The sequence below is a fragment of the Homo sapiens genome, chromosome X, assembly GCF_000001405.40.
Source record: "Homo sapiens chromosome X, GRCh38.p14 Primary Assembly".
NCBI classification, from domain to species: domain Eukaryota; kingdom Metazoa; phylum Chordata; class Mammalia; order Primates; family Hominidae; genus Homo; species Homo sapiens.
Window position 1 is genome coordinate 41,320,376 of NC_000023.11, and position 69,805 is coordinate 41,390,180.

At 45.6% G+C, this 69,805-nt stretch overlaps 1 protein-coding gene and 2 pseudogenes across 7 annotated transcripts, besides 6 other annotated features; 1 reads left to right on the top strand and 2 right to left on the bottom strand.

Moving 5' to 3' along the window:
- Positions 1,038-3,199, bottom strand: SHISA5P1 (SHISA5 pseudogene 1; annotated as a pseudogene).
- Positions 7,021-7,315: a silencer, noted in NCBI's record as "tiled region #10897; K562 Repressive non-DNase unmatched - State 22:ReprW". NCBI's record gives its function as "represses a minimal TATA promoter and a strong SV40 promoter by Sharpr-MPRA in K562 cells {active_cell/tissue: K562}" and the evidence as "EXISTENCE:reporter gene assay evidence [ECO:0000049][PMID:27701403]".
- Positions 7,021-7,315: an enhancer, noted in NCBI's record as "tiled region #10897; HepG2 Activating DNase matched - State 8:EnhW". NCBI's record gives its function as "activates a minimal TATA promoter and a strong SV40 promoter by Sharpr-MPRA in HepG2 cells {active_cell/tissue: HepG2}" and the evidence as "EXISTENCE:reporter gene assay evidence [ECO:0000049][PMID:27701403]".
- Positions 12,608-13,097: a silencer, noted in NCBI's record as "silent region_20774". NCBI's record gives its function as "represses an Ori minimal core promoter by ATAC-STARR-seq in GM12878 lymphoblastoid cells {active_cell/tissue: GM12878}" and the evidence as "EXISTENCE:reporter gene assay evidence [ECO:0000049][PMID:35858748]".
- On the top strand, positions 12,933-44,097 carry DDX3X (DEAD-box helicase 3 X-linked). Of its 7 annotated transcripts, NR_126093.1 has the most exons (19): positions 12,933-13,922; positions 17,033-17,090; positions 18,661-18,708; positions 21,109-21,241; positions 22,120-22,278; positions 22,362-22,461; positions 22,841-22,976; positions 23,362-23,447; positions 23,655-23,753; positions 23,864-24,024; positions 24,805-24,949; positions 25,029-25,173; positions 25,854-26,035; positions 26,130-26,247; positions 26,484-26,637; positions 26,937-27,076; positions 27,265-27,540; positions 37,458-37,615; positions 43,899-44,097. NR_126093.1 is itself a non-coding variant. In NM_001193416.3 (17 exons), the coding sequence occupies exons 1-17, from the start codon at positions 13,878-13,880 to the stop codon at positions 27,342-27,344; spliced, it is 1,986 nt and encodes a 661-aa protein (NP_001180345.1). In that variant the 5' UTR covers positions 13,787-13,877; the 3' UTR covers positions 27,345-31,293. The 7 variants fall into 7 exon arrangements, 5 of the variants coding, with proteins under 5 accessions (XP_011542194.1, NP_001180345.1, NP_001347.3 ...); NM_001193416.3 differs by lacking the exons at positions 37,458-37,615; positions 43,899-44,097 and having other exon boundaries at positions 13,787-13,922; positions 26,940-27,076; positions 27,265-31,293; NM_001356.5 differs by lacking the exons at positions 37,458-37,615; positions 43,899-44,097 and having other exon boundaries at positions 13,787-13,922; positions 27,265-29,899.
- Positions 13,188-13,417: an enhancer, noted in NCBI's record as "active region_29554". NCBI's record gives its function as "activates an Ori minimal core promoter by ATAC-STARR-seq in GM12878 lymphoblastoid cells {active_cell/tissue: GM12878}" and the evidence as "EXISTENCE:reporter gene assay evidence [ECO:0000049][PMID:35858748]".
- On the bottom strand, positions 25,201-25,501 carry RN7SL15P (RNA, 7SL, cytoplasmic 15, pseudogene; annotated as a pseudogene).
- Positions 61,361-61,655: an enhancer, noted in NCBI's record as "tiled region #15169; HepG2 Activating DNase unmatched - State 5:Enh, and K562 Activating DNase unmatched - State 8:EnhW". NCBI's record gives its function as "activates a minimal TATA promoter and a strong SV40 promoter by Sharpr-MPRA in HepG2 and K562 cells {active_cell/tissue: HepG2 | K562}" and the evidence as "EXISTENCE:reporter gene assay evidence [ECO:0000049][PMID:27701403]".
- Positions 65,128-65,645: an enhancer, noted in NCBI's record as "H3K27ac hESC enhancer chrX:41244756-41245273 (GRCh37/hg19 assembly coordinates)". NCBI's record gives its function as "activates a minimal SCP1, AML or CMV promoter by ChIP-STARR-seq in primed H9 embryonic stem cells {active_cell/tissue: H9 hESC(primed)}" and the evidence as "EXISTENCE:reporter gene assay evidence [ECO:0000049][PMID:30033119]".

Sequence of the window (69,805 nt, forward strand, 5' to 3'; positions counted from 1 at the left end):
CCAAAATGGCTAATATCTAAACTGAGATCTTGTGAAATTTATGGCGGATTCACCCCTATAAATGATCATTTTTCAAAAATACAATGACAACTGTTAGTTCAACAAGTGGTCTTTGCTGTGAAGCTCAGGCATCAAGGAAAGGTGTAGATAGGTCTTATTGCATAACAGTCCTCGGTCCTAATATAGCAACGTTCATCTGAGAAGCTTAAAGGACTTGCCTCACATGACAAGCTGCCTCATTTTTGCACTGACTCTTCGAGGAAGGCAAGATAAGATTTATTATCCAGTGGCCTATATTCCAAGTAGAGAAGGATCCTCTCTGCCCAGGTAACTAGAAAAGTGTGTCTGATGACACATTTGGGAGGAACGAAGGGATCCAGCAGCAAGAAGGGGATTGAACCATTGGTTTCAGGTTGCAGTTCTCCACCAAGAATTTTTTGAAGTGTAAGGCCTGATCTTGCTTATATAGGACTGATTAAATTTTTTTCTTTCTTTCTTTCTTTTTTCTTTTCTTTTTTTGTTTGTTTTGAGTTGGAGTCTCACTCTGTAGCCCAGGCTGGAGTGCAGTGGTACAATATCCAGCATTGCAACCTCTGCCTCTTGGGTTCAAGCGATTCTCCTGCTGCAGCCTCCCCAGTAGCTAGGACTACAGGTGCACACCACCATGGTCGGCCGGCTAATTTTGGTGTTTTTAGTTAGAGACAGGGGTTACAGGCGTGAGCCACCGCGCTCATACTAATTTTTTTTTTTTTTGAGATGGAGTTTTGCTCTTGTTGCTCAGGCTGGAGTGCAATGGTGTGATCTCAGCTCACTGCAACCTCCAACTCCGAGGTTCAAGCAATTCTCCTTCCTCAGCCTCTCTAGTAGCTGGAATTACAGGCGCCTGCCACCACGTCTGGCTAATTTTTGTATTTTTAGTAGAGATGGGGTTTCACCATGTTGGTCAGGCTGGTCTCGAACTCCTGACCTCAGGTGATCCTCCTGCCTTGGCCTCCCAAAGTGCTGGGATTACAGGCATGAGACACCGCGCCCGGCCCTTACATTTTCATTGCAGTAAATACTTGAGCCTCAAAACCTGAGAATGCTTTCCAGCCCCATCTCTAATCAGGACCTTGTCTTGTCAATTTTCCCTCCATGAGACAGCTCTGGTGAAACAGTAACAGAGGGACGGGGAACACCGAGGTATTGATGTCTGGGCCAGAGCTGCCATCCAGGGCCCCACACCCCACCTTTGGTCCAGACAGCCCCTTGGCCCAGGTGTCCCTGCTGCCAGAACACATTGGACTGGGGTACAGGAGTTGCATATTCCATGAAGCCGGTGTCAGGGGAAGCAGGAACTCTCACATTAGCCAGGTTATTCCTCTCCTCCGGGCCAATTTCCCTCCACAACCCAGGGGTTTCAGTCTCACATCAACTATCATGTTTTAAAACAGAAAACATGCCTGTAGTCCCACCACTTTGGGAGGCCGAGGTGGGTGGATCACCTGAGGTCAGGAGTTCGAGACCAGCTTGGCCATCATGGCAAAACCCCATCTCTACTAAAAAAAAAATTAGCCGGGCATGGTGGCACATGCCTGTAATCCCAGCTACTAGGGGGGCTGAGGCAGGAGGATCACTTGAACCTGGGAGGCAGAGGTTGCGGTGAGCCGAGATCATGCCACTGCACTCCAGCCTGGGCAACACAGCGACTCTGTCTCAAAAACAAAAACAGAAAATAGGCAAAATGTTTGGCTAAAATAAAATGAAAACACTGCAGGGAAGAGGCTTGAGTGTGCTGGTGGACAGGCCGCCCTGCTCACCTGTGGGAAGGGCAGGGCCAGCAAGGGCAGGAGAGCTCCCTGTGGGCAGCTAGGCTGGGTGTGGATGTGGTCCTCCAAGTGGTCCCAGGGAGGATGCAGGGACAGGAACAGTCCAGGCAGACAGCTCTCAGATGAGTAGGGCTCTGCCTGAGGTGTTCTGGCATCAGGAGGCTGCCTGACCCCCAATGGGCATGACACAGGCTCCAGGGAGCAATGGGACATCGGCCCAAAGGATCAAAGCCCAATTTGGTCAGATCCCAAGCTTTACCTACATTATGTCTCTGGCTCTGCGAAGGGTACCCCCAACTCTGGGGACAAGCCATGGCCTCAAGTGGCAGCTGGCTACGCTGCTGAAATCAGGACACATCTGTATCATACTCACAGAAAGCTGCGCCATCCTAGTGTGACAGGCCACACTCCGTCACCCTAGGGGAAGCTGGAAAAGAACTCCAGATGTGCCCTGGAGAGCCCTCCACCTCTCAGGGGCCACCTCCCAGGGTGCCCCCACCACCCCATTCTTCGAGTTTGGCTTGAGATTTTAGGAAGCATAATTTCAGGTGAGGAAGATAACAAAGTCTGGTCCCAACCCACTCTGCTGGCAAGGATCACTCCCCACCTAGTCGGCATCAGAGGAAGCCACGTATACAGACAGGACACACATAGCACACACGGGGCATAAGGAACCGTGCCTGCACACCACTCACACACACATGACATGACCAAGTGGCAGCCAGAGAGGCCAGGGCATGCTCAGGGGGCCGCCTTCGGGGCATCCATGTAGTCTGGGTTGGAAGGAGGCTGGCTGGTGGGGTAGGGCGTGGCTGCTCCTCCAGCCAGGGTCTCGAAGTAGGCCGGCGGGCCCATGGGCTGGGCCGGGTAAGGTGATGGGTACTGCACTGGGTAGGATGCTGCTGGCATTCCTGGCTTGGGGGGGGCATGGGGTGGTAGCCCTGGTAGTCCAGGGTAGCTAGGTGGCACACTTGGAGGCTGAGGGTAAGGGGCATGCACCACAGTGGTGGGCGTGGTGGTGCTCACAACTGGACATGGTCAGCGGCACATCTTGTAGAGGGAGCAGCAGGAGCAGGTGAAGCAGATGATGATAGTGACGACAGACAGCACAAAGATGGTCAGGCCGACGGCCACGGTCGCTCTGAACCCCATGTTAGCCTCTGCCTTCACCCAGGGGCTTCCTGTTCCCCTAGACTTCCCCTTTCCATCATGGGCCACTCAGTTCCAATTTCCTCTCCTTTCGGAGAAAAGGAAAGCAAATCTCCCGATGATGTCAGCCACAGGAAGGACCACTTCATGAACTTTCGAGTCCATGATGGCATTTTTCTCCTTAGAACAGCTACTGTGCTTTTGGTACTATTCATTCATTTGTTCCACATTTACAAAGATGAATAGAATGCAGGCCCCACCGTAGAGGAGCTCACAGTCTAGATGACTGGCACTACATACTGCCTCATGTTGTGTCACAATCTTTTTGTGCATGTGTCTTGTGTCTCCAATTCCATGACAGCAGAGGCCATGTCCTAAACTTCTTTGTCTTCCCCAGAGCCCTTACTTAGCATGGTGTTCAATAAACGTCTCTTTTTTTTTTTTTTTTTTTTGAGATGGAGTCTTACTCTGTCACCCAAGCTGGAGTGCAGTGGCGCAATCTTGGCTCACTGCCACCTCCACCTCCCGGGTTCAAGCGATTCCCCTGCCTTAGCCTCCCGAGTACCTGGGATTACAGGTGCATGCCACCACACCCAGCTAATACTTTTTGTAGTTTTAGTAGAGATGGGGTTTCACCATGTTGGCCAGGCTGGTCTCAAACTCCTGGCCTCAGGTGATCCACCTGCCTCAGCCTCCCAAAGTGCTGGGATTATAGGCGTAAGCCACCACACTTATCCAATAAACATCTCTTGAATAAGTAAAATAATTTGATTTGATTTGGTACTTTCCTCTTCCGTGGTTTACTTCTGCCACCTAGATAAAATAATGTATCACCCATATGTAGAAATGTATTTTATTTATTTATTTATTTTATTATTATTATTTTTTATAGAGATGAGGTCTCACTTTGTTGCCCGCTCGAACTCCCAGGCTCAAGTGATCCTCCCACCTCAGCCTCCCAAAGTGCTGGGATTACAGGTGTGAGCCACCGCACCCAGCCTAGAAACTTGTAAGTGAGGAAATTGAGGCACAGAATGGTGAAGTAACTTGTTCCAGGCTGCAAGTGACTCATGGTTGCTTCATTCAAAATATATGCTGGACAACTTTGGAACCAAAGACAGCTATATATCCTTGATGCCAGTATTTAGATGTCTCTTAGATTCTGAGATGCAAATTGTGCCTTCATATACACACACACAGACTTTATCAAAATCATGTATATGTTTGAAGCCAGACTCTGGTTTATGCAAAATGATTAATATTTCTTCTTATATTCAATATCAAGTTGTGTGAAAGGTAACACATGATAGGTTCAAAAATATTCCAGAGAGGAAAGAGTGGGTGGCAGTTGGTGAGCTGCAACATTTTTCCTTTCACAGAACAATTCTTGTAGAAGAAACAGCATCGCTGACTTTTTCTATTTTCAGCACAAAGTAACACTTAACTGATTAATATTCAAGTGAAGGTGTACAGCCACAAACCTCATTTAATCAACAAGCAATGCAAAACAACAAACTAATGCACAGCGGGGATGCAAACGGGTGGTCTGCCAGCGAAACTGAACTCACAGAAAGGGTTTCAAGAGTTCTCAACTTAATTTTGAATACATAAGAAATGATATTTATAATATTTCTTTTTCTTTCTTTCTTTTTTTTTTTTTTGAGATGGAGTTTTGCTCTTTCACCCATGCTGGAGTGCAGTGGCGCAATCTCGGCTCACTGCAACCTCCACCCCCAACCCGGGGTTCAAGCAATTCTCCTGCCTCAGTCTCCCAAGTAGCTGGGATTACAGGCATGTGCCAGCACACGTGGCTAATTTTTGGATTTTTAGTAGAGACGAGGTTTCACCATGTTGGCCAGGCTGGTCTTGAACTCCTGACCTCAGGTGATCCACCCACCTTGGCCTCCCAAAGTGCTGGGATTACAGGTGTGAGCCACCACACCCAGCTGATATTTATATTTCTATAAGGCAAGAAAAATACAGGAAAACCAAACACTCATCTACCCATCAACCCGGCTGAAAAACAGAACAGTACCAGTAGCCCTGAAGCCTTCTAGACACAAACAGTACACTGAAATAATCAGAATTAGCTGCCAACAGTTACAAATTGGGACATTTCACACAAAAATCTGGATTTCCAGCCTCTCTTGAAAAAGCTGGCATCACTGTGCCTATATTCCCATAGGGAAATAAGGGGCTGGCCCTTCATGGGGCACCCATGCCGATCACCCCATCCCACCCTCATCTGTTCTCTGCTGCCTCCTCCATCCACATGACCTGCCCAGCCCTGGAGACATCTGCATTGGTAACCCCTGCCATGTGTTTCCTTTCTGGGTTGGCTCCTTCTCCCTTGATGCTGTTCAAGCTCTCCATTTCCCTAGTTCTCCTGCCTGTGCTTTGGGCCGTCTCCTTTCTTGGTGGAGCAGGACCTTTAAGAGGCCAGGCAAGGTGGTTCATGCCTATAATCCCAGCACTTTGAGGGGCCGAGATGGGAGGATCGCTTGAGCCCAGGAGTTCAAGACCAGCCTAGGCAACATAGTGAGACCCCGTTTCTACAAAAAAAAATTTAAAAACCTAGCCAGTCACGGTGGTGCACCTCTGTGGTCCTAGCTACTCAGGAGACTGAGGCAGGAGAATCACTTGAGTCCAGGAGTTCCAGGCTGCAATGAGCTATGATCATGCCACTGCAACTCCGGTATGGGTGACAGAGTGAGATCCTGTCTCTTAAAAAAAAAAAAAAAAAGGCACTAGGCTCCATGGAGATGTGCAGACAAGGAGAAATGGTCTGCCCTCAGTAAACGTGTAGCTGTGGAGGAAACTGACCTGTGGGCCAGGCGCAGTGGCTCATGCCTGTAATCTCAGCACTTTGGGAGGCTGAGGCGGGAGGATCACAAGGGGCCAGGAGTTTGAGACCAGCCTGGCCAACATGGTGAAATCCCATCTCTACTAAGAATACAAAAATCAGGCGGGTGTGGTGGTGCACGCCTGTAATCCCAGCTACTCGGGTGGCTGAGGCAGGAGAATTGCTTGAACCCGTCAGGCAAAGGTCGCAGCGAACCAAGATTGCACCACTGCACTCCAGCCTGGGCGACAGAGTGAGACTGTCTCAAAAAAAAAAACAAAAAAAAACCGACCTGTGTCTGATTACATATCATACAAGACAGGCAAAGATAGAAATAGAAAGAGGGTTACGGGAGCACAGAGCAGGAAAGACTGTATTAGTCAAGGTCTTCCAGAGAAACAGAACCAATAGGATGCATGGGTATGTGTGTGTGTGTATGGAGAGAGAGAGAGCGAGAAAGAGAGAGAAAGAGAGAGAGACAGAAAGAGAGAAGAGAGAGAGTATGTATGTATTTAATGAATCGGCTTACATGATAGTGGGGTTAGCAAGTCCAAAATCTTTAGGACAAGCTGCAGGCTGGAGACCCAAGGAAAAGTTGATGTTGCAGTCTTGAGTCTAAAGGGAGTCTGGAGGCAGAATTCCCTCTTCCTAGGGAGACCTCAGTGTTTTAAAGCCATCAGCTGACTGGATGAGGCCTGCCTGCAATATGGAGGCTAACCCACTTTATTCAGTCTACTGATTCAAATATCAGTCTCATCTAAAAAATACCTTTACATGGCTGGGCGCGGTGGCTTATGCCTATAATCCCAGCACTTTGGGAGGTTGAGGCGGGTGGATCACCTGAGGTCAGGAGTTCGAGACCAGCCTGGCCAACATGGTGAAACCCCATCTCTACTAAAAATAAAAAAATTAGCCGGTGTGGTGGTGCACACCTGTAATCCCAGCTACTCGGGAGACTGAGGCAGGAGAATCGCTTGAACCCGGGAGGTGGACGTTGCAGTGAGCCAAGATTGCACCACTGCACTCCAGCCTGGGCGACAGACCGAGATTCCATCTCAAAAAATAAAAAATAATAAAAAATATATTTACAGTGACGTCTAGACTGATGTTTGACCAAATATCTGGGTACCGTGGCCTAGCCAAGTTGACACATTAAAATTAACTGTCATTGGCTGAGTGAGTGTGTATGCAGGGATTAGAAGGTGGAAGCACAGGTGCCGGGAGGGACGTGGTGAACAAAGGTGCAGAGGTGGGGAGATGCTGAGCATGCTCAGAGAATAGTGAGAAGTCCAGTAGAGGAGCAAAAAGTGCAGCCTGGGGGTGGGGTGGTAAAAGGGGGCAAAGTGCACAAGATGGGTGGGGAACCATGGAGGATAGGAGCCATCGTGACTGGATAGGCACTAGGTCTGCAATGACCTTGAATGCCATGGGAGGTGTCAGAGGTTTTCAAGCAGGGAAATGGCACAACAGGACTGTGTTCAAGAAGAAAACTCTGGTAGACACACAAAGGGTGAGGTAGAGGGGGAGAGGTTGGAAAGTTCTATGGGACAAATGATCCATTTTGTTTGTTTGTTTGTTTTTTGAGATAGAGTTTTGCTCTTGTTGCCCAGGCTGGAGTGAAGTGGGGTGATCTTGGCTCACTGCAACCTCCGCCCCCCAGGTTCAAGCGATTCTCCTGGCTCAGCCTCCTGAGTAGCTGGGATAACAGGCGCCCGCCAACATGCCCGGCTAATTTTTTTTAATATTTTTAGTAGAGACGGGGTTTTGCCGTGCTGGCCAGGCTGGTCTTGAACTCCTGACCTCAGGTGATCTGCCCGCCTCAGCCTCCCAAAGTGGTAGGATTGCAGGCGTGAGCCACCGCGCCTGGCAATTTTTTTTTTTTTTTTTGAGACAGGGTCTCACCCTGTGCCTTAGCCTCCTGAGTAGCTGGGACTACAGGTGCATGCCACTACACCTGGCTAATTTTTTATTTTTTGTAGAGATGGGAGCTTGCTATGTTGCCCAAGCTGGTCTCAAACTTCTAGATTCAATGGATCCTCCCACCTTGGCCTCCCAAAGCTGAGATTATAGGCGTGAGCCACCAAGCCTGGCCCAGTTTTTCTTTTTCTTTCTTTCTTCTTTTTTTTTTTTTTTAATTTTTATTTATTTAAGAGATGGGGCCTCGATCTGCTGTCCAGGCTGGACTGTAGTGCACTCATAGCTCTCTGCAGCCTCAAACTCCTGAGCTAAAGAGATCCTCCAGCCTCAGCCTCCCAAGTAGCTAGGACTACAGGCATGAACCACTGTGCTCAGTTTGTATTTCTTGAGAGGACACTGGGTTGGACAGTTATAGCAAGATATCTTTAAAGGGCTGAGTGTGGTGGCCCATGCCTGTAATCCCAGCACGTTAGGAGGCTGAGGCTGGAGGACCACTTTAGCTCATGAGTTTGAGGCTGCAGAGAGCTATAAGTGCACTACAGTCCAGCCTGGACAGCAGATTGAGACCCTGTCTCTTTAAAAAAAAAAAAAAAAAGAAAGTCTTTAAATAATTCAAAGTTAAAACCTTGAAAAAGGTCCAGGCGCGGTGGCTCACGCCTGTAATACCAGCACTTTGGGAGGCCGAGGTGGGCGGATCACAAGATCAGGAGATCAAGACCATCCTGGCTAACACGGTGAAAACCCGTCTCTACTAAAAATACAAAAAATTAGCCGGGCGTGGTGGTGGGCGCCTGTAGTCCCAGCTACTTGGGAGGCTGAGGCAGGAGAATGGTGTGAACCTGGGAGGCAGAACTTGGAGTGAGCCGAGATCGCGCCACTGCACTCCAGCCTGGGTGACAGAGCGAGACTCTGTCTCAAAAAAACAAACAAACAAAAAAAACCTTGAAAAAGTTTTAAAAGCTTTAAAAATGATTAACTCTAATAGACATCAAAGAAGGTCTGTAGGACAATAACAGCAATAATCTGTAAGTAGGAAGGTGTAGGGGAGAGTAAATTGGTTTGAAGTACAGAGCATATAATTCCAACAAAGGACTGCTATGCAGCCCACAGCCCTATCTGTGAGGTAAGGCTAGGCTTTAAGTTCTGCATCACCTGAGAGAGTGATTGCTTAAAATGCCCCTACTACCTAAGAGGCAGCTCGGCCTCCTGAGGGCATATGACCCAACCCCCTTCACTATACTTCCAAGACTTCAGTCTTCGGTCACTTTGCATGAACAAAGGCAGAAATGCACTGAGCTTTGCTGTTTGAAAATATTTTTAGCAATTTTAGTGGTAGAAAAGATGCCCTTTGATACAATTTTGTTTTTGATCTTGTCTTCTTTGAGGAAGGAAAGCAGATTCCAGGCCGGATCTGCTGTTTGAGAGTATAATAATTGCCTAAGGCCAGGCGTGGTAGCTCACGCCTGTAATCCCAGCACTTTGGGAGGCCGAGGCGGGCAGATCACCTGAGATCGGGAGTTCGAGACCAGCCTGACCAACACGGAGAAACCCCGTCTCTACTAGAAATAGAAAATTAGCTGGGCGTGGTGGCGCATGCCTGTAATCCCAGCTACTCGGGAGGCTGGGGCAGGAGAATCGCTTGAACCCAGGAGGCGGAGATTGCGGTGAGCCGAGATCGTGCCATGGCACTCCAGCCCCTGGGTGATAGAGCGAGACTCCGTCTCAAAAACAAAAAACAAAAAACAGAGAGAGTAAGTACGGAACTGCATTTACCTCCACACCTATAATTATCCTTCTTATTATAGGGAAGTTCTATGTCTTTGAACTTTATTCCAAATCCACCCTAAAGAAAAGTATGGATCAGCTGGACCCAGGAGGCCCTTCCCCTGGACCTTGCAGAAAAATGACTGACAATCATGAAATTCACTAAAGGCTTTAAGGTACCTATCTCTTGGAATCCCTTTTACAACTCCTTTTCTTCTAGCTTCGGAATAGTCTAATTATCTTTGTCCCAGGTTTTAGGTTACTTGGGCACATTATTTATGTGCATCGCAATAATGTGATTTCAGTCTATCTCTGTCTCCATTCTGCATAGAGAGGTGTGACAAATTTCCTGTCCTCTGTGGGCTCACACACAGCTGCAGTACCACACGGAATTACAGTGGAAGTTTGAACAGTGGAGACTGTGGGAGCCCAGTGCCCAGAGCAACCTACTCTACTAAGGGAGTTGAGAGGATGGGGAGCTAGACACGTGTTATGTGGATCCAGAGCCACTTGGTACTAAGCTCTTACTCCCTGCAAAACACTTAAAAAAAAAAAAAAAGATCTTAAACACTACCTCTCCTCCCCCCCACCCCCGCCTTCTTTTTGAGACGAGTTTCACTCTGTCGCCCAGGCTGGAGTGCAGTGGCGCAATCTCAGCTCACTGCAAACTCCACCTCCTGGACTCAAGCGATTCTCCCACCTCAGCCTCTGGAGTAGCTGGGATTACAGGCGCGCGCCACCAAGCCGTAACTCCTGGAATCAAGTGATCCCGCGTGCCTAGGCCTCCCAAAGTGCTGGGATTACAGGCATTATCCACCACGCCCTGCCTCGCAGAGCACTTTCAATTCATGCACAAGCCCTTGAATCCCAAACACTCTTGGAGGCAGAGACTACTTTTATTCCAACTTTATAGATAAGGAAGCCAGGGCACTGTCAAGGGAGTTGCCTGGTGCCTGTAAGCAGGGAGCTGAACTGGTAGTTAGAGGAATTGCAATTCCCAGGCTCTGGTTCACTGCGCTACCTCCAGGAATGGGGGTGGAAGTGGAGGGAGGGGGCGGTGTTGCAGGAAGTACATTTGCTTCAATATGAACAGTTAAAATGCCTGGAAACATTAAGAAAGGGAGCGTGCAAAAAAAAATTTCCCTGGTTTCAGCCATTTCTTTCTTTTTTTTTTTTGGGGGGGGGCGGAGTCTTGCTCTGTCGCCCAGGCTAATTTTTGTATTTTTTTTAGAGACGGGGTGTCACGGTGTTAGCCAGGATGGTCTCAGTCTCCTGACCTCGTGATCCGCCCGCCTCGGCCTCCCAAAGTGCTGGGATTGCAGGCGTGAGCCACCGCGGCCGGCCTGGTTTCAGCCATTTCTAACCCTTTTTTAGGTCACTTCAAATAAAATTTGCAAATAACTGCCATGTGGAGAAAATATGCAAATGTTGCTAAACGGAAAAGTCATTCGGAGTGCTGTGAAAGTTGGCTCATTTATTTAGCTGCCTCAAGTGTGCACATCATTCTTTTTCAAAGTGAATGTGTTTAAAGACAAAGCTTTGTATGTTTTCCCGCTTCCTCTCCAATTGGATATTCCAATTATAACGTATTGATTAACAAAATACCCTGGTGGTTTGAACCAAGTATGCCTATGAGCAGGGGTTAATTGAAAATAGGGAACTGCTGTATATTTCAATTCTTTTAGGTACTCCCATGGCGGTACCCTGTACTCGGCTCTACTCAAAAGTAAAACAAAGCCCAGAACCAGGGTAGTCAGTGCATCCCATTGTTGCTATATGCAGTTTGAAGAGCTGTCGGAACTCACAGTTTTCGAACCTGACTCATGTTTACCCTGGTTCATAGGAAAACGAAACTGAAACAAAACCGAGGTCCTTCACCAAAACTCCATGAGAATCCACGAATCTCAGGGCAGGAAGGGACCCTAATATCATTAAACCTAGTGGCTCTCCAAGGGGCATTGTAGAAATCTGTGTATTTCTGGTTGTCACAATGACTGGCGAGAGCTACTGGCATTTAGTGGGCAGGAGCCAGGCACGCTAGGATGTTCTATGATGCTGGTCAGTCCCACAGAGCGAATAATTGAATCACTGGACACATGTCGGTGAAAAACTAGTTCATTATCATCTAAGCCTAGAACTAACACTGTTTTACATATGAACACAAAGTATCTTTGCCCAGTTTCCATATATCCTGAATTTTCCACAAATGCAGGTACTGTTTCAATTGAAGGAAGATTGTACTGTTTTATTTAAAAATTATTAATAGTTCATCATTTTGGAAAATGAGGTTCCTAGTAGCAATGCTGCTCATGGAACTTGAGTTGTGAAATCAACACACCTTTCCAGTTTGCATTTGTGGCTCTACTGGGCAAGTGTCTTCCCACCAGTTAGTGTAGCTGTGCGGCGGCATTTACATATTATAATACATTGTTTTATTATAATCATTTTGCTTTCGTTTGTTGACAGATCATGTTTTTTGAAATTGTGTTTGTAGGTTTACATAAACAATTTAGGTTTTGTTATTTCAGTATAGGTAAAGGGGGCGTTAGAAAATACTCGTTATGAAAAGGAGTTGGGTCTTTCACAGGGTTATGGAATGTAGCAGACTCCTTTTATAGATGAGCAAATTGAGACCCAAAGCCGTTAAACAACTTGCCCCCGACAGTGTGATATTCTCTCCCTATCTCGTTCGAATTTCCGTCTCGATTTTAAAAATTGAGAAGGGAGAGAAGTTATGTGTATAGTAAATTATGTGATGAGCACGAACTATTTGAATTCTGGCAGCAGAAGACCTTTTGTGGGGGTGGTGGAAACCACTGCGTTTTATTTAATTTCGTAGGGCTGAGGGTCAGAAGAGAGGGGAAAGCGGTCATAAGAAACTACGGATGTGCGGGCGCCGGCTCAAAGCCGGGAATCCACTAGTAAACACCTTCTTCTATTTAAGGGCCTGCGGCACCGAAGCCGGGACTTGGGGTGGCCTGCCTAGGAGGGAACCACAGGAAGAGGTTCCACCGACGGTAGAAACCCGGTTCCTCCTGTTCCTCATCCACCGCAGCGGCCTGAGAGTCACCCCGAGCCCAGGCCGGTAACCCCGCTGCAGCCCCTCCGGCAGGCCCAGGTTGCACCGGCTACAAACATTCCCGACACCCTTGGGCCCTAGAAGAGCCGTTCGCCACCCGCGGGGTCCCCGCAACGCCGGTGGTCACCGGCCCTAAGCCGCTGGGCGCCCCGCGGGAGGAAACTAGGGGCAAATGTAGCCCGCATTCCTGCGGAGAGCCGGGGTCCCGGGAGGGCGCGCCAGCGGCGGTTCCGGATCAGCGCGTGTCTGTCTCATTGTTCCCTCACCGCGGGGGGCGGGGGCGGAGGCGCGCGCGCACACGTCGGGGGGTTGGCCAGGAGGGGCCATTGTGTGTTTCTAGGCGGCGCCCCCGCTGCCTAGGCAACCGCGCAGGAAGGTGTCCGGCCACCTGCGCGCGCCGCCGGCTCCCCTCCATTTCCCCCCGACTCCCGCCCCGGTCACCATCCTACCCTCCTCCCTCCTCCTTTCCCCTTACTCCGCTCCCCTCTTTTCCCTCCCTCTCCTCCCCTTCCCTCTGTTCTCTCCTCCTCTTCCCCTCCCCTCCCCCGTCCGGAGCACTCTATATTCAAGCCACCGTTTCCTGCTTCACAAAATGGCCACCGCACGCGACACCTACGGTCACGTGGCCTGCCGCCCTCTCAGTTTCGGGAATCTGCCTAGCTCCCACTAAGGGGAGGCTACCCGCGGAAGAGCGAGGGCAGATTAGACCGGAGAAATCCCACCACATCTCCAAGCCCGGGAACTGAGAGAGGAAGAAGAGTGAAGGCCAGTGTTAGGAAAAAAAAAACAAAAACAAAAAAAACGAAAAACGAAAGCTGAGTGCATAGAGTTGGAAAGGGGAGCGAATGCGTAAGGTTGGAAAGGGGGGCGAAGAGGCCTAGGTTAACATTTTCAGGCGTCTTAGCCGGTGGAAAGCGGGAGACGCAAGTTCTCGCGAGATCTCGAGAACTCCGAGGCTGAGACTAGGGTTTTAGCGGAGAGCACGGGAAGTGTAGCTCGAGAGAACTGGGACAGCATTTCGCACCCTAAGCTCCAAGGCAGGACTGCTAGGGGCGACAGGACTAAGTAGGAAATCCCTTGAGCTTAGACCTGAGGGAGCGCGCAGTAGCCGGGCAGAAGTCGCCGCGACAGGGAATTGCGGTGTGAGAGGGAGGGCACACGTTGTACGTGCTGACGTAGCCGGCTTTCCAGCGGGTATATTAGATCCGTGGCCGCGCGGTGCGCTCCAGAGCCGCAGTTCTCCCGTGAGAGGGCCTTCGCGGTGGAACAAACACTCGCTTAGCAGCGGAAGACTCCGAGTTCTCGGTACTCTTCAGGGATGAGTCATGTGGCAGTGGAAAATGCGCTCGGGCTGGACCAGCAGGTGAGCCGCAAGAACCCCACCGGGCTGGCTGCTGCGTGAATTCCTCCCCTGACCTAACCTGGCTAATGGCGCAGCGCTAACCGGCACCCTTACTTTTCATTTTCTGGGTGCCCCGGGCTGGCGGGTGTGAGTGCCCCGGGGCTATAGAGGGATAGGAATGTTGGTTGGGGCTGTCGCCCGGGCCCGGTCTCGGCCCGCTGTATTGTCCCCGGGACGAGCACAATGGCGGCTTTTGTGTGTGCGTGCGCAGGCGGGCGGAGGGGGAGGAAGTGCGCGCGCTCTCGCGGGGACGCGCATGCGCGAATCCCGACTGATTAGTGACCTGGGGGGGTTTGCGGGAGTGCGCAGCGCGGCGGGACGCGACTGGAGGCCCTTTTGGCTTGGAGGGCTTCGGCCTTCACGGCTGGCGCAGCCTGGATTCCCGTCCGGAGGACCTGGCGGCACCCGGTGTTTGCGTGCCTGCGAGCAAGGGGTAGAACGCGGCCCAGGAATGTGGGAGGGGGCGGCCTTCGCTCGGGGTAATGGCGGCGGCCTCTTTTGTGTGGTGCTGGGCGGCGCTGTGGCTCACCTCCGGGAGACGGCGGGTCTCGGGCGGGCGAAGGCCTGGAAAGGAGGATGGAATGGGTTTCTTGTTTTTTCCCGGGTTCCTTCCGCTGGCTTTTTCGCTTCAGCCCAGGTTCCGCAGGGTCCGGGGGCCCTGCGCCGCAGCCGGGGAGGCTGCGTTTCCGGAGTGGAAAGTTTTGTGACGCAGAAGATTGGGGAGGAGTGGGGGAGGGGTGGGGGCGGGGAGGGGAGGCAGGAATTGGCCGCTGCGCGCTGGGCCCTGGAGATAGAGGTTGGACGTGGCGGGGAGGTTAGGGAGCCAGCGAGGCCCTTTCTCCTCCTTGCTTGCCCCAGATTGTCCCTGTGTGGTATGTTAGCCGGGAGTCCCGCGTTGTTTTTCTGGGGTGGAGGGGTCATCGCGGGTTGTGGTAGTGTCTTCGTGTTAGTGACTGTGATCCAGGAATCCGCCATTGGAAAAACACCCGGCTTAGGGGGGAAGTAAACAGTTTTGTTGTTGACTTGTTGCTATCTGTGGAGTAGAATCTTGCAATGGGTCCCAGGCCCCCGGGTTTTTTCTCTTAGCCAGAATCCCCTCTTCTAAGGGTTTAGGGGCAGAGGAGAGAAAGATGTGTGATTTGAGAGGAGAAGGTTATGGACTTTGGTGGCAGGAAGTCTGCATCCCACCGCAACAGTGGCACCAGGCTTCAGATAAGCTCTTGTGTGGGTTATGCGGAGCTTTTAAATAAACTACTGTCTACTGTGATTAGGGGAGCGTTGATTTCACAAACTCCGGAATAATCCTGAGACGAAGTTTAGTGGCACAAATTAATTGAATACATAGTTTAATGTAGTCATATGTAATATTTTTTAGGAATTGATCTGTTCCTTTGGAAGCATTTTCTACCCGTTAATGAACCAATTATATTAAATCCTCTAATTGCTGACACATGTTGAATTGAACAGACACTTTAACAACCTACCAGCAGCACAGAGTATTCCCAGTTTTACCATTTTCCATTTAGCTATAGTGTCCTTTTAAGGATTCTAGGCAACAGTGAACCTTATTTAAAAAGCAAAATTGTGCTATAACAAGTGCAAAAGGAAAGTTTGTGTTCCTACCGTGCTTTAAAGTATTGATGGTAGCAAGAGAAAGCGCAGTGGTGTTTTTGCTCATAGAAATTCTGGAAATTAGGTGCCTGAAGTCTTACACTCATTTTTTAAAAGTATAGCATCTGCTTCCAGTTTTCAGTGACTCCATTGATGATGCATGCGGTTTGGCCGTATCATACTGAGCTTTAAACACAAGATTTATAAACATGGTATGTAGTGCATCTTTTGCAAACAGGTTGGCAGCGGTACTGTGTGACTTGGTCTTTTGTGGCTTTTTTGAGAAAAATGAAACACTTTGCATGTATAGTTTTTTCTCCCAACTACTTGTGAGTAGTTCCTGGTTATAAAACGTTATGAAGGTAGCACATAACCCTTTTCTAGAATGAAGAGGCTTTTGAGCTACCAGTGTAAGGGGATAGGTAGAAATAGAGATGAAAGGCACTAAGATGTCCTACTCTTTAAGAGCATTGAACGCCAGTTGTGCCATTTATTCAAAGTCATCTTTGAACTTATGTTAAAATGGGGTAAAAACAGGTAACTACTTCAGGCCGGGCTCATGCTTGTAATCCCAGTGCTTTGGGAGGCCAAGGCAGGTGGTTCACCTGACCTGAGGTCAGGAGACCAGCCTGGGCAACATGGCGAAACCCCATCTCTACTAAAAGTACAAAAAGTAGCCTAGCGTGGTGGCGCACCCCTGTAATCCCAGCTACTCGGGGAGGTGGAGGTTGCAGTGAGCCGAGATCACATGACTGAATTCCAGCCTGGATGACAGAGGGAGACTCTGTCTCAAAAAAAATAAAAATAAAAACAAACGAAACAGTCAAACTACTTAAGAGTTGTGCTTAACATAGTGTTCTGTAAGTGGTAGGTATATTGCTATTTTTTTGTTGTTCTTAAGAGTACTACCCGACTAAAAATACTTGGGCAATATTTAGGGATGAAGTATCTAACTAAAAGAACGGCCACTTCGAAATTTGTCCTGACATTTTTCAGGTGTGCATTTTAGGTTTAAAATATCAAGTATTACGGAAAGTTGGCATTGGAAACTTTCATAACCGGCACTAAAACGAATCCTTTATCTATTTGACATTGAGGAATAATTTTGAGATTCAGTGTAAGCTTTAGTTTGGTGATTAGGGAGCCTGTGCTATGGAACATGTTAGTGAAAATTTATTTTGAATGCATGAATTAAATTTGGACAGTTTCTACTGAACAGCACAAGCATCTTGGTGTGCCGCCTTCTGTAGTATATACAATAGTAATATTGCATTTGCTTAGAGCATTGCAGACTTGAAAACATTCTTAGTCACATTCTCATTAAGGGTTGGTATTAGCCCTGTGAGGTGGACTGGGCAACTACTTGAATGCAGTACTAGCAAATGCTAGAGGGCAGGACTAGTTTTCTCTTAATGTAGTATTTGAGCACATGGGGTGCTAACCATCTCACTCTCTTCTAGTTTGCTGGCCTAGACCTGAACTCTTCAGATAATCAGAGTGGAGGAAGTACAGCCAGCAGTAAGTACAACATCTTGTGGGTTTATTGAATATTAGAGCTTAACATCTTAAGATTTCATTGGGCTTATGTAAAATTTAAGAAATTTGCCTTTCAATTTTTTACTGCTTAAAGAATTATGTAGTCTTTGTGTTATAGAATTATGTAGTACTTAGTGATCAATCTAAAGCATCGTTGCCTTTTTTTTTTTTTTTTGGTTGAGATGGAGCTTTGCTCTTGTTGCCCAGGTTGGAGTGCAATGGTGTGATCTCGGCTCACCGCAGTCTCTGCCTCCGGGTTCAAGCGATTCTCCTGCCTCAGCCTCCCGAATAGCTGTGCCTTTCTGATAATAAAACATCAATGACTAGCTGGCTCTCTTGAGTAAAAGCAGCTAATCATTGGAAAGAACCTTATTATATCAAATTATCTCTAGAAGAGTTTTTGTCCATTATAAATCCTGAGCCCAGTTTAGAGGTGATGGGAATGTGTCCCTGTTAACTGACTATATTTATTAAATTGAATTAAGGGAATATGCATTTCATTGGTTATAGCTACTCCTTTCTCCTGAAGAACAGAAGACTATACTGAATTTTGGATTGGTGGTTAGGTTAGGTTTTCAAATGTGTCATTTCTTTTAAAAAGGCATTAGAAAAGTTGCTTTTTTTCTTCTAAGGGGGGTTATTTAGAGACTTGTTAGAGGTTAGTGTTAAGATAGGGGATCTTGGTGGTTTATTATAAGGGCAATAGACCCTTATTTTTAGCTCAGATCTCTTCCTACTTATTAAAACAAAAGTGAGTATGGGCTATGATGTGTCCTCATTTTTAGGCAAGAACAGCTTCACTGGGAACAAAACTTGGTGTTTGCTTTAACTTTCACCTTATTTGTCATGCTAAGAATCTTTTAGGAACTGATTGTCCTAGTAGAGATTTTTAAAAATATTTAATTCAGTCTAGAAGTGAAAAAGAAAAATGACACGTTTACTAGTTATAAAGCAAATTTATTTGGCTTTATGTTGTTTTTTTTGCTTATCCATATTCTAGGCTGTACTCCTGCTCGCATACAGAGCAACTGTCAACTTTCCTTAAACTCAGCAAGCCCCAAATTAAAACCTGCAATTCCTTGAAATTAACTCCCCTTTGCAGCTTTTCCTTGTTTATTTATTGTATGTTTTGCAACTTACTGGCATAGAAACAAAAGATTGTGAGATATGTTACATGAGTAATCTTAAATTGTTACAGTAATACTTAATGCTTTTGTTGACAGTTTTGATGACAGTTCTCTTAAATCTAGCAGGCCTTTAAAAAAATCACATTAAATGACCACTGGTGGCTAAATGTGCTCAATTTGTGGATTTCAACTATTAGGTTCCAAATCAGCTTTTTTTTATCAAACTCCTTTCAGAGTTCTCCTTATGAAGCAGTAACCCATTTAAAATTAGATTCTTATTTTTCCCCCCTCTCAGTGTCCAGGTAAGTAATCAGATTGGAAGGCTGGAGATTTTAATTTCCCAGAACCATTTTTTAGTAACAGAAATTTAAATGGGAAGGTTTTTTGGCATTTAATTAATTTTATATATATATATATTTTTTTAGAAGGGCGCTATATTCCTCCTCATTTAAGGAACCGAGAAGCTACTAAAGGTAGGTCCTCACAAGTAACTTCGTAGGTCTATTTTTTGCCTCCTTTAGAAGTTAGTAAAGCCTAAGGAAAACCAGGCATTTGGGGGAGGTCTAAACATGGTGTTGTTTTTCTATGCTTCTGTCAGCCTTGGTTCAAATACTAGAGCTTAATAATTTTGGAAGAACTCATCTAATGTTACGCAGTGGGAAATTCGGCATTCCTATGTCAAACTGTTCTGACGCCAAGGGCATGGTTTTGTACAGTTTCACTAGTGTTGTGCTGAATCTGTTTGTAATCATTCACAGCATGGTTTTAGTTTGGAAGAGGTGGGTGCCCTACTGTGTAAACCAAGCTGTATAATGATAACAACCTGGTTATTTCTGTCTTGGCAAAGTTGCTAGAAATGAAGATGGGCTTATTGTAGAACAGTTAACAAGTTACAGCGTTGGAAGTGATTCTCTGGTTTCATCTCCTTGCCTTGCTGCTTTTGAAAGGTTTTGTCCAAAATGTATTACAATATCTGGTGTCTTTTCCCATTGTAATTGTAACGTAGTGATAGATGACAGCTAGTATATGTTTCATATTATGAGACAGCTGTTCGGGTGCTTTATATTCTGTAAAATAGACCATCCAAAATTTGGAGGAAAAGGGAAAGTCAGGAAAACCAAAGATTAGGAGGGAAGATACTGTATAAAGAAGGCAGATAGGAAGAGTGGAGAGTCCACAGGGGAGCACATGGTTTGCTGCTGTTCCTCCATCTCCATATGTAGTCTGTATTACCTTCACTGTCCTGGCAATGCATGGATATAAAATCTGTATTATTTCTACCAGAAGATCACTTTGGCTTTTTTTTTTTTTTTTTTTTTTTGAGACGGAGCCTTGCTCTGCTGCGGAGGCTGGAGTGCAGTAGCGCGGGCTCACTGCAACCTCCGCCTCCTGGGTTCAAGTGATTCTCCTGCCTCAGCCTCCCAAGTAGCTGGGATCACAGGCATGTGCCACCATGCCCGGCTAATTTTTGTATATTTAGTAGAGACGGGGTTTTGCCTTGTTGCCTAGGCTGGTCTCGAACTCCTGACCTCAAGTGATCCACCCGCCTCAGCCTCCCAAAGTGCTGGGATTACAGGCGTGAGCCACCATGCCTGGCTGGCATTATATTCTTTTTAGGGGAGGTTACTTTGGAATTTGTCTTTATCATCATGGATGTTCTCAATATTCCTAGTATACTAGCTAGAATTGACCCTCGTGTATATGGCAGTATCATAGAGGTTTTAGAGCTGGTAGAGATCTGGCAATCTAACTTAACTCTTTCTTGCTAGCAAAGGCTGTTGGTCACCTGACTGGCCTAACGGTAGGAGGTAGAAGGCAGAAGGAAAGTAACTGAATTGAGAAGCTGTTTCTGTTTAATAAGGTGTTGCTGAAGCTAGTTAAACCCTCTACCTGTCTTTAAACCCTCTACCTGTCTTTGGGTTAATTTACATGTTTGTCATCCCCTTACCTGGATATTTATAGCTGTACCCAGGAACCTTGTCTATACTGAGAATATATAGTGATGAGGGTTTTTCTTTTTCCCAGGTATTCCTGATTGTCATCAAGCTTATAGTAGATGAACCACTAAAATAATACTACAATTTGACATTAGTGTTCTTGTACTTTATACTATTGAAACTGAAAAATACTGTATTAAACCAAGTAATCTGACAGTCTATGAATGTTCTAAATGAATACCACCTCCAAGAAACATGGAAACAATGGTAACTGTTTTTCCTAGTAAACTCATTCACACCTATAAAATGAATGGAAATTAAATTGTTATGGTCACACAACGTCATAATGCGTTACAGGCAAAGCTGTTGACCACTTAGAGGTAGTATTCATTGAGAAACATTCTTAGACTGTCAGATTGCTTGATTTAGTGTAAAGTAATTTTTTTTTTTTTGAGACAAGGGTGTTTCACTCTTGTTTCCCGTGCTGGAGTGCAGTGGCGCAATCTTGGCTCACTGCAACCTCAGCCTCCCGGGTTCAAGTGATTCTCCTGCCTCAGCCTCCTGAGTAGCTGGGATTACAGACGTGGGCCACCACGCCTGGCTAATATTGTATATGTAGTAGAGACGGGGTTTCTCCATGTTGGTCAGGCTAGTCTCGAACTCCTGACCTCAGGTGACCTGCCCGCCTTGGCCTCCCAAAGTGCTGGGATTACAGGCGTGAGCCACCATGCCTGGCCAGTGGACAGTATTTTCTAGTGGGGAGAATTAAAGAAAAACTTTGTCCGGGTGTAAACCAGCTTTAAATCTTGGTTCTCTTACAGTGCCATGGTAGGGATAGTCAGTGGAGGCTTTCAAATTCAGAAAGATTGATAATACCTTAACATGGTTCCTATTTCTAATTAATAATAAAATGTATTTGTGCTTTTTTAATCAAAGGTTTCTACGATAAAGACAGTTCAGGGTGGAGTTCTAGCAAAGATAAGGATGCGTATAGCAGTTTTGGATCTCGTAGTGATTCAAGAGGGAAGTCTAGCTTCTTCAGTGATCGTGGAAGTGGATCAAGGGGAAGGTAAGTGATTTCTTAATCACCTTACGTGTATGTATAATAACAGTTTAATAAGTCGTTATCCTGACCACCTGTTTGGATGTTAAGCATTATGTCTGTTTGGTCATTGTATTTTCTTAGCCGTAAGAGGCTTTTACTAAATTGAACCTGTTACTTAGAAATTAGATGAAAATAGGAATATGCTCATTGGCATAATGAAATGAGTTATTCTATTTCTCGAGTTTTATATGTTCTACTTAAAAGAGTAAGTTCATCTAGTGAATGGCCTAATTTGGTTGGGATTTTTGTGGACTCTATAACAATTTCTAAACACCTTGTATTTTTGATTACACAAGTGTGGTGAACTGACCCCACGTGCCTAATAGCTGTGGTTAGTCCTGTGTCCTGATTTTTCGCAAACAGGCCTAAAACTCTTAAAAACATCTTAGTTCAGGTAAGGATTATTTTCTACCTTTTATCCAAAGTCTGTCACACAGGTGAATTGTCCTTTAAGTGACATCCTAGTATAACTAGGACGATTGATATTTGGTGTGCTATTTTCTTGTTTTCCCTACCATTAAATATATTTGGATGAGCACTTTAAATGAAGGTTGTGAGCTGTGTGCCGATTTCAAATAAAATCCTTATTCTTAATTTTGGCATCTGTGAGGCCTTTTAGGCTATACAACTTTATAGAAATGTAAAGATTACTGATTTTAGAAAACGAGGTTATGTAAATGATGCTGGTTAGAGAGCCTTATTTGTCAAGTAACTCAGAATTGGATTGTTGACATCCTTATGGTTAGCCATAACTTAAGTCTCCAGATACAGTTCTAGAGTAGGGATAAGAATCTGATAATGGTTAAATGATATGATTCTGATTAATTGCTTGTGCTGTTCAGGTTTGATGATCGTGGACGGAGTGATTACGATGGCATTGGCAGCCGTGGTGACAGAAGTGGCTTTGGCAAATTTGAACGTGGTGGAAACAGTCGCTGGTGTGACAAATCAGATGAAGATGATTGGTCAAAACCACTCCCACCAAGTGAACGCTTGGAACAGTAAGTTTTTGAAGTGTATGTTACTTGTGATGAAGCCTTACTAGCTAGTATAACAAATGAACTTATCCATTTTTTGATTTGAGGGAACTCTTTTCTGGAGGCAACACTGGGATTAATTTTGAGAAATACGATGACATTCCAGTTGAGGCAACAGGCAACAACTGTCCTCCACATATTGAAAGTGTGAGTATTTTTGCTTGACTTTTTAAGACACAGAGAGGTTAAATGTTTTCATGTTACATTAGAATGTGAGATGGGCTTCATAAAGTCATGTAGACCAGAGGCTTCATAGATTTGTGGAAAAGGAGAAGTTGAGTTCAGTGTCACCATTATGAATAATTTATTACCTAAAATAGAAAATGGGTCAAACATAGGAACAACCCAAAGTCTTCTCCAATGTGCAGTAAGCCTGGGGGTTGGTTTTTCTCAAAGTATAATGTGATAATTTTACTTAAACTATAAACTGAGTTACCAATCAGCTGTTGGTTGGTTGTTTCCATTATTAGTATAAAACAGAAATAGCTCTAGATAGCATTCCTAACCCCATTGAATTTCTTAACAGTTCAGTGATGTTGAGATGGGAGAAATTATCATGGGAAACATTGAGCTTACTCGTTATACTCGCCCAACTCCAGTGCAAAAGCATGCTATTCCTATTATCAAAGAGAAAAGAGACTTGATGGCTTGTGCCCAAACAGGTAAGCTCAACTCATAAGAGTAAAACATCATATTTCTTCTGTAAAGGACTAGACAATAAAATATTTTATTTTTTATGGGTCATGCAGTTTTGCAGCTGCTCTGCGCTGCTATTGGACTGTGAAAGAAGCCATAGATGATACATAAATTATTGGTTACGGCTGTATTCCGTAAGAGCTTTATTTATAAAAATAACAGGCTTTATTTACAAAATAGTCTCAGTTTGCTGACTCCTCTTAGAGGTGGAGCAGAGAAGCCACTTTTTGGAAAACTTAAGCATAAACTAAAAGTACTAATTATTAGTAATAGGGTAGTTAAAAAACACTGTCATCTACCAATGTCTGTTTAAAAGTAATGAGCAGGATTTGTTTGTTTGTTTTTGAACAGGGTCTGGAAAAACTGCAGCATTTCTGTTGCCCATCTTGAGTCAGATTTATTCAGATGGTCCAGGCGAGGCTTTGAGGGCCATGAAGGTAGATGTTTCTTTATAAAATGGGAAATTGTAGAACTTTGTAGGTGGCCATTGAGAGGGCTTTCTAAATGATGCTAAGACTTAAGTAGAATGAAAACCAGTTTTCAAGTGTAATCTGTAATCTATAAATTACAAAAGGGAATTATGTTGTGATGAACTTTTCAAACAGGGTAGGTAGAGTTAACTTAAAAATTAACTTATTTCTTAGGAAAATGGAAGGTATGGGCGCCGCAAACAATACCCAATCTCCTTGGTATTAGCACCAACGAGAGAGTTGGCAGTACAGATCTACGAGGAAGCCAGAAAAGTAAGTATGAGTTCCAGTGATTATTAGCTTTTTCATTGATTCTAATTAAATGTTTTATGAACATGTAAAAATTTTGACCTTGAAGTTCATAACATTTTTTTTGCTTATAGTTTTCATACCGATCTAGAGTTCGTCCTTGCGTGGTTTATGGTGGTGCCGATATTGGTCAGCAGATTCGAGACTTGGAACGTGGATGCCATTTGTTAGTAGCCACTCCAGGACGTCTAGTGGATATGATGGAAAGAGGAAAGATTGGATTAGACTTTTGCAAGTATGTTTTATTTTGTTTTTGTTTTTTTGTTTTGTTTTGTTTTGTTCTTTTGTTTTTGGCAGAGTTGCGCTCTTGTTGCCCAGGCTGGAGTGCCATGGCGCGATCTCGGCTCACCACAACCTCTGCCTCCCGGGTTCAAGCGATTCTCCTGCCTCAGCCTCCCAGGTAGCTGGGATTACAGGCATGTGCCACCACGCTGGGCTAATTTTTGTATTTTTAGTAGAGGCGGGGTTTCTCCATGTTGGTCAGGCTGGTCTCGAACTCCTGACCTCAGGTGATCCGCCTGCCTTGGCCTCCCAAAGTGCTGGGATTACAGGTGTGAGCCATCGCACCCGGCCAAGTATGTTAATTTTTAAATGTATGGGATGCAGTATTAAAGTTACTGCCCATTAGTTTTGTGGTGATGTTAACATTGTCTAAATGTTAAGGCTGAGAAGTGATGTATTTCAGACATCTAACTTTCACAAAAAGCTTGTTCATGGTAATTTTAATGTTGAAAAATCAGTAACATCTTGGTTGAGACTTACAACAATGATCAGCTCGTGGGACAGTCAACTAGGATGGGCTAATTTGACTGTGTAATCTTGAATGACTTATGTAGTGGCAAGAATCCTGTGCTGTGTCTGTAAAATTATGCAGTGTGAGGCACCATCTTAATGAATATATAATTGTAATAACCTATACAATTGTATTTGTAATTATACTAACAGCCATACTAAAACCATGTTGATTTCTCCTCAAATTCTAAACTCAGGCTTGTTTTTTTTCATGACATGACAGATACTTGGTGTTAGATGAAGCTGATCGGATGTTGGATATGGGGTTTGAGCCTCAGATTCGTAGAATAGTCGAACAAGATACTATGCCTCCAAAGGGTGTCCGCCACACTATGATGTTTAGTGCTACTTTTCCTAAGGAAATACAGGTACTGTTTGATGTTGCAAATTTTATTTATTTAGAAATTTGTTTATCTCAGGTAATAATAAAAATTTTTTTTCTTTCAGATGCTGGCTCGTGATTTCTTAGATGAATATATCTTCTTGGCTGTAGGAAGAGTTGGCTCTACCTCTGAAAACATCACACAGAAAGTAGTTTGGGTGGAAGAATCAGACAAACGGTCATTTCTGCTTGACCTCCTAAATGCAACAGGTAACATTATGAATTTTTTATTTTATTAGACATGGGGGTTTCTCTTTGTTGCCCAGGCTGGAGTGCAGGGGTTATTCACAGGTGTGATCTCATTACTGATCAGCATGGGAGTATTTGACCTGCTCTGTTTCTGACCTGGGCCTGTTCACCCCTCCTTAGGCAACCTGGTGCTCCCTTGCTTCCGGGAGGTTACCATGTTGATGCCAAACTTAGTGTGGACACCTGATAGGCATAGTACACTACAGCCCAGAACTCCTAGACTTAGACAATCCTCCTGCCTCAGTCTCCAGAGTAGCTGGGACTACAGGCACTCACCACTGCACCCAGCTAAAATTATGAATAATTTAATTGCTCTGGTAATAACCCATTTGGGCTGGGTGCAGTGGTACAGTGCATGTAGTCCCAGCTACTTGGCAGGCTGAGGCTGTAGTATGCCATGATTGCACCTGCGAATGGCCAGTGCACTCTCAGCCTGGGCAATTTAGTGAGACCCCCATCTCTTAAATGTATTTGGATTACCTTTATTACTTTTCCTCCTCAATTCAAAACATGCTGTGTTGAAAGCCCGTTTTTAAGAAGATATATATGTATTTTAATTGACACATTAAAATTGTGCATACATAAGTGCAAAGAGAACTAAGCCATGTTAGTGACAAAAACCTATAATTTTTCAACGACAGGCAAGGATTCACTGACCTTAGTGTTTGTGGAGACCAAAAAGGGTGCAGATTCTCTGGAGGATTTCTTATACCATGAAGGATACGCATGTACCAGCATCCATGGAGACCGTTCTCAGAGGGATAGAGAAGAGGCCCTTCACCAGTTCCGCTCAGGAAAAAGCCCAATTTTAGTGGCTACAGCAGTATGTATAAACATCTTTCTTTTATTCAAATTGAGCATGTTCAAGTATTTGTTTTCTTTTAAGTGGGCCATATCTCATAAAAGTTATTTTCCAGGTAGCAGCAAGAGGACTGGACATTTCAAATGTGAAACATGTTATCAATTTTGACTTGCCAAGTGATATTGAAGAATATGTACATCGTATTGGTCGTACGGGACGTGTAGGAAACCTTGGTAAGTATTTGATTACTTGATGGTTTCATTGTTTTTTGCTGTGATGTGTGCAGGAAAGAACTTGCTAGGATCTAAAATACATTTTTAACAATGAAAGTGACAAAGATTTTGCTCAAAGCACTTGTTTAAATATTACGTGGTAATATTTTAAATATTTCTACGTAGGAAAGTAAGAATAGTAGCAAGTTACTTTATGGAAGACCTTTGTTTATATACTTTTTTGGGAACTCTTTTAGGCCTGGCAACCTCATTCTTTAACGAGAGGAACATAAATATTACTAAGGATTTGTTGGATCTTCTTGTTGAAGCTAAACAAGAAGTGCCGTCTTGGTTAGAAAACATGGCTTATGAACACCACTACAAGGGTAGCAGTCGTGGACGTTCTAAGAGGTGAGGTATAAATAGTATATAATGAGGGGAATGGGTGTTCACTTACAGTTCATAGTGTTTCCTCTGCATGCATAACGTCCAAGGTTAACTGTACAGTATTTAAAAAGCTTAATCATCTTAGGCTTCCTAGATTCTTTGGTAAGGGGTTGTATTAGAATGGGTGACACTCTGTTGGGGAAAATATGGCTGGATGGGGAATTGTTTGAATGGAAAAATTAGAAATTGGTCATTAGGAAAGAGTTAGGTTACTTTAGTGGAATTTCATCTTCATGTGAACCAACATAATTTTTTTCTTATAGTAGCAGATTTAGTGGAGGGTTTGGTGCCAGAGACTACCGACAAAGTAGCGGTGCCAGCAGTTCCAGCTTCAGCAGCAGCCGCGCAAGCAGCAGCCGCAGTGGCGGAGGTGGCCACGGTAGCAGCAGAGGATTTGGTGGAGGTAGTGTTAATCTGTAACTTCATAGCTTTGGGAAGGGTTTTTTTCCTTTTAGTCATCTTTTTCAAAGCCTAATTAAACAATTTAAGTTCAGCACTATAGAAACTTGATGGCAAATTACGTAAGGGAAGGATTGTATTTAATGATGGATAACTTCATTAATTTCTCTCTCTTTTTAAATCTCTCATTAGGTGGCTATGGAGGCTTTTACAACAGTGATGGATATGGAGGAAATTATAACTCCCAGGGGGTTGACTGGTGGGGTAACTGAGCCTGCTTTGCAGTAGGTCACCCTGCCAAACAAGCTAATATGGAAACCACATGTAACTTAGCCAGACTATACCTTGTGTAGCTTCAAGAACTCGCAGTACATTACCAGCTGTGATTCTCCACTGAAATTTTTTTTTTAAGGGAGCTCAAGGTCACAAGAAGAAATGAAAGGAACAATCAGCAGCCCTGTTCAGAAGGTGGTTTGAAGACTTCATTGCTGTAGTTTGGATTAACTCCCCTCCCGCCTACCCCCATCCCAAACTGCATTTATAATTTTGTGACTGAGGATCATTTGTTTGTTAATGTACTGTGCCTTTAACTTTAGACAACTTTTTATTTTGATGTCCTGTTGGCTCAGTAATGCTCAAGATATCAATTGTTTTGACAAAATAAATTTACTGAACTTGGGCTAAAATCAAACCTTGGCACACAGGTGTGATACAACTTAACAGGAATCATCGATTCATCCATAAATAATATAAGGAAAAACTTATGCGGTAGCCTGCATTAGGGCTTTTTGATACTTGCAGATTGGGGGAAAACAACAAATGTCTTGAAGCATATTAATGGAATTAGTTTCTAATGTGGCAAACTGTATTAAGTTAAAGTTCTGATTTGCTCACTCTATCCTGGATAGGTATTTAGAACCTGATAGTCTTTAAGCCATTCCAGTCATGATGAGGTGATGTATGAATACATGCATACATTCAAAGCACTGTTTTCAAAGTTAATGCAAGTAAATACAGCAATTCCTCTTTCAACGTTTAGGCAGATCATTAATTATGAGCTAGCCAAATGTGGGCATACTATTACAGGGAAAGTTTAAAGGTCTGATAACTTGAAATAGGTTTTTAGGAGAATTCATCTACTTAGACTTTTTAAATGCCTGCCATAAATGAAATTGAAATGGTAGAATGGCTGACCACAGCAATGACCAGCCCTCATTAGGGCCCTGGATGATTTTTGGTCTAATAACGCATGCTAGTGTTGATGTTTTTTGGTCAAGAGGGTATGAACAGGAAGAATTAAATGCAGCAGGCTTTATTTTAAATGCCGATTCACATTACTCTGTTCAAGCTGCGTTGAGATGTTAAACTGGCTTACTATAGACTTCGTAAAAATGGCTCCAGAAGAGTAACAAACTGAAATCTTTGAGATCACACAGGTTGGAAATATGTACATAACTGCACAAGGTGTCAATTCTGCTCTACAGTGCAGTTTTAGTCAGTTTTAGTTGCATAGGTTTCCATTGTATTTATAGTCTGTTTATGCTAAATCTGGCCAAAGATGAGCATTGTCCACCACTAAAATGCCTCTGCCACTTTGAATTCTGTGCTAATTTTGTGGCCAGAATGCGGTGATCAAAACGCTCCATCTTTTTACAGTGGCATAGGAAGACGGCAAAAATTTCCTAAAGTGCAATAGATTTTCAAGTGTATTGTGCCTTGTTCTAAAACTTTTATTAAGTAGGTGCACTTGACAGTATTGAGGTCATTTGTTATGGTGCTATTTCAATTAGTCTAGGTTTAGGCCCTTGTACATTTTGCCCATAACTTTTTACAAAGTACTTCTTTTATTGCACATTCAGAGAATTTTATATATATGTCTTGTGTGCGTGTCCTTAAACTTCCAATCTTACTTTGTCTCTTGGAGATTGTTGAACGCAGCTTGTCTAGGAAGGGGATGGGACTAGATTCTAAAATTTATTTGGGACCATGGGAATGATAGTTGGGAAGAAAACTATTTGCACACGACAGATTTCTAGATACTTTTTGCTGCTAGTTTTATGTAATATTTATTGAACATTTTGACAAATATTTATTTTTGTAAGCCTAAAAGTGATTCTTTGAAAGTTTAAAGAAACTTGACCAAAAGACAGTACAAAAACACTGGCACTTGAATGTTGAATGTCACCGTATGCGTGAAATTATATATTTCGGGGTAGTGTGAGCTTTTAATGTTTAAGTCATATTAAACTCTTAAGTCAAATTAAGCAGACCCGGCGTTGGCAGTGTAGCCATAACTTTCTGATGTTAGTAAAAACAAAATTGGCGACTTGAAATTAAATCATGCCAAGGTTTTGATACACTTGTCTTAAGATATTAATGAAACACTTCAAAACACTGATGTGAAGTGTCCAGATTCTCAGATGTTTGTTGTGTGGATTTTGTTTAGTTGTGTGTTTTTTTTTTTTTTTCAGTGAATGTCTGGCACATTGCAATCCTCAAACATGTGGTTATCTTTGTTGTATTGGCATAATCAGTGACTTGTACATTCAGCAATAGCATTTGAGCAAGTTTTATCAGCAAGCAATATTTTCAGTTAATAAGGTTTCAAAAATCATGTAAGGATTTAAACTTGCTGAATGTAAAGATTGAACCTCAAGTCACTGTAGCTTTAGTAATTGCTTATTGTATTAGTTTAGATGCTAGCACTGCATGTGCTGTGCATATTCTGATTTTATTAAAATAAAAAGTTGAACTGCACAGTCTCCTTTGTTGTTGTCAATTGTGGTTTATTTTCAGAGGTGTAAATAAAGTGCTCTTGCCTGAAAAATTGTAAAATGTTATTTTTTGCTTGTCATCCAGTGCTATTTTTTGAGATGCCTCTTGGATACAGAATGACTCATACCATAAGTATTTGCAATGAAAGATGAAGATAGTATTAGTTTGAAATACAGTGAAACAGGATTTTTGTAATAGACGGAAATCTAAAAGGCCCTTACTGATAATACAGCATGTATTAGAAATTGGCTTATACTTTGAACAATTTGACATGGGTGGGAGTCTCTTTGTTCTTTGAAGTATCTATTATGAAGGATGGTTGAACAGTGGAAGAATGAGCAGGATAAAAGTCAAGTGTGTCAGTAGTCCAACAAGTGATGGTAAGTATATACTTAGGGAAGGAATCAAGACTATTTGGGCCAGGTGTGATGATTACATAGTCCTATAGTGCTAGTTTACTTGGAAGCTGAGGGGCAGGAAGATTGCTTGAGCCCACGAGTTCAAGTCCAGCCTGGGCAACGTATAGCAAGACCTTATCTCTGAAAACAGGTAATAAGACATCTATGCTTACTGTACACACTGCTGCAATAGGCTGCTACCACAAGTGTATAGGTGCTTGGTTAGATTGAGCCATACTAGCGGTTTGATACGTTTCAATCTAACAAATACGTATTCAGCTTTTGTTTCAGTAAGTTGAAGGTTTGCAGTATGATTAAGAATTTTTTGCATTGTAAGGAAGTATGGTTCTGGATAATCTTTCCAGTCATGAACTCAAAATAAGCATAAGTTTTTAGGGCAGAATTTTGACACATGGCCATATGTATTTTGAAGATAGAAAAGATGATGGTACTTGAGTCTCGATTTAGTCAAAATAAGCATGGAAAGGTTTGGGATTGCTAGATTGGATAGTCAATGGCTGAAAGTGACTCATGGAGTGAAACGATGCTAAGGAGAGTTCAGTTTCCACTTTATGTGAATGATGAGTGAACATGACAATCTGCTCTGGAGGAACTGCCAAAATTTGAGGTTATTTCTAGTCTAGCATGGTTAGGATTATGGTGACATAAATTTAGTATGTTTACATACTACATTAATGTGGTTTAATTTTAATTACACTTAAATGCAGTTGTCACTCTTGGGCACTGTTGATGTGTTTCCTGGATTCTTGGCTGAATTTCAAGATTTTTAAAATGGCTTTATAGGAGCTGTGTCTAACCTTCATGCTTAAAATGTTTCCTTTGCTCCTATGCTCTACGTGACCTGCTTGAGTGGCCACAGGCTTGCTCTTTAGAGCACAGTGACTTTGTTGATAGGGCCTCACTACTCCCACAATGCAGAGATACCTACTTATTGTAGGTACAGGGCATTGAAAGTTATAAGACTATCTTTGGGTTTTGCTTTCTTGTGTTCCATTCTATTTTTAATACAATTCTGAGTATATTTAAACCTGCTTTGCTTCATGTCCTCATTTCAGTTTATGATCTATTTTTCAGCATGTTTAGTGTCATTGTTTCTAATGTGGCTGTCCTCTATAATGACTACTCTTCAATTTCTTCATTTTTTTTTTCCTCTTAGTTTTCTCTACATACACTTGACTGGGTTTTTAGGATAATTCTGAGAAAGGACTTTTTTTTGACAAAGCACTGTTTAATTATATTATGAAAGGATATTTTGTGACTTGGAAAGATGTTTATTATGGGAGAAAACAAAACGGACCAATACGATTTAAGAGCAGGAAATAGGTGTCTCAAAACAAGATAAAGTCAGCAATTCCACTCCTAGGAGGATTCTACCCAGGAGAAATGAAAATGCTAAGTATGTGAATGTTTTGTAGCATTATTCATCGTAACCAAAAAGTGGAAACAAAAATGTCCCTCAACTGACAAATGGATAAACTAAATATATACATAAAATGAGATACTATCTCCTCTAGGTGAACAGCCACATCCCCAATTTCCTCCCCCCTCTTCAAAGGGTCATTAGGTAGGCCTATCAGTACTGTGACATATCTATATTCTAAGGCTTTCTGTAGATGTATATCCAGTTTTAGTCCTTATTTTACTGTGTGAAGCAGATACAATCATGGTTTATTGGATATTTACTGTCTTCCTTGTTACATTGAAGATGTTTCATTTTTCGAGAGAAGTACCTCCTATCTTTCGCTGGAGATCCTCCATTCACTTCCTTTTCCACTCATTCTATTCCCAACAGCCCATCTCATTTACCTAACAGTCAACATTAGTGGTATGCAGAATGGTCCCTGAACCTCTTCTCCAGACCTCAATCACCTGATGGGATCTTTCAGTGCAAGGCGAGGGTTGACTTAGGGTGCAATCAAAACCTGATTTGGTGTCTGCTTGAGTATTGGCACTGGGAGATGTAGTGATTAATTTAGATTAGTCTTTCCTTTCTTGGAACCTAGCCATTTTCCTTTTGTGTTTCTCCAACTTGGTGTTGCAACAGAAAGTACCTGGGAAATGATTCTAGGGCAACTCTCCTAACAGGATCCTCCACCTCTGAGGTTCTCTCAGAAATCTGTGGTTTTGGTTTTGGTTTTTGCTTGTGTTTTTATTCCTAAAGCTCCCCAGGCAATTCTGATACAGCAGGCTTAGGTGTGGAGTCCACTGTTCACTCCCCTTCTTTTTGTCATTTGTTTCAGACTTAGCATTGCCATGATCATGCTTCTGGTTCTTCATTGTGGAAGCATCTCTGTATTCCAAATTAAAACAGATATTGCAAACAAAGTAATGGCATTCTATTACGTGGCCCCTATGGCGTGGTTCTAATCTACCATTGCAGCTTTAACTTGCCTCCCAGACCTTATCCTGTAGCTGAATGTCATGCTACTGTCTATGCAAATCCTGTGCTTTCTTCTGCCTTTGCCTTAGTTTTTGCTCACCATGTTCCTTCTAACTAGAATTGGAGCTAAACTAATGTTTTAAAATATTGGGCTGGGCGCAGTGGCTCACGCCTGTAATCCCAGCACTTTGGGAGGCCGAGGCAGGCAGATCACGAGGTCAGGAGATCGAGACCATCCTGGCTAACACGGTGAAACCCTGTCTCTACTAAAAATACAAAAAAAAAAAAAAAAAAAAATTAGCCGGGCAAGGTGGCAGGCACCTGTAGTCCCAGCTACTTAGGAGGCTGAGGCAGGAGAATGGTGTCAGCCCAGGAGGCAGAGCTTGCAGTGAGCTGAGATTGTGCCACTGCACTCCAGCCTGGGTGATAGAGCAAGACTCCATCTCAAAAAATATATATATATTGTATTCAGAATATTAAGGTGCTGGCCCGGCACAGTGGCTCACACCTGTGATCCCAGCACTTTGGGAGGTGGGTGGAGTTCAAGACCAGCCTGGCCAACATGGTGAAACTCCGTCTCTACTAAAAAAAAAAAAAAAATTAGCTGGGCGTGGTGGCAAGCGCTTATAGTCTCAGCTACTTGGGAAGCTGAGGCAGGAGAATCACTTGAACCTGGGAGGTGGAGGTTGTAGTGAGCCAAGTTTGTGCCACTGTACTCCACTGTGGGCAACAGAGTGAGGTTCCATCTCAAAAAAAAAAAATCTCTCTCTCTATACACACGCATACACACACACACACACACACACAATAAAGCTGCCATTGACAATTACTAGTGACATAGAGAAAATAACTTGTTCCAGTGGGTAGAGAAAAAAGTAGGTTACATCTCAGTGTGCAGAATGATCTTAAGTATTTTGAAAATACATAGAAGACCAGAAGGAAACCTGCTAAAATATTAATAGTTTTTGCTACTGGTTGAAATTATAAAGATTTTCTGCTGCTTTATCCTTTCCTGAGCAGATTTTATACGGTTAAAATGTATTTTCTAATAAAACTGTATAGATTCACAGGAAGTTGCAAAAACAAGAGAGGTTCCACTGTATCCTTCACGCAGTTTCCCCCAATGGTAACATCTGGCATACTGCAGTACAAAACCAGGAAATTGCCATTGGTACAATCCACACACCCTGTTCCAATTTCACCAGTTTTACTCATTTGTATGCAGTCATGTGTGTAGTTCTGTGCAGTTTTATATGTGTAGATTTGTGTAACCCCCTCCACAGAACAGTTCCATCATCACAATGATCTCCCTTGTGCTACCTCTTTTTTTTTTTTTTTTTGAGACAGGGTTGCGCAGGCTGGTGTGACCATAGCTCGCAGTAGCCTTGACCTCCCAGGCTCAAGCAATCCTCCCACCTCAGCCTCCTGAGTAGCTGGGACTACAGGCGTGTGCCACCACACCTAGCTAATTTTTAAATTATTTGTAGAGATGGGATCCCACTATGTTGCCCAGGCTGGTCTTGAACTGAACTCCTCAAGTGATCCTCCTGCCTCAGCCTCCCAAAATGCTGGGATTACATGCATGAGCCACAGTGCTCAGCTTGCTACCTCTTTTTAAATCGTATCTGTCCCCTTCCTGCTTCCCTAACCTGTCCCCAACCCCTGACAACTACTTGTCTGTTTAACATCTCTAAAATGTAATTTTAAAATTGTTACATAAATGCAGTATGTGACCTTTTGAGACTAGGTTATTTTGACTCAGTATAATGTCTCTGATCAATCCAAGTTGTTGTAAATAGTTTTGTTGTTGTTGTTGTTGTTGTTGTTTTGAGATGGAGTCTCACTCTGTTGCCCAGGCTGGAGTGCAGTGGTGCGATCTCGGCTCACTGCAACCTCTACCTCCAGGGTTCAAGCAATTCTCCCCAAGTAGCTGGGATTACAGGTGCATGACACCACACCCAGCTAATTTTTGTATTTTTAGTAGAGGCGGGGTTTCACCATGTTGGCCAGGCTGGTCTCGAAGTCCTGACCTCGGGTGATCCGCCCGCCTCGGCCTCCTAAGGTGCTGGGATTATAGGTGTGAGCCACCGTGCCCGGCCAGTTTGTTCTTTTTTATTGCTGAATAGTATAGATATTCTGTAGTTTATCCGTTCAGCCGTTGAAGGATATTTGTCTTGTTTCCGGTTTGTGACTTACAAATAAAGCTGCCATGAACATTCAGCTACATATGAACCTATATACAGGTTTTCGTGTAGACATAAGTTTTCATTTATGTGGCATAAATGCCCAGGAGTACAATTGCTGGCTCCTGTGTTAAGTATGTGTTAGTTTAAAACACTGCCATACCATTTTTCAGAGTGGCTGTACCATTTTACATTCCTACCAGCAATGCAGGACAGATCCAATTTCTCTGCATCCTCACCAGCATTTGGTATTGTTATTATTCTTACTATTATTATTTTTTGAGACAGGGTCCCACTCTGTCACCCAGGCTGGAGTGCAGTGGCCCTATCATGGCTCACTGCAGCCTTGAGCTCCCAAGCTCAAGCCATCCTCCCACCTCAGCCTCCTGAGTAATTGGGACCACGGGTGTGTACCACCATGCTCGGCTAATTTTCTTTTTCTTTTTTTTTTTTTTTTTGAGATGTGGTCTCACTATGTTGCCCAGGCCAGTCTTGAATTTCTGGGCTCAAGTGATCCTCCCATCTAGCCCAGCACTCTCAAAGTGCTAGGATTACAGGCATGAGCCACCACACCAGGCATGTCATTATTTTTAAATTTTGGCTGCTCTAATTGGTGTAAAGTAGTATCTTATTGTCTTAATTTGCATTTCTCTAATGGCTGGTGATGTTGAACATCTTTTCGTGTTCTTATTTGCCATCCCTGTATCCTCTTTGGTAAAATATATGTCTGTGTCTTTTGCTCATTTTTAAATTGATAGTTTTTTACTGTTGAGTTTTGAGAGTTCTTTATTCTAAGTACAAGTCTTTTTGACAGCTTGCAAATATTTTCTCTCAATCAAAGTCGTCTTTTCATCTTAAAAAGGTCTTTTGCAGAGCAAATGCTTTTAATTGTTCTTAAACATTTAAAAGTTTGATGTAGTCCAATTTGTCAGCTTTTTTTTTTTTTTTTTTTTGAGACAGTGTCTCACTCTGTTGCCCAGGCTGAAGTGCAGTGGTGTGATCTTGGCTCACTGCAACCTCCGCCTCCCAGGTTCAAGCCATTCTCGTGCCTCAGCCTCCCAAGTATCTGGGATTACAGGTGCCCACCAACATGCCTGGCTAATGGCTAATTTTTGTATTTTTAGTAGAGACGGGGTTTCACCATATTGACCAAGTTAGTCTCAAACTCCTGACTTCAGGTGATCCACCTGCCTTGGCCTCCCAAAGTGCTGGGGTTACAGGCATGAGCCACCTCGCCTGGCCAGTATTTCTTTTTTTTTTTTTTTTTTTTTTTGAGACGGAGTCTCACTCTGTTGCCAGGCTGGAGTGCAGTGGTACGATCTCGGCTCACTGCAACCTCTGCCTCCTGGGTTGAAGTGATTCCCCTGCCTCAGCCTCCTGAGTAGCTGGGACTACAGGCGCACACCACCACACCTGGCTAATTTTTATTTTATTTTATTTTAATAGAGATGGGGTTTCACCGTGTTGGTCAGGGTGGTCTTGATCTCCCACCTTGTGATCTGCCCGCCTCGGCCTCTCAAAGTGTTGGGATTACGGGCGTGAGCCACCGTGCCCGGCCGGCATCATTCGTCAAAAAGAATGTTCTTTCTCCATTGAATTGCTTTTGTACCTTTGTCAAAAATCAGTTGGCTGTCCTTTTGTGAATCTATTTCTAGGTTCACAATTCCGTTTCATTAATCTATATGCCTATCCTTCCACCATTCCTGCAGAATATCACACTAATTCTTTTTTTTTTTTTTTTTTTTTTGAGACGGAGTCTTGCTCTGTCACCCAGGCTGGAGTGTAGTGGCATGATCTCAGCTCACTGCAACCTGTACCTCCTGGGTTCAAGCGATTCTCCTGCCTCAGCCTCCCAAGTAGCTTGGATTACAGGTGTGCGCCACCACACCCAGATAATTTTTGTATTTTTAGTAGAGACAGGTTTTCACCATGTTGGCCAGGCTGGTCTTGAACCCCTGACCTCAGGTGATCTATCCACCTCGGCTTCCCAAATTGCTGGGATTACAAGCGTGAGCCACTGCGTGTGGCCTCAATTATTTTTATCTATATAATAAGTCTTAACGTTGGGTAGGAGTGATTCCTCTCACTTTATTATAGTTTTGCAAAAGTAATTTAGCTCTTCTAGTTCCTTTGCCTTTCCACATAAATTTTAGAATAAGCTTTTTTTCTATCTACAAAAGAATCTTGCTGGGATTCTGATGGTAATGCTGCTAAACCTATAGATCAGTTTTGAGGAGAATCGACATCTTTACTATGTTGGGTCCAAAACTTTTTTATTTTTATTTTTTTGAGACAGGGTCCAGTCTTGCTCTGTCACTGGGCTCAAGCAATCCTCCTGCATTAGCCTCCTGAATAGCTGGGACTACAGGCACACACCACCACACCTGGCTAATTTTTGTATTTTTATTTTTAGTAGAGACAAGGTCTTGCTATGTTGCCCAGGCTAGTCTCCAATGCCTGAGCTCAGGCGATCCTACCACCTCAGCCTCCCAAAGTGCTGGGATTACAGGCGTGAGCCACTGCGTGCAGCCTAAATTTATTTTTATGTTGTGAACTTGGAATATCCAACCAACAGTAAAGATTACCTAGTACTTCCTAACATGGGATTCTCCTATTTGTTCATCCTAGGATCATGCTCCTCTGTGGAGCAAGTGCCTCCATGAAATGCCATATTTTGTGAAGAAAGTGCATGCAGGAATATTCAGGAGTCCAGCATGTAGTCATGGCAGCCTTAGGTATTTGAGACCGACCAACCCTCCTGATGAAGACAACCATAACTCATGCAGGCATGAGTCTGTAAGCATTCTTAGTCTGTAAGCACCTTTTGGAAGGTTTCCTATCTGGGACAGAGATAGACACTCTTTTTTTTTTTTTTTTTTTTTTTTTTTTTGAGATGGAGTTTCGCTATTGTTGCCCAGGCTGGAGTGCAATGGTGTGACCTCTGCTCACCGCAACCTCCACCTCCTGGGTTCAAGCAATTCTCCTGCCTCAGCCTCCTGAGTAGCTGGGATTACAGGCATGCGCCACTATGCCCTGCTAATTTTGTATTTTTTAGTAGAGACAGAGTTTCTCCATGTTGGTCAGGCTGGTCTCGAACCCCCGACCTCGTGGTCTGCCCGCCTCGGCCTCCCAAAGTGCTGGGATTACAGGTGTGAGCCACCGTGCCTGGTCGACGCTTTCTAATAGTCAATTAAGTAAGTTAATAACTGCCTGGGCAGAAAATGCAGTATTCAGCTAATCCCAAACTTGGAATTTTCTACCTTTTCAGTTTCATCTTCTTAAAACTCATCATTTTGAGAGTACTTTGGAGTTACTTGAATATTAATTCTCAGCATGCATTCAACTTAATTACCTTAATGTCCCAGGATTTTAATAACCCTTAAAATTTCCATGTCAATTTTCATCAGGGAACCTTGTCCTTGAATGCTGCTGCTGTGACTTCCTGTAGAAGTTCTTTAATTGGAACACTCTTGGCAGAGCCTTCCCTTTCATATGGAGCACAAAAGCAGCTGCCATGCTCAATTTGCAGTCCTCTTTATTGTGCGGGGATTTTTTTTATTTTTTATTTTTTGAGATGGAGTTTCACTCTTGTCCCCTAGGCTGGAGTACAATGGCGCCATCTTGGCTCACTGCAACCTCCGCCTCCCGGGTTCAGGCAATTCTCCTGCCTCAGCCTCCCGAGTAGCTGGGATTACAGGTGCCCACCACCACTCCTGGCTAATTTTTGTATTTTTAGTAGAGACAGGGTTTCACCATGTTGGCCAGGATGGTCTCGAACTGACCTCAAGTAAGACACCCACCTTGGCCTTCCAAAGTGCTAGGATCACAGGCGTGAGCCACTGTGCCTGGCCTGTACAGGAATTTTGAAGAAATCTACAGTGTTAACAGAACCCGTGGTATAAATTTATCCCAAGTATCAGTGTCACAAATACTCTTTGCGTCTAAGAAACATGCTTTCTTGGAAGCAACACTGGGAAAACTAAGTGATTTCACTTTTGCCCACCACAGGAATGAAGTCTTACTGCATTTATTAGCAATACCCATGGTTGAATCTCTTTTACTTATTTTCTATTTCCCAACCTTTTCATTTTCTTGCATGGACATCTGAAAGTTGCCTCCAGGCCGGGCATCGTGGCTCATGCCTGTAATCCCAGCACTTTGGGAGGTGGGCATATCACCTGAGGTCAGGAGCTTGAGACCAGCCTGGCCAACATGGTAGAAGCCTCTACTAAAAATACAAAAATTAGCCAGGCCTGGTGGTGTGCACCTGTAATTCCAGCTACTTGGGAGGCTGAGGCAGGAGAATTGCTTGAACCCAGGAGGCAGAGGTTGCAGTGAGCCAAGATGGTGCCACTGCACTTCAGCCTGGGCAACAGAGTAAGATTCCATCTCAAAAAAAAAAAAAAAAAAAGTTGCCTCCAAATTTTGGAGTGAGATAAGGTATAAGTATATCAAATGAAACGTTAAAGCTATTTTTAAAAAAGTGGGCCAGGTGTGGTGGCTCATGCCTGTAATCCCAGCACTTTGGGAGGCCGAGGCAGGTGGATCACGAGGTCAGGAGATAGAGACCATGGTGAAACCCTGTCTCTACTAAAAATACAAAAAAAAATAAAAAATAAAAATAAAAATTAGCCGGGCGCGGTGGCGGGTGCCTGTAGTCCCAGCTACTCGGGAGGCTGAGGCAGGAGAATGGCGTGAACCCGGGAGGTGGAGCTTGCAGTGAGCCGAGATCGCGCCACTGCACTCCAGCCTGGGCGACAGAGCGAGACTCTGTCTCAAAAAATAATAATAATAATAAATAAATACATAAATAAATAAAACCCCAAGAGAGGAAGTAGTGTCACTCCAGCCATATGTGTGCCTTTTCTTCCCTTAGAAGCTTTCAATTTCCGGCTGGGCATGGTGGCTCATGCCTGTAATCCCAACACTTTGGGAAGCGGAGGTGGGCGGATCACCTGAGGTCAGGAGTTCAAGACCAGCCTGGCCAACATGGTGAAACCCCGTCTCTACTGAAAGTACAAAAATTAGCTGGGCGTGGTGGTGCGTGCCTGTAATCCCAGCTACTCGGGAGGCTGAGGCAGGAGAATCGCTTGAACCCGGGAGGCAGAAGTTGCGGTGAGCTGAGACCATGCCATTGTATTCCAGCCTGGGCGGCAGAGTAAAACTCTGTCTCAAAAAAAAAAAAAAGAAGCTTTCTGTTTCCTCCTAGTGGAGGAGGTATGGAGTGCTCTTGTTTGTTTGTTTGTTTGTTTATTTGAGACAGGGTCTTACCCTGTCGCCCAGGCTGGAGTGCAGTGGCGTAATCTCGGCTCACCGCAACCTTTGTCTCCCAGGTTCAAGTGATTCTCCTGCTGCAGCCTCCCAAGTAGCTGGGATTATAGGCATGCGCCACCACACTTAGCTAATTTTTGTGTTTTTAATAGAGACGGGGTTTTACCATGTTGGCCAGGCTGGTCTTGCACTCCTGGCCTCAAGTGATCCACCCGCCTTGGCCTCCCAAAGTGCTAGGATTACAGGCATGAGCAACCACACCCAGCCTAGTGCCTCTGTTTAAGGCCAAATCTTCTATTTGTTTCTCAGGAACCTAGCGCTTGTGGTTGTCTCTCATCTATTCATGCATCATCTATATTTCCCACTCTCCTGGCTCACTCCCTTAATATCACCCATCTTTGTTTGGGGGGGGCACAGTTGGGGTATAGGGTCTCACTCTGTCACCCAGGCTGGAGTGCAGTAGCACCATCACGGCTCACTGTAGCCTTGACCTCTTGGGCTCAAGCAATCCTCCCACCTCAGCCTCCCAAACTGTTGGAATTACAGGCATGAGCCACGGTGCTTGGCCCAATATCACCCATCAAGCCCTCTTGATCTTATGTCCCTCTGCAGCTTGCCGCTCTGTTTTTTTTTTTTGTACTGCCCCCTGCTTCCTGCAAGACCTCAAATCCACTGTGTCTACTTCTTGCCTTATTTTTATTCTACTCTAATCAGCTTTTGTCATCCCAACGAAGTGGCTCCTATAAGTCACAGTCGGCCGGGCATGGTGGCTCATGCCTGTAATCCCAGCACTTTGAGAGGCCAAGGCGGGTGGGTCATGAGGTCAGGAGATCAAGAACATCCTGGCCAACATGGTGAAACCCTGTCTGTACTGAAAATACAAAAAATTAGCCGGGTGTGGTGGCTGGCACCTGTAATCCCAGCTACTCAGGAGGCTGAGGCAGGAGAATCACTTGAACCCGGGAGGCGGAGGTTGCGGTGAGTTGAGATCATGCCACTGCACTCCAGCCTGGCAACAGAGTGAGATTCTGTCTCAAAAAAATAAAAATAAAAAAAAGTCACAGTCACCTATTCTTTGTCGTTTTACTAGGCCCTTCAGCAGTACTGTACACTGAGTACATCCTCATGGACATGCTTTAGTCCCTAGGTTTCCATGTGCGCACACTTCTTGGTTCTCCTCCACTTTGGCCTCTCATGCCTGGCCCTCTTTCTCCTCACAACCCAAATATTAGACAATATATCACAAACAAATCCCGAAGTGCTGGGATTACAGGCATGAGCCACTGTGCCCGGCCTACTTAAGTATTTTCATAGATTATCTAATGTTCAAATAATGCAATATTCCTCAGCATCTGAACAAATGCATGGAATGGATGGTGGATAGCAAGAGATACTTGTACTTTCTCTCTGCCTTTCCCTGCCTTCTCCAGGGTCCCCCCACATCTCATTAAGTGGCATCTTCTTTCACCTAGTCACTCAGGTCAAAGCTGGGAAGTCATTCCTTTTTTCTTTCTCTCATACCACTTGTCATTGAATTTCCTAAGTTCTATCTCCACACCTGCCCACTGCATCATCACCACTGCTAAAATCCTGAGCCAAATAATTAACTTTTTTTTTTTTTTTTTTTTTTGAGACAGAGTTTTGCTCTTGTTGCCCAGACTGGAGTGCAATGGTGCGATCTCGGCTCACTGCAACCTCTGCCTCCTGGGTTCAAGCAATTCTCCTGCCTCAGCCTCCTGAGTAGCTGGGATTACAGGCGTGTGCCACCACGCCCGGCTAATTTTTGCATTGTTAGTAGAGACGGGGTTTTGCCATGTTGGCCAGGCTGGTCTCGAACTCCTGACCTCAGGTAATCTGCCCGCCTTGGCCCCTCAAAGTGCTGGGATTACAGATGTGAGCCACAATGCCCAGCTGAGCCAAGTTAACTTCTTTCCTCATCTGAACTACTGGAACAGCCTCCTTACCTGGTCTCCCTGTCTCCATCATGACTTACTATACAAGACTCCTGCCAACCTTCCCTCATCCACTGTGCTCCTATCATACCAGCCGCCTTTCAATCCTTAACTGCGCCAAGTTCATCCTTTCTGCTGGAACCTCCTTTCTTCACATGGCTGTCTCCTCCTCATTCAGGACTCAACTCAAGTGTCACTTCTCCTGAGAGGCTCTCCCTGACATCCTTAACTAACTACTCTAATTATAAAGTTCCAAGGAAGCGCTACAGAAAAGACATCCGTCCCCTGACAGGGCTCTGGGCTAGTCTCTTCCCTATGGGAGGTGGGGCAGGAGCTGCTGAGGCTCATGATTCTTCTTTGGCCACCTCACTCCCAGCTGATGAGGGACAGGTCAAGGACAGCCTGTGCTTCCACTGGCTCCTGGTCACTACATGTAGCGCACTCCAGGTAGACACGTTCTTCCTGGCTCCCATATTATGAGCTCATCAGACAGCCTCCCCTGCTGTCTTCCTGCCTTGAAAGGATCTAACATGAAAGCACTTTTACTTTCTAAAAGTAAAATGCTCTCTATTCATGGGCAAGAGATTACCACCTCACTGACTGGGACCTTCAGCTAATGCCTTTCTTTCTGGGCATTTCTTTCTTTGCTATGAAGTGAGAAGAACCATACTTGCTGTATACAATTAAGAAGTGATCTATTCAAAGAGCCACTTGATGACTGAGTGCAATGGCTCACACCTGTAATCCCAGCACTTTGGGAGGCCGAGGCAGTGGATTACTTGAGGTCAGGAGTTCAAGACCAGCCTGGCCAGCATGGTGAAACCTTGTCTCTACTAAAAATACAAAAATTAGCTGGGCATGGTGGCAGGCGCCTGTAGTCCCAGCTACATGGGAGGCCAAGGCAGGAGAATCGCTTGAACCCAGGAGGTGGAGGTTGCAGTGAGCTGAGATTGCACCACTGCACTCCAGTGTGGGCAATAGAGTGAGACTCTGTCTCACAAAAAATAAAAGAGTTGATGATTCCATGGTTCCTATGGACATATAATAGTTGACTGTCACAAAAAATATAACTCTGGCCGGGCGCAGTGGCTCACACCTGTAATCCCAGCACTTTGGGAGGCCAAGGAGGGCAGATCACCTGAGGTCGGGAGTTCAAGACCAGCCTGATCAACATGGAGAAACCCCGTCTCTACTAAAAATTCAAAATTAGCCAGGCATGGTGGCGCATGCCTGTAATCCCAGCTACTCGGAAGGCTGAGGCAGGAGAATCACTTGAACCCGGGAGGCAAAGGTTGCAGTGAGCCGAGATCGCACCATTGCACTCCAGCCTGGGCAACAAGAGCGAAACTCCGTCTCAAAACAAAAGAAACAAACAAACAAAAAACCAAAACCCTGCCGCAATCCTTCCACTACTCTCCCATGGGAGGAAGCTCAGAGCCACCCTGACCGCTCTTCATTTCACCACCTCTCTCCATTTGTCAGTGACCTGAGGCTGCCTCATTGTTTCTGAGCACTGTTCATATCAGCTGTTCTTCCACGCTTCCTTCAGCCTAGACCCCAGAAACAGCTGCCCCTCTGCCTTCATTCTCTCACCCTTCTGTAACAGATATCCCCTTCCACTCCTTCCTTCCTAACAGAACCCCAATTTGGTTCAGGATGGCAATGTGCCTCTCTAAGAATAGTTGGCTCCTCAGCCTTGTACTCCAGGAGAGACTTGCCTCCCAGTTCCGGTCAATGTAGTAATGGGAGTAGGTGGGAGTATTAGGTGGAAGTCCATGGGGCGGGTGCCCCTTCCCAAGCAAAGCCTCACAAGAGGCTTTTGGCTCTGCTCTTTTTTCTCTCCTAGAACTTGGAGCGTGATGCCCAGAAGTGTGTGAACTGGTCTGTGACCACAAAGATGAGAACCGCATGCTGAGATTGGTGGAATGGAGACTTCAGTGAGCCTACATGCAGATGACATGGTGACACCCGTGCCCAGCCTGAGCTGTTTTCTTCTGGCCCTCTTATTACATGAGAAAAATAAACACCTATGCACCTTGGCCTCATCCCCTCGGCTGTCTATTCTTGCAACTTTGGGGCAGGTTTAAATTTTTTTCCAAATTAAAAATTGGGGCCAGGTGCAGTGGCTCATGCCTGTAATCCCAGCACTTTGGGAGGCTGAGGCAGGCGGATCGCTTGAGCCCAGGAGTTACCAATGAAATGGAGTGATGTCTGGGATTTGCTTCCAAATAGAGAGGAAGTGGGTCAGGGTATAGATGAAACAGGATTGATCACAGTTGACAGTTGTTGGAGTTGGGTAATTGGTAAGTCTTTAAAAAAATATTCTCTTTAGATAAATTCCCAAGAATGCTGTGCGAACACTTATGAGCTTGATATTGTGTTATGAATTGATTCTTTTTTTTTTTTTTTTTTTGGAGAGACAGAGTCTTGCTCTGTTGCCCAGGCTGGAGTGCAGTGGCTCAATCTTGGCTCACTACAACCTCCGCCTCTGGGGTTCAAGCGATTCTCCTGCCTCAGCTTCCCAAGTAGCTGTGACTACAGGTGTGTGCCACCATGCCCAGCTAATTTTTGTATTTTTTAGTAGAGATGGGGTTTCACTACATGTTGGTCAGGCTGGTCTTGAACTCCTGACCTCAGGTGATCCACCTGCTTTGGCCTCCCAAAGTGCTGGGATTACAGGTGTAAGCCACCGTGACCAGCCTTTTTTTTTTTTTTTTTTTTTTTTTGACACAGAGTCTTGCTCTGTCACCCAAGCTGGAGTGCACTGGCATGATCTTGGCTCACTGCAACCTTTACCTCCTGGGTTCAAGCAATCTTTTCCCCTCAGCCTCCCAAGTAGCTGGGACTATAAGCCCCCACCACCATGCCTGGCTAATTTTTGTATTTTTTGTGGAGGCATGTTCTCACTATGTTGCCCAGGCTGGTCTCAAACTTCTGGGCTCAAGGGATCCTCCCACCTTTGCCTCCCAAAGTGTTGGGATTACAGGCCTGAGCCACCTGGCCCGGCCTGGATCAGTTCTTCACACTGCTAATGGTGCATAATTGCTATCTGCTTAAACCCCATGGTTTGTGGTTCCTGAAACACATTTGTCTTCTCCTAATGTAAATGATTTGAAAAGGAGGTAAAAGGTATTCTGGTTCCAGCCCCCTGCATGGGCTAAAAGGACACAAAAGGAAAAGGATGATGTTAGTAAGAAAAGGATTACGCAGCTCAAAAAAGCTGAGCCCAGGCTCCCTTGACTTCCTGCATGGCCCCTGTGCCCTCATCAACACCCCAAAATGCTAACTCCAGTTGGCTCCACTGTCCAAGCTCCCCTCCGATGCCTGCTTCTCCTAAACTGCCTGCCGCCACCCTGGTTGAGGCCCCCATCGATGCCCTCACCTTAATTGCTGCAGCAGCCTCAGAATTGGTCCAGCTGTCCTGAGGGCTCTCACATTCCATCCGTTCTCCACCCAGAAGTCAGAGCCACCTCCCCAAAGAGCAAATCAGATATATTATTCTTCCGCTAAAATAAACCCTGCAGTGTCAGTTTTTTAAAAATGCAGGAAAAAGGCATATCACATAATTTAATTTTTTTTTTTTTTGAGACGGAGTCTCCCTCTGTTGCCAGGCTGGAGTGCAGTGGCATGATCTCGGCTCACTGCAACCTCTGCCTCCAGGGTTCAAGCAATTCTCCTGCCTCAGTCTCCTGAGTAGCTGGGACTACAGGCGTGCGCCAACACGCTTGGCTAATTTTTGTATTTTTAGTAAAGACGGGATTTCACCATATTGCCCAGGCTGGTCTTGAACTCCTGAGTTCAGGCAATCCGCCCACCTCGGCCTCTCAAAGTACTCGGATTACAGGCGTGAGCCACCACGCCCGGCCTAAAAAAATTTTTTTGGAGGGATCAGAGTCTGGTTCTGTCGCCCAGGCTGGAGTGCAGTGGTGTGATCTCAGCTCACTGCAGCCTCGATCACCTAGGCTCAAGTGACCCTCCCACCTCAGCTTTCCAAGTAGCTGGGACTACCGGTGTGCACCACCACATCCTGCTAATTTTTTTATTTTTATTTTTAGTATTAATAGAAACTAGGTCTTGCTGTGTTGCCCAGGCTAGTTTTGAACTCCTGGGCTCAAGTGATCCTCCCGCCTCAGCCTCCCAAAGTGCTGGGATTACAGGCATCAGCCACAGTGCCAGGCCGATCATATAACTTATAACACAAATAGCAGTCTATTAATAACTGTCTCCCAGGCCAAGAAACAGCTTTGCCAGCATCCCAGAGGCCCATCAGAGAGACTTTCCTGGCTGGACGCGGTGGCTAACACCTGTAATCCCACCACTTGGGGAGGCTGAGGCAGGTGGATCATTTGAGGTCAGGAGTTCGAGACCAGCATGGGCAACATGGTGAAACCCTATCTCTGCTAAAAATACAAAAATTAGCTGGGTGTTGTGGTGCACGCCTGTAATCCCAGCTACTTGGGAGGCTGAGGCAGGAGAACCACCTGAACCTGGGAGACAGAGGTTGCAGTGAGCTGAGATCAGGCCACTGCATTCCAGCCTGGGCTACAGAGAGAGACTCCATCTCAAAAAAAAAAAAAAAAAAATACTCTTTTCTAATCTTAACCCCTTCTTCCTAGGGGCAGCCACACTCCTTCCTTGCTTTATAGTTTAATCACCCACATACACAGCCCTAAATTTTGCTTTGCCTGTTTTTGAGCTTTCTTTGTTGTATAATATTCCATTTCATGAACACCACAATTTATTTGTTTGTTTGTTTGTTTGTTTTTGAGACAGAGTCTTGCTCTGTCACCCAGGCTGGAGTACAATGGCACAATCTCAGCTCACTGCAACCTCCGCCTCCTGGATTCAAGCAATTCTCCTGCCTCAGCCTCCCGGGTAGCTGCGATTACAGGCGCCTGCCACCACGCCCGGCTAATTTTTGTATTTTTAGTAGAGACAGGGTTTCATCCTGTTGGCCAGGCAGTTCTCAAACTCCTGACCTCAGGAGATCCGCCCACCTCGGCCTCCCAAAGTGCTGGGATTACAGGCGTGAGCCACCGTGGCCGGCCAACCACAATACATTTAATCCATTTTATTATTGCTGGACATTTGAGTTGTTTCCAATATTTTGCTATTGAGAACAATTGCAAAGCAAGATTGGAGGTTACAGAATTTTCAAACAAAAGTAGAGAAGGAATGGTATAATGAACCCCCATAGCGCTGTCTGCAGCTTCAACAATTAACACTGCAATGCAATTGTTTGTAATGAGGGATGCGCATCAGAATCTCTGGAGGTGCCTTTGCCAAACACACAGCAGGCTCCAGTTCAATCTCTGGAGATTCTCAGTTGTTGGCTTGGCTTGTGGGTTGGGAATGTGTAGTTTGCAAGCATTCCCCATATGACTTTGGGGCACACCTCTGGGTAGGAATCACTGTTTCAGTGGCTCCTTGTTGCCCTTATTCTTTAATGTGACTGATATGGCCTGGCTCCTGCTTTAGCTTTCCTACTTTTTTGCTTGCCTTTTATTTATTTATTTATTTATTTATTTATTTATTTATTTATTTGAGACAGAGTCTAGCTCTGTCACCCAGGCTGGAGTGCAGTGGCACGATCTCAGCTCACTGCAACCTCCACCTCCTGGGATCAAGAGATTCTCCTGCCTCTAAGCGATTCTCCTGCCTCAGCCTCCCGAGTAGCTGGGACTACAGGTGTGCGCCACTACGCCCAGATAATTTTTGTATTTTCAGCAGACATGAGGTTTCACCATGTTGACCAGGCTGGTCTTGAACTCCTGACCTCAGGTGATCCGCCTGCCTCAGCCTCCCAAAGTGCTAGGATTAAAGACGTGAGCCACCGCACCTGGCCAATTTATTTATTTATTTATTAGAGGCAGAGTCTTGCCATATTGCCCAGGCTGGTCTCAAACTCCTGGGCTCAAGCAATGATCTCACCTTGGCTTTTATTCCTAAAGTCAGATTACAGGTGTGAGCCACCGTGCCCAGCCCCTACTTTTTTTTTAAACTACTCCCTCCTTTACACTCTCACTCTAGCCACACTAAGCCACGTTTATTCTTCTGATGTTTTTCTCGCTTCCTGGCTTTTGCACATGCAGTTTCTTTCTTTCTTTTTTTTCTTTTTTTTTTTTTTTGGAGGCAGAGTCTCGCTCTGTCACCCAGGCTGGAGTGCAGTGGTGGAATCTCAGCTCACTGCAACCTCCGCCTCCCAGGTTCAAGTGATTCTTGTGCCTCAGCCTCCTGAATAGCTGGGATTACAGGCATGAGCTACCACACCCGGCTAATTTTTGTAGTTGTAGTAGAGATGGGGTTTCACCATGTTGGCCAGGCTGGTCTTGAACTCCTGATCTCAGGTGATCTGCCCACCTGGGCCTCCCAAAGTGCTGGGATTACAGGCATGAGCCACCATGCCCGGCCTGCACATGCAATTTCTGTCAAAGACATGCTTTCTTTTCCCTTTCTTCTGCCTATTTTCTCCTTTAAATCTCTTTATAGTGGCTGGATCAGTCAGGGGCCTGAGAGAAAACAGAAGCACACCTGGCAAGATTTTTTTTTTTACTTGTATTTTTTAAAGTTTACATAGAGTAAAACTGAATTTTTGAGGCTGTACAGTTCTGATTTTAACACATACACAGACTGTGTAATCACCACCACAGTCAGGACACAGAGCATCTCCATCATCTCTAAAATCTCCCTCTTGCTGTTTCTATCACACCCTCCCCTGACAACCAATGATCTGTTCTCCATCACTGTGGTTTTGCCTTTTCCAGAGTATCATATAAATGGAATCATATCGCACGTAACCTTTTGGACTGGCTTCTTTCACTCTGCGTGCCTTAGAGATTCAACCATGTCGTTGTGAGCATTAGTACACCTTTCCTTTTATCTTGGAGTAAATACAGTATTTCATTGAATTGACATACCACAATTAGTTTAACCACTGACATGTCAAAGGACATTTTGATGGCTTCTAGTTTTTGGTGATTATGAATAATGATGCCATAAGCATTCATGTACAAGTTTTTCTATGAAAATAGTTTTTATTGGATCACATGGTAAGTAGATATTTAACTTTATAAGAAACTGCCAAACTGGTTTGTATTTATTTATTTACTGAGACAGAGTTTTGCTCTGTCACCCAGGCTGGGGTGCAGTGGCACGATCTCGGGTCACTGCAACCTCCACCTCTCAGATTCAAGCGATTCTCCTCTCTCAGCCTCCCGAGTAGCTGGGATTACAGGAGTCTGCCACCACGCCCGGCTAATTTTTGTATTTTTAGTAGAGACAGGGTTTCACCATATTGGCCAGGCTGGTCTCAAACTCCCGACCTCAGGTGATCCGCCCCCCTTGGCCTCCCAAAGTGCTGGGATTACAGGCGTGAGCCACTGTGCCTGGCCCCAAACTGTTTTCCAGAGTGGCTGTACCATTTTGAACTCCTACCAGCAGTGTATGAGAGTTCCAGGGGCTCTTCCATCTTACCAGCTGGTGTTGTCAGGGTGTTTTTTATTCCAGCCATTCTAATATTTAACTTAATATCTCATTGTGATTTTGTTTTGCATTTCCCTAACAGCCAACAATGTTGAGCATCTATTCATGTGCTTATTTGCCATCTATATTATTTTGGTGGAATATCCATTCAAATCTTTTGCCCATTTAAAAAATTGGCTTGTTTTCTTATTGTTGAGTATTGAGAGTTCTTCATATATTCTGGATATAGGTCCCTTGCCAGATATGTGATTTGCAAATATTTCCTTTCTGGAGCTTCTCTTTCCATTCTCCTAACAGTGTCTTTTTTGTTGTTGTTTTTTGAGACAGGGTCTCGCTCTGTTGGCCAGGCTGGAGTGCAGTGGTGTAATCTTAGCTTACTGTAGCCTCAATCTCCCTGGCTCCAGCGATCCTCATACCTCAGCTCTTGAGTAGCTAGGACTACATGCACGTGGCACCACACCTGGCTAATTTTAAAGTTTTTTTGTAGAGACAGGCCTCACTATGTTTCCCAGGCTGGTCTTGACCTCCTGGGCTCAAGTGATCCTCCCGCCTCAGCCTTCCAAAGTGCTGGGATTACAGGCATATGCCATGGTGTCTGGCCCTAACAGTGTCTTTTGGGGACCAAAATACTTTTAAGTTTGGTGACGCCCAGTTTACTGATTTTATCTTGTACAGATCAACTTTTGGACTTAAGTCTAAGAACTCTTTTTTTGTTTGTTTGTTTTTGAGATGGAGTCTTGCTCTGTCACCCAGGCTGGAGTGCAGTGGTGTGATCATGGTTCACTGCAGCCTTGACCTCCTGGCTGAAGTGATCCTCCCACCTCAGCCTCCTAGGTAGCCAGGACTACAGATGTGCACCACCACAGTCAGCTAATTTTTGTATTTTTTTGTAGGTGGGGTTTCACCATGTTGCCCAGGCTGGTCTTGAACTCCTGGGCTCAAGCAATCCTCCTGCCTTAGCTTCCCTAAGTGCTGGGATTACAGGTGTGAGCCACCACGCCCGGCCAATTGGAAGGTTTTTAACTACAAATTCAATTTCTTTATTAGACATGGGACTATTCCACTATGTATTTCCTCTTGGGTAGTTGTGGCTTTCAAGAAATTGGTTCATTTAATCTAAGTTGTTAAATTTATGTAAATAGTTATTTATAGTATGCCCTTACTTTTTTAATATCTGTGGTATCTATTGTGATACCCACTCTTTTATTCCTGACATTGGTAATTTGTGTCTTTCTTTGTTTCTTTGTCAGTCTGGTTAGAGGTTTATCAATTTTACTGATTTTATTTTTTTCAAAAAACTAGCTTTCGGTTTCATTGATTTTCTTTATTGGCTTTCTGTTTTCTTTCTTTCTTTTTTCTTTGGTTTTTTTTTTTTTTCTTTTTTTTGAGACAGAGTTTCTCTCTTGTTGCCCAGGCTGGAGTGCAGTGGCATAATCTCGGCTCACTGCAACCTTTGCCTCCTGGGTTCAAGTGATTCTCCTGCCTCAGTCTCCTGAGTAGCTGGGATTATAGGCGCCTGCCACTACGCCTGGCAAACTTTGTATTTTTAGAAGAGACAGGGTTTCACCATGTTGGCCAGACTGGTCTAGAACTCCTGACCTCAAGTGATCCACCTGCCTCGGCCTCCCAAAGTGTTGAGATTACAGGTGTGAGCCACAGCGCCTGGCCTGTATCTCATAACAATACAAAAATTAGCCAGGCGTGGTGGCGTGCACCTGTAGTCCCAGCAACTTGGGAGGCTGAGGCAGGAGAATTGCTTAAACCCAGGAGGCGGAGGTTGTAGTGAGCTGAGATTGTGCCACTGCACTCCAACCTGGGTGACAGAGCGAGACTCTGTCTCAGAATAAATAAATAAATAAATAAATAAATAAATAAATAAAAATAAAAATAAAATAAAAATAGACTTCAGAGCAAGAAAATACCAGGGATAGAAAGGGATGTTACAAAATGATAAAAGGGCTAATTCACCAAGGAGACAGAACAATCCTAAATGTGTACAAGTTCCAAATTCAAAATATGGGGAGCAAAAACTGAGATCATTGAAAAGAGAAATGGACGAACCTACAATTATAGAGACTTAAACACTCCTTTCTCATTAATTGATAGACCAAGTAGGGGGGAAATCAGCAAGGATATAAAAGAATTGAGCTGGGGCCAGGCGCGGTGGCTCACGCCTGTAATCCCAGCACTTTGGGAGGCCGAGGCAGGCAGATCATGAGGTCAGGAGTTTGAGACCAGCCTGGCCAACATGGTGAAACCCCGTCTCAACTAAAAATACAAAAATTAACTGGGTTTGGTGGTGGGTGCCTGTAATCCCAGCTGCTCTACTCCAGAGGCTGAGGCAGGAGAATCGCTTGAAACTGGAAGGCAGTGGGTGCAGTGAGCCAAGATTGCACCACTGCACTCCAGCCTGGGTGACAGAGAGAGACTCCGTCTCAAAGAAAAAAAAAAAAAAGAATTGAGCAACACCATCAACCAACTGGATCTAATCAATGAGTGTAGAACATTCCATCCAACAACAGCAGAATATACGTTGTTTTGAGGTGCACATGAAACGTTTACCAAAGTAGACCATATCTTGTGTCATAAAACAAACCTTAACAAACTTAGGAGAATTGAAATAATGTAGAATGTGTTCTTTGTCCACAATAGAATTAAACTAGATAACAGATACCTTAAAAATCCCCAAATACTTAGAAATTAAGTAGCACATGCTTAAATAGCTTATAGATCAAAGAAAAAGCCTAAAGAGAAATTAGAAATTATTTTGAACTGAATGGTAATGCAAATACATCATACCAAAATCTGTGGCATGCAGCTAAAGTGCAGTGCTTAAAAGAAAATTTCTAGCATTAAATGCTTATGCTAGGAAAATTGCTGGGCGAGGTGGCTCATGCCTGTAATCCTACCACTTTGGGAGGCCGAGGCGGGACGATCACCTGAGGTCAGGAGTTCGAGACCAGCCTGGCCAAAATGGTGAAACCCCATCTCTACTAAAAACAACAAAAATTAGCTGGGCATGGTGGCAGGCGCCTGTAATCCCAGCTACTCTACTCCAGAGGCTGAGGCAGGAGAATCGCTTGAACCCAGGAGGCAGAGGTTGCAGTGAGCTGAGATCGTGCCACGGCACTCCAGCCTGGGCAAAAAGAGTGAGACTCTGTCTCAAAAAAAAAAAAAAAAAGAAGAAGAAGAAGAGAAAAGTAGCCTATCCTATTTATTCAGATATTTACCATTCCTATTGCTTTTCCTTTATCCCTAAAGTTCCACATTTCTTTCTGGTCTCATTTCCCTTCTGAAGAACCTCCTTTAGCTTTTGTTTTAGAGCAGGTCTGCTGGTGGCATACTCTCTCGGCTTTCCTTTGTCTGAGAATGTCTTTATTTTGCCTACATTTCTGAAGGATATTTTCACTAGATATAGAATTCTGGTTGACAGTTTTTTTCACTTACAGCACTTTTAAAATGTAATTTTAAAACTTGACTTCGGCCGCGTGCAGTGGCTCATGCCTATAATCCCAGCACTTTGGGAGGCCGAGATGGGTGGATCACCTGAGATCAGTCAGGAGTTTGAGATCAGCCTGGCCAACATGGTAAAACCTTGTCTCTACTAAAAATACAAAAATTAGCTGGGCGTGGTGGTAGGCACCTGTAATCCCAGTAACTTGGGAAGCTAAGGCAGGAGAATCACTTGAACCCGGGAAGCAGAGGTTGCAGTGAGCTGAGATGGTGGCACTGCACTCCAGCCTGAGTGACAGAGCAAGACTCCGTCTCAAAACAAACAAACAAACAAACAAAAAACAGTATATATGAAGCACACACTGCATGCCAGACCCTTTGCTTACAGATACTATGGGGATACAGTGGTGAACCAACCAGCCAGCCAGTGATGGAAGTAAGGAGATTACAGCCCTTCCTCCCACTGGAAGTCTCTCTCACTGCCCTGTGTCCTGCCCAGGCCAAGTTCAGGCCCCTCTGGCATCCTTTTTATCTTCTCCAGAACTCTGACCCAGCACACAAATATTTGTGTTTTTTAATTATTTTAAATTTATTTATTTATTTATTTTTGGAGACGAGGTCTCACTCTGTTACCCAGGCTGGAGTATAGTGATAATATCATAGCTCACTGCAGCTTGGAACTCCTGGGCTTAAGCAATCCTCCTGCCTCCGCCTCCCGAGTAGTTGGGACTACATGTGCACACCACCATGTCCAGCTAATTTTTAAACTTTTTGTAGAGACAGGATCTTGCTATGTTGCCCAGGCTGGTCTTACACTCCTGGCCTCAAGCAATCCTCCCACCTCTGCTTCCCGAAGTGCTGGGATTACAGGCATGAGCCACTGTGCCTGGCTGTGCACACAAATGGAGTTTTCTTGCCCTTTCCTGTGAACTGAGTTGTATCCCCCAAAACTCATGTGTTGAAGCCCTTACCCACAATGGGATTGTATTTGGAGAAAGGGACTTTGGGAGGTGATTAGGTTTGGATGAGGTCATGAGGGTGGGGCCCTCATGATGAGGTCAGTGTCCTCACAAGAAGAGACACCAGAGAGCTTGCTCTCTCTATGTGCACACACTGAGGAAAGGCCATGTGAGAACACAGCGAGAAGGTGGCCATCTGCAAGTCATAAAGAGAGCCCTCCCCAGAGCCTGATCGTGCTGGTACCTTGATCTCAGACTTCCAGCTTCCAGAACTGAGAAATAAATGCCTGATGCTTAAACCACCCAGTCTGTGGCATTTGGTTATGGCAGCCTGAGCTGACTAAGACACCCCTTGAGGTGACAAATGCCCCACGCCCTGCCCCAGTTCTAGGGGTATGGCTCATGATCCTTGGCTTCAGAGGCTGTTGATGGACATGAGTCCTGGGAGCTGTGGTAACGGCTCAAGATGCTGGGGTCCTGGGGTGAAGTGCCCAACCCATAGAACTGGGGCAGATGTGGGCCTGGCTCAGGGGATTGGCGGGGAGGGTGCTCTGCAGTCGACCTAGCACAGCAGGACCCCAGCCTGAAGCGCATTTGGGGTTCCTTGCAGCTTCTTGAGTGAAGTTTAAGTCCAGCGCACCCACAGCCGTGCGCCACTCTCGCCCCTTACCATGTTGCAGGTTCTGCTCCTTTAACAAGCAGGCTGGTTACCGAGAAGCAAGGATACGTGGCACAGAGCATCCTCAGGGTCTTCAAAGGCAACACCCCCAGTGCTTAGGGCTTGCCCCGTGCCCTCTGGGTGGAGCTGGCCGGCCTCCCTGGGCCAACGGCCTCTCGGCACTCTGCAGCACAGTCAGCCTGGCCTGGGGTTGGGCAGGCAGCGTCCTGTGGCCTCACCTCCACCCTCCTGCCCAGTTGGCTGTGTCACACTCACTCTTTTTTTTTTTTTTTGAGACGGAGTCTTGCTCTGTCTCCCAGGCTGGAGTGCACTGGTGTGATCTTGGCTCACTGCAACCTCCGCCTCCCAGGTTCAAGCGATTCTCCTGCCTCAGCCTCCCGAGTAGAAGGGATTACAGGCGTGTGCTACCGCACCTGGCTAATTTTTGTATTTTTAGTAGAGACGGGGTTTCACCCTGTTGGCCAGGCTGGTCTCGAACTCCTGACCTCAGGTGATCTGCCCATCTTGGCCTCCCAAAGTGCTGGGATTGCAAACATGAGCCACTGCGCCTGGCCCACAGTCACCCTTTTAAGGTCAGGTTGGTTCCTGGCAAAAGTGTCCTTTCCGGGGGGCCTCCAAATATAGGATTTGGAAGACATAGGAATAGAGCACCCAGATGACTACGTTAGCAGAGCAGCCGCACTCAAATGATGCCTTCTCCATTACTTGAAGCTTCTTTTTGTTCAGCCATTAAAGAAGAAACTTGACAAAATAGGAACAAGGTGATATTTCTCAATTGCAAACCTTTGTAAAGGGACAGTTGGCCTCTAAAGGCTTTTTTTTTTTTTTTAATTTTTAGTAGAGATGGGGTTTCACCATGTGGCCCAGACTGGTCTCGAACTCCTGAGCTCAAGTGATCCACCTGCCTCAGCCTCCCAAAACGGTGGGATTACAGGCATGAGCCACCAGGCCCGGCCAGTTTTTTTTTTTTTTTTTTTTTTTTTTTTTTTTTTTTGAGACGGAGTCTCACTCTATTGCCCAGGCTGGAGTGAAGTGGCATGATCTCGGCTCACTGCAACCTCTGCCTCTTGGGTTCAAGCAATTCCCCTGCCTCAGCCTCCCAAGTAGCTAGGATTATAGACACCCACCACCACACCTGGCTAATTTTTGTATTTTTAATAGAGACAGGGTTTTGCCATGTTGTTCAAGCTGGTCTCAAACTCCTGACCTCAAGTGATCCATCTGCCTCAGCCTCCCAAAGTGCTGGGATTACAGGTGTGAGCCACTGTGCCCGGCCAAAGTATACTTATTTTTGAGAACAAGCTTTGCGGTTGCCAAATATGTACACAGATGCCGATGCCTCCCCTGTGAGCAGCATCCCAGGACCACTCATGTGCCCCAGCTCTTGTCCTCATCCTCACTACCTTGGCCAGGTGCTGTCAACATGAACAGCCACTGCCATGGGCAGCCTGTTCCACTGTCCCTTCTGCCCGGCTCACCCTCTGGGTGCTGCGGGGGTTTGGCACGTGGGGCAGGTTCTGATGCAGACTTCCTCCCTGGTCGTTATGTGTGTGTTTTTCTTTATGTCCTGATCCTTTTTCATTGAACCTAAAAGTGGTGTCTGGGTGCAGGTGTAACCAATGGTGGATCCAGAAATAAGAGCTTTGTGTGATAAGATTCTTACAACTGTCCCTGTCTTACACCTGGCCAGTGACTGAACCCTTGGTCTTTTTCAGGAGCTGGGATGTCTAAACCTATTGAAAATGAAATTGGAATTCCTGACATGGGAATTCGGTGTTTTCTCCTCGCTCCACCAAAACACTCACTTCTAGCATAGGGATTCAGGAAATTGGCATGTGGCTTCCAGAGTCATTTTGGAATGTCACAATCTAGACTCTTTTTTTTTTTCTGAGATGGAGTCTCACTCTGTTTCCCAGGCTAGAGTGCAGTGGCGCAATCTTGGCTTACTGCAACCTCTGCCTCCCGGGTTTAAGCGATTCTCCTGCCTCAGCCTCTGGAGTAGCTGGGACTACAGGCACCTGCCACCATGCCCAGCTAATTTTTGTATTTTTAGTAGAGATGGGGTTTCACCATGTTGGCCAGGCTGGTCTCGAACTCCTGACCTCGTGATCCACCCGCCTTGGCCTCCCAAAGTGCTGGGATTACAGGCATGAACCACCGCGCCCAGCCTTTTTTAAATGAAAGGCACCCATCAGTGGCCCTCACTGTGGGTCCCGGAACGTGGTCAGGGAGCAGGTTCTGTCTTCATGCGTCCTTTAGGGGTCCTGGGGCTGACTCCGCCTGCGAGCCCCATCCTGGGGTCACGTTAAGCACCTTTTGTAGACATTGTATTTTTATTAAAATGTCAAATCTGGCCGGGTGCAGTGGCTCACGCCTGTAATCCCAGCACTTTGGGAGGCCAAGGCGGGTGGATCACGAGGTCAGAAGTTCAAGACCAGCCTGGCCAACATAGTGAAACCCTGTCTCTACTAAAAATACAAAAATTAGCCAGGCATGGTGGCGTGCGCCCATAATCCCAGCTACTCGGGAGGCTAAGGCAAGCGAATCGCTTGAACCTGGGAGGTGGAGGTTGCAGTGAGCCAAGATTGTGCCACTGCACTCCGGCTTGGGCAACAGAGTGAGACTTCGTCTCAAAAAAAAAAAAAAAAGTCAAACCTGTGTTCCTGTAACAGTGCAGAGTAATATTTCTGAACCATTTGACACATGAGTCAGAATGGAAACTGTGAGCATTGTCTGTGTGTCTGCGTGGGCTGCAGTCTGGGTCCTGGGGAGCCCCCCAGTGATGTGTGCAGCTGCAAGACCCACACCAGAAGGAGCCTTGCCGTCCTCTGGGGGTTTGAGTGCTGGGACCCCTTCCGTGGGCTCAACCCCTAGCTCCAGGCCTCCTGCCCTGTGGGACAGGTCTACGGGGTTGGGACACCCACGTTGCCTGATCTTGTGACAGCATGAGGTGCTCATGGAGCGGAGTGTAGGAACCCTGCTGCTCAGATGTCATGCTGCACCAGGCTGACCAGGGCCGTGATAGTGACCAGCCACATGGCCATGGTTTCTAAGTACACCATTTGATATAAGGAGACGATTTAATAAAGCATTGTCTTAAAAAAAAAACTGGAGCAGATGGAAAAGGTTTTCATTCTTGTTGAACAGGGTGTACTGGGTATCCTTCAACTGTAGCAGTAGAGATGTTGGCTAGACAAGGAAATCATGCTGCTGGCAAAAATGCTGAGCTCCAGAATGGTGCTGAGTGGAATGTGACCATTTCCTGTTTTTGTTTTTGTTTTTTTGTTTTTCATTTTTGAGATGGAGTCTTGCTCTTTTGCCCAGGCTGGAGTGTAGTGGCGCGATCTTGGCTCACTGCAACCTCTGCCTCCCAGGTTCAAGAGATTCTCCTGCCTCAGCCTCCCGAGTAGCTGAAATTACAGGCGTGTACGACCGCACCTGGCTAATTTTTGTATTTTTAATAGAGGCGGGATTTCACTATGTTGGCCAGGCTGGTCTCCAACACCTGACCTTAAGTGATCCGAGCACCCTGGCCTCCCAAAGTGCTAGGATTACCGGTGTAAGCCACTGCACCTGGCTGAATGTGACCATTTTCTACATGAAATTGCCACATGAGCTCATTTCGAGCTTTGTATATTTATTTTGGTAATAAGAACTCTGTGGGATTATCCTTTAGAAACCAACAATATATCTATCAAAACTGAACATACACATTCCCTGACCCAGCAACCCCACTCCTAGGTAGATAGCCAACGGAAATGCAGATATATGTTTACCCAAAGGCAAAAATGTCCATAGCGGTGCTCTTTGTAATAGCCCCAACAGAAAACTACCCAAATGCCTACCACCTATAGGGAATGGAGAAATAAATGGTGTATTCACCCAGTGGAATACTCTACAGCAACAAGAATCAGTAAGCTCTTGAGAAGACATGGAGGAACCTCATGCATGTAATGTTGCACAAGAAGGCCAACAAATGTAGGAGTCCGTACTTTATGATTCCATTCATATTCCAAAACAGGCCAAATGAATCCAGATACCACAACTCAGGATAGTGGTTATAGTTCACTAAGTTTTGTTTCTTTGTTTGTTTGTTTATTTTTTTCTCGAGACGGAGTCTTGCTCTGTTGCCCAGGCTGGAGTGCAATGGCGCAATCTCAGCTCAATGCAACCTCTGCCTCCTGGGTTCAAGCGATTCTCCTGCCTCAGCCTCCTGAGTAGCTGGGGCTATGGATGTGCACCACCGCACCCAGCTAATTTTTTGTATTTTTAGTAGAGACGGTGTTTCACCATGTTGGCCAGACTGGTCTCAAACTCCTGACCTTGTGATCCACCTGCCTCGGCCTCCCAAAGTGCTGGGATTACAGACATGGGCCACTGTGTCTGGCCATAGTTCACTAAGTTTTTAAAAATCCGTGATAGCAAATGGTTTACAGGGTACAAAGTGCCTTTGCATATGTGTTATCTCACGTTTTGCTCATTTTCATGCCAAGTGGACTTTATTGAGATATTATTTACATATAACAAAGTGCATAAATTTTAAGTGATGACCCTAATGAATTTTACCACACATACACACCCAGGTAACCCACACCAAGATCAAGCTACAGAACATTCCTGAACTCCTGAGAGTTCCTTCACATGATCTCCTTTGATCATCATGACAATCTCTGGACAGCAGAGCCATTATCTGCCCATATCATCTCTGAGGAACATCAGCCTTAGAGGCCAAGACCTGCCATGGTCCCAGTGCCCCCTCTGGGTTGGGACGGTGCTGCCCTCATGGCAGAGAAATGGCTGAGAGGCTCTCAGTAGCCTTCTCAGAACCCTCTGACTTGAGTTGGCATCATTAGCCTATGAATTCACTTTCTGGAAAATGAGGCTCTGTCCCCTTGCTACACAGCTGGGCAGGGAGCTGGGGAGGTGGGTTGGGTGGCACTAGCTAGTTATTTTTTTATTTTATTTATTTATTTATTTTGAGACAGTCTCACTCTGTTGCCCAGGCTGGAGTGCAGTGGCATGATCTCGGCTCACTACAACCTCCGCCTCCCAGGTTCAAGCGATTCTCTTGCCTCAGCCTCCTCATAGCTGGGACTATAGGCGCGCACCACCGTACCTGGCTAATTTTTTTTTTTTTTTCTTGAGATGGAGTCTCGCTCTGTCGCCCAGGCTGGAGTGCAGTGCGCAATCTCAGCTCACTGCAAGCTCCGCCTCATGGGTTCACGCCATTCTTCTGCCTCAGCCTCCTGAGTAGCTGGGACTATAGGTGCCCGCCACCATGCCCGGCTAATTTTTTGTATTTTTAGTAAAGGCGGGGTTTCACCGTGTTAGCCAGGATGGTCTCGATCTCCTGACCTCGTGATCTTCCCGCCTTGGCCTCCCAAAGTGCTGGCATTACAGGCATGAGCCACCTTGCCCAGCCAGTTTTTTTGTATTTTTAGTAGAGATGGGGTTTCACCATGTTGGCCAGGCTGGTCTCAAACTCCTGACATTAGGTGACCCACCCACCTTGGCTCCCCAAAGTGCTGGGATTACAGGCATTAGCCACTGTGCCTGGCCCTGGCTAGTTATTTTTAAACTCCAGTTATTTTCCAGAGCTATCTCCCAACCATCACCATTACGGACAATGCCCTGGAGTCTGAGGGTTGGCAGTGCCAGGTGAGGGATGCTAGTGTCTGTGAGAAACTGCCCTTGGGGAGGGAGTGGCCACCAACCAGCCCAACTGGGTGGGCAGGGCTCCTGGGAGAAACAGGCAGATGCTGCACGGGAATGAGGCCTGTGTGGGCCTCATGCTGAAGCTTCAGGGGCGGCTCGGTGTGAGTGCATTCAGGGTTCGATTCTCACCACCCCCAGTCCCTGCCTGGGCCTGGGTGAGGTTTGAGGGCTGACCCGAGGCAAGCCCAGAGCAAAGACAAGGTGCACATTGGGCTTTCCTGAGGCCTTCTCCCTCCAGTTCCAAGCCCTTTCTCAAACTGACTGTTTCCCCAGGACATGGCCCTGGGGGCGAGGCCAGAATCCCTTGTGGCCTCTTTTCTCTCTCTCTCTCTTTTTTTTTTGAGATGGAGTTTCGCTCTTGTTGCCCAGGCTGGAGTGCAATGGCGTGATCTCGGCTCACCGCATCCTCCGCCTCCCAGGTTCAAGCAATTCTCCTGCCTCAGCCTCCCCAGTAGCTGGGATTACAGGCATTTGCCACCATGCCCGGCTACTTTTGTATTTTTAGTAGAGACAGGGTTTCTCCATGTTGGTCAGGCTGGTCTTGAACTCCCGACCTCAGGTGATCTGCCCGCCCTGGCCTCCCGAAGTGCTGGAATTACAGGCGTGAGCCACCATGCCCGGCCGTTTTTTTTTTTTGAGACGGAGTCTCACTCTGTTGCCCGGGCTGGAGTGTAGTGGCGAGGTCTCGGCTCACTGCAACCTCCACCTCCCAAGTTCAAGCAATTCTGCCTCAGCCTCCCGAGTAGCTGGGATTACAGGCGCCCGCCACTACGCCCAGCTAATTTTTTGTATTTTTAGTAGAGACGGGGTTTCACCATGTTGGCTAGGCTGGTCTCAAACTCCTGACCTTGTGATTCGCCCTCCTCTGCCTCCCAAAGAGCTGGAATTACAGGCTTGAGCCACCAGGCCTGGCCTCGTGGCCTTTTTTCTTTAGGGGCGACCTGGTGGGTTCATCTGGAGCAAGGATGCCCTTCCTCACTTTGCTCAGAGCTCTGGGAAATTTCTGGGCCCTCTTAGGCAGTTCTCTTGATTCTCCCAGTCATGAACAAAGGCCCCCGTCCCCCACTGGGACTGGAACTCTTTGTTCTGGAAAGCTGAGTACTGCAGGGCAGGCCTGGGTCAGAGGCCACTGCCTGGTGTTCCCTCGGGGCAGAGTCCCCTCTAGCCACACTCTCACTGGCTTCTGAAAGAGGAAGGCTGACGAACTGGGTGACTCATCCCATTTCTGGAAAAGAGAGGATCAGGAGTTCAGATGGGCATGTTTATGACTGACGTCTGGATGAGATGACACGATAAACATAAGGGCTTAACAAAATTTAGCAAAGACTTGGGCAGCAGCCCATGAAGAAGTGTTTAGTTTTTCTATTAAAAAAAAAAAAAAGCCGGGCGCCATGGCTCACACCTGTAATCCCAGCACTTTGGGAGGCCGAGGCGGGCGGATCACGAGGTCAGGAGATCGAGACCTTCCTGGCTAACACAGTGAAACCCCGTCTCTACTAAAAATACAAAAATTAGCCGGGTGTGGTGGCGGGCGCCTGTAGTCCCAGCTACTCGGGAGGCTGAGGCAGGAGAACCGCGTGAACCCGGGAGGCTGAGCTTGCGGTGAGCAGAGATCGCGCCACTGCACTCCAGCCTGGGCGACAGAGCGAGACTCCGTCTCAAAAAAAAAAAAAAAAAAAAGCCAGCCGAGCGCAGTGGCTCACACCTGTAATCCCAGCACTTTGGGAGGACGAGGCAGGCGGATCACCTGAAGTCAGGAGTTCAAGACCAGCCTGCTGAACATGGTGAAACCCCGTCTCTACTAAAAATACAAAAATTAGCCGGGCTTGGTAGCGCGCCTATAATCCCAGCTGCTCTGGACGCTGAGGCAGGAGAATCGCTTGAACCCGGGAGGTGGAGGTTGAGGGAGCTGAGCTCATGCCATTGACCTCCAGCCTGGGTGGCAAGAGTGAAACTCTGTCTCAAAAAAAAAAAAAAAAAAAAAAGCCTTAATTCCAAAGCCACAAATGAGCCTACACCATTGGCTCATCTCAGCCTAAGAATCCAATTCCAGGAGGTAGGAGAGGGTGACCTGCGGTGGCCGAGAAGGATGTGACGGCTCTCCGAGGTGAACAACCGTTCATTCTCAATGAATAGTTTCACATGGACCCATGGACCCATTTCAGGGATTTGCTGTTCTTTAAAACACGGCAGAAAAAACCCCAAACAAAAATTCCTATGTACACCAGTCACCCCTTCTCTCTTCTGCTTTTTGGCTAACATCAGGCCAGGGACACATGGTGGCCCTAGCTCAGTCTTTGCTGGGACTTGGTGACAAGCCCAGGGACAAAGAAAACCAGTCTCTACTCTGACCTACCCCAAAGGGTGCCCATTAGGGACGGGGCAAATAAACAAGCTTTGAGATTTTTACATGGAAATCTCAAGGGACCAAGATTTCACTCACTCTGGTAAAACAAAAACAAAAACACCCTCCTTCTGTTCCCCGGAACTGAGCTTCTGAGTAACAACTGTTGGCCTCTACCCACACACACAGCTCAGTCTCTATTTGCAACAAGATCCTGGATGCTGGGCTTTGATATGAATTCTAACCCTTTGATTTCAGCACCTGTCTGTCCCTGCTGTGTTGTAAAAGTGGGGTGGGGGTGGGAAGCTATAACCACTTCTAGACAGGAAGTTATTTAGGCAAAAAAAAAAAAAAAAAAACAAACAAAAAAAACAGATGAAGCATTGCACCAAGTACAAAGGTAGCCACACCTCAGGCTGAAAGGTTCCTTCCAGAGAGATAAGATACCCGACAGCAAAAGTCACACAGCTCCATGAGATCTGGGTGAAATGGAAACTTCCTGTTTATTTTAGTCCCTTCAGCCTGGGGGTGGAGAGGGAGCAGCAGAGATGGAAGCCGTGGCTGCTACTTTTGTTAAGAATCAAAACTGCTGGATCAGTCCAGAAGATTGTGGCATCGCCTGTCCCATCAACCATGCCCTCCCGTTCCCACCAAGGACACGACAGAGATAATACCATGAGAATATATGAGTTGCCCACAACTAGCACCAGATGCTGTTGGCAGGCTCATTTTAACTTCACAGCATCCTTCTGGGGATGGGAATAGGAGGGAGTAGATACAATCGTCTTTTTTTTTTTGAGGCGGAGTCTTGCTCTGTCGCCCAGGCTGGAGTGCGGTGGCAAGATCTCGGCTCACTGCAACCTCCGCCTCCCGGGTTCAAGTGATTCTCCTGCCTCAGCCTCCCAAGTAGCTGGGATTACAGGTGCCCATCACCACGCTCGGCTAATTTTTGTATTTTTAGTAGAGACGGGGTTTCACCACGTTGGCCAGGCTGGTCTCAAACTCCCGAGCTCAGGTGATCCGATCCACCTGCCTCAGCCTCCCAAAGTGCTGGGATTACAGGAGTGAACCACTGCGTGTTTTTTTTTTTTTTTTTTTTTTTTTTTAACATATCAGAGCTGCGCTGGGGAGGGTAGGTGACGCAATCACAGTCAAGTAGGCGCTCAGAGGCTGAGTCAGGACCTGGCTTGCTCTCAGGCCCTGCCCCCACCCCAGCTACTTCCTCCTAAATATCTCTAATCGCTCAGTTTCTTGGACCTTTAGTTTTAGCACTGGGACTGCCCTGATTAATTCCTTTAGCAATGATCACACCCATAAGTACGCCATTTCCACCCTCCCCACCCTAGGGCTCTCTGGGGAAGATGACCTAGTCCAGGGCCACCCAACATCTCAGAGCAGTCCCAGGTAATTCTCAGGATGGTAGACAGGGCTTCTGAGCTCAGCACAGGGATGCTTGATGTTGTTCACACCTGTGAAGAAAGGCAGAAATACACATGCCAAAGACGTGGAGAGACTGGATCCCTCATGCATTGTGGGAGGGATTGCTAAATGTTGCAGCCGCTTTGAAAAACTCCTAGGAAAACCAGAGACCCTTGTTCACTTGTTTATCTGCTGACCTTCCCTCCACTATTGTCCTATGACCCTGCCAAATCCCCCTCTGCGAGAAACACCCAAGAATGATCAATAAATACTAAAAAAAAAAAAAGAAAAACAGTTTGGTGGTTCCTCAAAAGGTTAAACATAGAGTTACCATACGCCCCAGCAATTCCACTTTTAGTGTAAATCAAAAACTGACTGATGGCAGGCCTTCGTGGCTCACGCCTGTAATCCCAGCGCTTCGGGAGGCTGAGGCAGGCGGATCACTTGAGGCCGGCGGATCACTTGAGGCCAGGAGTTTGAGACCAGCCTGGGCAACATGGCGAAACCCCGTCTCTACTAAAAATACAAAATTAGCCGGGTGTGGTGGCTCACACCTGTAATTCCAGCTACTTGTGAGGCTGAGGCAACAGAATTCCTTGAGCCCGGGAGGCAGAGGCTGCAGTGAGCCACGATGGTGTTACTGCACTACAGCCTGCGACAGAATGAGACTCTGTCTCAAAAACAACAACAACAAACGACTGAGACAGGTTTCAACGAATTTAGAGGTTTATTTAGCCAAGGTTGAGGACATGTCTGGGGGAAAAAAAAACACAAGTCACAGTAGAATCTGTGTCCTGTGCTTTTTCCAAAGAGGGTTTGGGAACTTCAGTATTTAAAGGGGAAAGAACAGCCGGGTGTGGTGGCTCAGGCCTGTAATCCCAGCACTTTGGGAGGCCAAGGCAGGAGGATCGCTTGAGCCCAGGAGTCCAAGACCAGCCAGGGCAACTTGGCAAAACCTCCTCTCTACTAAAAATACAAAAATTGGCTGGGCATGGTGGCTCACGCCTGTAATCCCAGCACTTTGGGAGGCCGAGGAGGGTGGATCATGAGATCAGGGGTTCAAGATCAGCCTGGCCAAGATGGTGAAACCCTGTCTCTACTAAAAATACAAAAATTAGCTGGGCGTGGTGCAGACACCTGTAATCCCAGCTACTTGGGAGGCTGAGGCAGGAGAGTTGCTTGAACCTGGGGGAGGAGGTTGCAGTGAGCCAAGATGGCGCCACTGCACTCTAGCCTGGGTGACAGAGTGAGATTCTGTCTCCAAAAAAAAAAAAAAAAAAATTAGCCGGGCGTGGTGATGCATGCCTGTGGTCCCAGCTGCTCAGGAGGCTGAGGTGGGAGGATCACCTGAGCACAGGTGGTAGAGGTTGCAGTGAGCCAAGATCATGCCACTGCATTCCAGCCTGGGCATCAGAATGAGAGCCTGTCTCAAAAAAATAAATAAATAAATAAATAAAAATAAAAATAAATGAAAAATAAAGGGGAAAGGGCCAGGCGTGGTGGGTGGCTCACTCTTGTAATCCCAGCACTTTGGGAGGCCTAGGCTGGCAGATCACTTGAGGTCAGGAGTTCAAGACCAGCCTGGCCAACATGGTGATACCCCATCTCTACTAAAAATACAAAAATTAGACGGTCATGGTGGTACACGCCTGTAATTCTAGCTACTCAGGAGGCTGAGGTGCGAGAGTTGTTTGAACCTGGGAGGCAGCAGTTGCAGTGAGCCAAGATTGCACTACTGCACTCCAGCCAGGGCGACAGAGGAAGACTCCATCTCAAAAAATAATAATAACAATAAATAAATAAAAAATAAATAAAGGGGAAAGGGCAAGCAGGAGGGGAAGAAAAAAAAACAAGGTGGGTAGGCAATGAGGCACCTGGTTACATTCTTATGAGACTGTGAATCTACATTTTACATGTGAAAAGAAAGGGGAAGGGGAGGGAGTCAACTATGCATTCCTCCCCTGCTCAGTAAATCTACATTTTACATAAGGTAAAGTAAGCAAGTGAAATTACAGCTATCTGTTTGAGAATGAAAGGAAAGCAGTTTTTGCATGACTCAGTTCCCAAGCTTAACTTTCCCTTTGGCATAGTGAGTTGGAGTTCCATTTTTCTTTCACGCTAGGTATCTACCCAAGAGAAATGAGACGTATGTACGCATAAAACTCCTACACGAGTGTTCACAGCAGCATTATTCATAATAGCCCCAAATTGGAAACAACCCAATTGTCTACTGAGAAAAGAAAAATAGCTCAGAGCAGGCCCAGAGAGACATGAATAGGGACTTCAGTCATCATCTCCCCAGCCCCCACCGCATGCCTGGGGACAATTGTTTAAAGTCACTTTGTTCCTGACTAGCTGGCTCACCTATTATCTTCATGTACCTGGGATTTGTGATATAAAGACAAATTTTTACTTTAAAAATCCACTTGTAGGCCTGGCACGGTGGCTCACGCATGTAATCCCAGCAGTTTGGGAAGCCTAGGCAGGTGGATCACTTGAGGCCAGGACTTCCAGACTAACCTGGCCAAACATGGCAAAACCCCGTCTCTACTCAAAATACAAAAGTTAAAAACAAACAAACAAACAAAAGTTAGCTGGGCATGGTGGCGTGTGCCTGTAATCGCAGCTACTCAGGAGGCTGAGTCAGGAGAATCTCTTGAACCTGGGAGGGAGGTGGAGGTTGCAGTGAGCTGAGATCACGCCACTGCACTCCAGCCTGGGCAACAGAGCAAAACTTGGTCTCCAAAAAAAAAAAAAAAATCCACTTGTAACTGCTGCTAGGCAGAATGTTATGTTCAGGGCAACCTGAATCTGTGCTCTCAGATAACAATTTTAAAGCTTGGCCCAAATAAACTCTCTACGTATATTCATTTTGCCCCAGCTTCTTCCTTTTAGGTTGACACCATCAAGTGACAAATGGATAAACAAAATGTGGTATATCCAAACAGTAGAATATGATTCATCAGTGAAAAGGAATGAAGTATTGATACATGCCATAACACTGGCGAAACTTGAAGACCTGTTAGTTAAGTTTATGGATACAAAGGTCACATATTATATATTGTATGATTCCATTTATATAAAATGTCCAGAATAGGCCGGGCACAGTGGCTCACACCTATAATCCCAGCTACTTGGGAGGCTGAGGCAGGAGAATCACTTGAACCCGGGAGGTGGAGGTTGCAGTGAGCCGAGACGGTGCCATTGCACTCCAGCCTGGGAGACAGAGCTAGACTCCGTCTCAAAAAACTAAAAAGATAAATAAAAAATAAAAAACAAAAATCCAGGAGCATTGCGGCAGGGGATATGGAGCCAAAGGCCATTGCGACGACATGAAGAAAGTAGAGTTTGAGAAGGAATAGCCTGGCATTTATGGAAAAATGTCTCAGAAGCAATGACTAGCAATAAAAGGCTGATTGAGAAACTGGGGCAGGAATCCAGAAATGAAATGATGAGGGTCTAGGCCAAAGCCTTGACAGGGAACTGGAGAGAGAAGATCCAATTTACAGTCTAAAGAGGAAACTGGCACCAGATTACATGGTCACATTAGTGAACCAAACTAGGGCCCACTTGCCTGGAGCAGCAAAGCCAAACACTGACATCGGGATAGCAGCGAAAGTGAGACATTTATTGCAGGACACCAAGCCAGGAGAATTGGCCAGCTAATGCTTGAGACTGGAACTCCATGATGACTTACAGGTAAGGGTTTTTAAAGGCAAAGAGGTAGAGGTTACAGGCAAAGTCATAAATCAAGGCAGGACATCCTCAAGTCCCGGGATTGTGGGGGTGGGGGCACAGGTCGTAGGTGGATTCAGAGATTTTCTTTTTTTTTTTTTTTTTTTTTTTTTTGATACAGAGTCTCCGTCTGTTGCCCAGGCTAGAGTGCAGTGGCACGTTCTCGGCTCACTGCAACCTCCGCCTCCCGGGTTCAAGTGATTCTCGTGCCTCAACCTCCCGAGCAGCTGGGATTACAGGTCCGCGCCATCATGCCTGTCTAATTTTTGTATTTTTAGTAGAGACGGAGGTTTCACCATGTTGGCCAGGCTGGTCTCGAACTCCTGACCTCAAGTGATCTGCCCGCCTCGGCCTCCCAAAGTGCTAGGATTATAGGCGTGAGCCACCGGGCCCAGCCAGGATTCAGAGATTTTCTGATTAACGATTAGTTAAGGAGGTGAAGCTTTGTCTAAAACTTTGAGATCAACAGAAAGGAATGTTCACTCTTGCTTGTGGACATGACCTCCTCTGGGCCCCTCAAAAAGAAATTTAGAGCAGAGGTCAGAGTTCAACCTTCAGTTCCCCGTTATCTGAGGTTTACATGCCAGCTGATCCTTGTGATGGGGGCCCGAGGTTCCGAAAAACAACTCAGGGACATATATCAAGATGTTATCTTCAATTTCTTTTTTCTTTTTCTTTTCTTTTCCTTTATTTTATTTTATTTTTTATTTTATTTTTTGTGACTAGATCTTGCTCTATTACCCAGGCTGGAGTGCAGTGGCGCAATTTCGGGTCACTGCTATCTCCACCTCCGGGGCTCAAGCCATCCTCCCACCTCAGCCTCCTGAGTAGCTGGCACTACAGGCATGGGCTATGTGATCTTTCTGTGCTTTAATCTTCCCAGTTGTAAAAATTAAAGAACAGTAGTGACTACCTCCTAGGTTGTCCTGACAGTAACCGAGAAAATCCATGTGGAACAGCAGAAACACTAAGAAGAATGCAAATGTGCTTTCCTCTCTTGTATTTCCATACAGACGACCTTTTCCCTGGGCAGCCTGTAGCCATCTGCTTGGGAGCAGGGAAGGTTTTTCCAAAGTTCTTGAGCAAATTAAATATAAATCCTAAAGATCTCAGATCACAATGTCTCTTCCATGAGAGAAAGAAGATACCCCTATGCCAACCTCAGTCAAGCCGTGAGACTTGTTGCCTTTTAGTAGGAGGATATGACCTGCAGAAACTGAAAGCCCAAAAGTCGTCCCTTCCGGTTCCCAGGACTTGTAGGCAGAAACATGGAGGCAGGACCAGGAGAGGTGTGGCAGTGGGTCCCAAGGTCACTCTTCTGGGCATATGGCCAGAGAAAGGGTAGAAAGTTGGGTAAATTGAAAGAGAAACCAGAAGCCAAGGTCTCTGGCTAGATTCAAATCTGGGACCCTGAGAGGAGATTGTGTCCCACACTGCCACCCCCCCCCACCCCCCAACCTGGGGGCCACATGGAACATCTTGGAGGTGCAGGACAGAGAGAGGAGGGCGGGGGTGCTGCTGTCCAGAGTTGCCCTGTGGTACTGCGTGGCCTGGACAGAAAGTTCTGTTCTGGCTGGATTTCAGCAAAGAGGGAGTCAGGCTACAGGTAGATATTGAGGCAAAAACGTCTACTGAGCCCCTAGAAAGCTCTGCCCTGGGAAATAGAGAGAGAGTGGTGCAAGGTTGAATTACAGTTGGAGCTCTCAAGGAATGATCTTTGAAGCCAAGCTTGGTGAGTTCACTGATGAGCAGGGTGGGGAGGGTGTAATTAGGGAAGAATCGGATAGAAGCCTGGGAGCATCCGCAGCCGAGGAGAGGATGAAAGACAAGGAGGTGCTGCAGAGACCTGAAGTGCAGCAGGAAAACTGGGGAAGTGTCAGAGGCATGTGAACCAGAGCAACTCCATCTTGAATAGGAGCTGGGTAAAATGAAGCTGAGACCTACTGGGCTGCATTCCCAGAAGGTAA

What these genes read in the sequence shown, in the direction of transcription:
- DDX3X (NM_001356.5), top strand. Translation starts at nt 13,878, where the DNA reads ATGAGTCATGTGGCAGTGGAAAATGCGCTCGGGCTGGACCAGCAG. An exon ending in CCAAGTGAACGCTTGGAACA is followed by an intron (nt 22,279 to 22,361) that starts GTAAGTTTTTGA and finishes TTTTGATTTGAG; the next exon opens with GGAACTCTTTTCTGGAGGCA. An exon ending in CTTTTCCTAAGGAAATACAG is followed by an intron (nt 24,950 to 25,028) that starts GTACTGTTTGAT and finishes TTTTTCTTTCAG; the next exon opens with ATGCTGGCTCGTGATTTCTT.